A 72,089-nucleotide genomic window follows, 5' to 3' on the forward strand; every position below is an offset into this window, starting at 1 on the left:
ATACATACATGCTCGAACAAAATTTTTCAAAATCCTGTGTAAATTTCAGATTTGCTATACGTTAGAAACACTATTGCCATCTACTCGAGTGTTCACCGCGAGCTTTCAAAACGATCCACTATGTTCCAGAACGGTAACAAAATTTTTCTACCTATTATAAAAACATTCCAATTCTAACAATTTGAACACTTTTCACGCGATTTCCTTTAGAGTTTATTTCGATGTCATTTGAATAATTCGGTCGGAATAAAACAAAATAAACTAGTCATTTTGACCAAAACGAAAAGCAAAAATTTTGCTTGAAGGGAATGTAGCACCCAAAAAAAAATGTGTCGTGATGTGAATGCTCCATTCAAAATAGTGTCGATCGTGGTGCCATCTGCAAGTATTCGCCACGGAGCTTGAGTAAATTTTACACACAGTTCATATGCTAGCTTGTATATGTGGTAAAAATATCAAATAATTCAAATCGAAAACAAAGCGTCACGGATTTATTTCTTCTTCTTGTCATTCAAATCGTTTTTACTCACGCGTGTGGTCAGAAAGTTCGACAAAACAGCTTTGGCGCCTAATCCGGCAATGATCAGTACAACAACGATGAACAGTTTCACATCGTAAAGTTCGCTTTTCCAGGATGCCATCCACTTGGAAGGAGACTGTATTGATCTGGAATTAGGGTGACGGATGGCCCATTCAATCCACCAGATGGCACGAACCAAGGGATGTTCCGGTTGGTCACGGAACAGAGATGATCTTACGCGCATTCGCTCCCGATAGGAAGGTGTCTCCAGAACTTGCATCAATGCATTCCGGATCTTCTCGGCGGTGAGGGCGTCGTGGTCGAGTTTGATGGCAACTCCGGCCCGAACGGATTTGTGGAGATTCTGAAATATCGGGGTGGTATTTTAGGGTGTCATCAAAGTAAAATTGTACTTGACGCTCACTCGATATTGATCGCAGATAAACGGAATGCCCACCATCGGAACTCCATGCCAGGTGGCTTCGTGGGTACTGAGCATTCCACCGTGGGTTATGAAGGCCCTAACATGGGGATGTGCCAGAATGTCGGCCTGTGGTACAAATTGTTTTATCATAACATTTTTGGGTAGATCGAATTTCAGCTCGGTTTCGAACTTCCACAGAAAATTGTACTGAGGAAACTGTCGAAAAATGTCGAGAAACAACCGAATCGTGGTATCGCCAAGATCGCTGCTCATGATATTAGTGCCCAGCGAAAACAGCACGGATCCCTTCGGACCGGCTTCGATGAATGATTTGATGTCCGTGGGAAGTTCTTTCGGTGCGATGACCTGTAGGCCACCCACTGGAATGTGATTCGGTGGGACGGATTCCGGGAAGTCGACTGCGTAGTGATAGTTCGCCAGCAACAAAAAGACGCGCTTCTCCAGTTCTGCAGCACTCTCCGGATTATCCAGCTTATAGTACTGTTTCATGTAGTCTTCAATAGTGGGAAGATATACGTGATGGCGATAGCTTCAAATAATTTATTAAATTATGTTAAAAATATACTTTCAATGTATTTTCTTTAGTAGCTGCTGGAATGAACGGATCCATGTATACTTACTAGTGATCATAACAGTACACCAAATAATTGTACAACCGTTGGAAAAAGTTCATATCATCGTCGTAGTTGAGCATCGCGTAAGGAACATAAGCGTAATGTTTGTGTCCACCGATGAAATCGGGTGTGAAGCTCGGATTGTTATACGCCGTAACGCCTATCACCGGTGGATTGCTGAATTTCTGTAACAACCCTAGTAAGCACGGTCCCAAGGTGATATCGGCAACAACGAGATCTATTCGGAAATCGTCTGGGTATGCCATTATACGATCCATTCCTGCAGAACGAAGCACTCCTCTGCACATCCCAGTTCCCCAGGCATACAAACTTCGCACTCCACCGAAGGCATTTTCACGGGCCATTTCATTCAGATCTATTTCCTCGTGCAGGTACGAGTATGCCTTTTCCAGGTGAATGTAGGTCATGTTGGGTTGCGCTGGGATCCTTTCCACGTCGGCCGAAACGATCGTCAAATTGTGTCCCCTTGCTGCCAAGGCTTCCATCCATGCTCGGTTCCTGTGGGGCAGTTTCGTCACTCTTTAAAACACCATTGTTAATACACTTTCGTGGTCCCGTTAACCTACCAAATATGATGACTAGGGCTGGGAATAGGAGTTAAACAAAGAATATTGGCTCCCAAACCCGATGTTACTAGCATCAAAGCTATGCTAAGTTGTAGAACTACGACACTTTGCATGGTAGCTGCTGGGAATAAATGAATCGAGAAACGCAGAAGTGCAGGTTTTTTCTTCTTTTTGAACGATCATATTGTTACTAGAAGTTATTGCAAATAACTTGATAATATCCAGTTAGTTAACGAGTTGCACGTGAGTTGATTGATGACATGCACGTATGATGACAAGATAATGCACAGTAGGCCAAGCGCAGTTTTTTTTCACAACACCAGATAACCAGAGTGCTATCAGTCGGCTGAATCGTTTGATATTCACTATGTATATTGTTGATTTGCGAATAATTATCATTAAAAAAATTAGTATCAAATGTTTCGTAATATTAGATTGGGGTAGAAATATTCTTTGAATGCATGCAATACTTGGTAGTAATAAAGAAGGGCTTCAATTGAGAACACTATTGATATTTTGTTTATATCTTCAGTATTTGAATATTAATCTTTAAACGGTCAAACATTTGGTTTAGATGGGGATGTTAAAATCCGCTTGGTTCGGTTTGTCACCAATAAGGACACCACCAATCTATTCGGTATGTTAATGAATGACTTTAAGATGTAATGAAACAAATTCGATATGATTTTCTTGTCAGTTCAACATGTTTAAGCGGATTAGATTTGAATAAAATTTTTTTTTGATGCCGAAACTCTTAAAACTGCATGAAACATCAAAATTTAGTGTCATCTCAAAAAAATTTTTTTTTGAAAAAATCAACTTTCTGGGACTTTCATATTTTTTCTAAATCCCAAAAAGTCGACTTTTTCAAAAAATTTTTTTTTCGAGATGACACTAAATCTCGACGTTTCATGCAATTCTAAGCCTTTTGGCATCAAAAATTTTTTTTCGATTTCGAAAATTTCATGTACTCCCCCCTATGGTGATTTTTCAAGATATATGAAAATTCCACTAAGTGGACTAAGAAGGCTTTTTTTAGATTAGCATCACTGATTACAAATAGGCAACGCAAATGTCAAGCACTAATTTGGAAAAATGATGCTGACTGTGTGACATAAACACTGAGGCATGCTTTTGTGAACTACTCGAATCAATCTGAATCAATTAGTTTCGAAATTAGTATCCGAAATTATTTAATAAAATTATGAAATACATTTTCATGAGACTGTTATGAAAGAAGAGAAAGGCATTATCACACCACTAGGTGGATTAAGAAGGGTTTTTTAAACATTTGTTTGGCAAGTGGCAATCCAAAAAATATGTAATTCAAGCACAGTTCGAATTTCCGTGTTCAGCATTAAGACGTTACTAACTTTTACATATTTTTTGCGAATCAAAGTAGTGGTAAGTATATATAAAAGTGATATAAGTATTCATCAGTGTCCTAGTTCCATATGATAATTTTCAATTCAATTTTCCTCAACTCATCGAACAATTCGATAGTCCCACGACGAAAGGGCCTAACTGCAACTGAGAGCCTCTCTTTGTTTACTTTCTCTTTTGATTATTACGGAGCCATTATTGCAAAATCTCTAAAGTTTCCAATATAAATCGAAAGATTGTTGTTTTACCTTGAAAGTTTTGCGAAGAGTAAAGCGTCAAATATAAAATCAGTTCGGTAAATCGTGAAAGAAAAAGTAAACAAAGAGAAACTGTCATTTGCAGTTAGGCCCTTTTGTCGTGGGACGGTCGAATTGTCTTCCTGGTTTTTGCTTGCCAGACGGTAACCCTATCGAAAACTCCAGCGGAGCAATGCAGGTAACGACATTTTTTTCTGGTAGTCAGACCAAGAGTTTCCGTAGTTTTCCATATAAAATACCAATTCCTGAAGATATCCGCAGAAATATATCGATTTCCGTAGGTTTTATCTACGGATCCGTACATCCGTAATATATCCCTGAATCCGTAGATCCTTGAAGATTTGACATCGCTAGACCTTCAAGATCATTTTAGCATTATACACTGAAGTCTTTTTTTATGCGAATTTACGTACCGCATAAAAAAACCGCAGAAGGGAAACCGCATAACTCTGAAACTTCGCATAAAAAAAACCGCATAACTGAAAATTCGCATAAAAAAAGTCGCGTAAAAAAACCGCATAAAAAAGACCTCAGTGTATAATCAATCGCGTTCGTAAATTACTGGCGAACGCGATCTTTAAAAAATTTGAAAAAATCAAGAAAAATTGGTATTTTAATGTAACAACACTTCAAGGATCAGATTATTAAGAATGTGTAGATCTAACATCATTTTGCGCTAGCGATGTGAATATTTATGGAGAAAAAAACTGTGCCACCATACCAGCGATTTGTCTGTCTGTGCCACCATACCAGCAGATTTGTCTGTCAAATGCCAGATTTGTCTCGCTTCGCCAGACACTCAAACTAACCAGATGTTTTGCCAGATTTTCCAAATTTTCCTAGATTTTATCAGATCTCGCTAGATCTTTACGGTTTTGGCCTCTATACGATAGGTGTTAAGACCTTTTTTTTGCTCATTGAAAATGAAGGCCGGCAAAAATTTCCCTGTATGTAGTAGACACAGACAAATCCAGATACATTTTTGAGTTTTGGCAGATTTTTGAAAAAATAACCTGGCAATTCTGGCCACCAATGAACTGGACCAACTGGACTGGAAAGCAGTGTTGCATCATATACAGATTAATCTTTATCTTAAATTAAATTTTCAAAATCGAAAAAAAATTTTGATGCCAAAAGGCTTAGAATTGCATGAAACGTCGAGATTTAGTGTCATCTCAAAAAAAATTTTTTTGAAAAAGTCGACTTTTCGGGACTTCCCAGAAAGTTGATATTTTCAAAAAAAAATTTTTTTTGAGATGACACTAAATTTGGATATTTCATGCAGTTTTAAGAGTTTCGGCATCAAAAAAAATTTTCGATTTTGGAAATTTCATGTACTCCCTCCTATGGTTCTTTTTCAAGATCGAAAATTGTCAAACCTTTACCACCGGGCAGCACCCCTTAAGCATGTCCGATTTAGGTCAAATTTTACGTGAAGGCTTTTTTCGAGGTGTTTAAACTTTTGAGCACTAGAACTTAACGAAAATAGAGGTGATCCCAAAATTTTGGCACCCTTATATATATAAGAGCGGTAAAAATCATCGTGTTTTGTCGGTTACGTCACTTATGCCATCATATATCTGGAACCAAAAGTCACAACCATTTGATCTTCGAACTTGATCAATGGCCCGATAGTAGCTTTCAAACGAGCCCAAGTTTGTTAAAATCGAATCAGCCATCGCTGAGAAAATTGAGCGCGTTCAAATACAACGCTTTTTGTCGGTTACGTCACTTATACAATCATATCTCCGGAACCAAAAGTCACAGCCATTTGATCTTCGAACTTGATCAATGGCCCGATAGTAGCTTTCAAACGAGCCCAAGGTTGTTAAAATCGAATCAGCCATCGCTGAGAAAATTGAGCGCGTTCAAATACAACGCTTTTTGTCGGTTACGTCACTTATACAATCATATCTCCGGAACCAAAAGTCACAGCCATTTGATCTTCGAACTTGATCAATGGCCCGATAGTAGCTTTCAAACGAGCCCAAGTTTGTTAAAATCGGTTCAGCCATCTTTGAGAAAATTGAGCGCGTTCAAATTCAACGCTTTTTGTCGGTTACGTCACTTATACAATCATATCTCCGGAACCAAAAGTCGCAGCCATTTGATCTTCAAACTTGATCAATGGTCCGACAGTAGCTTTCAAACGAGCCCAAGTTTGTTAAAATCGAATCAGCCATCGCTGAGAAAATTGAGCGCGTTCAAATACAACGCTTTTTGTCGGTTACGTCACTTATACAATCATATCTCCGGAACCAAAAGTCACAGCCATTTGATCTTCGAACTTGATCAATGGCCCGATAGTAGCTTTCAAACGAGCCCAAGTTTGTTCAAATCGGTTCAGTCATCTTTGAGAAAATTGAGCGCGTTCAAATTCAACGCTTTTTGTCGGTTACGTCACTTATACAATCATATCTCCGGAACCAAAAGTCGCAGCCATTTGATCTTCAAACTTGATCAATGGTCCGACAGTAGCTTTCAAACGAGCTCAAGTTTGTTAAAATCGGATCAGCCATCTCTGAGAAAATTGAGCGCGTTCAAATACAACGCTTTTTGTCGGTTACGTCACTTATACAATCATATCTCCGGAACTAAAAGTCACAGCCATTTGATCTTCGAACTTGATCAATGGCCCGACAGTAGTTTTCAAACGAGCCCAAGTTTGTTAAAATCGGTTCAGCCATCTTTGAGAAAATTGAGCGCGTTCAAATATCTTCGAAAAGTGCACACACATACACACACATACATACACACACATACATACATACACACACACACACAGACATTTTCCGATCTCGACGAACTGAGTCGAATGGTATATAACACTATGGGTCTCCGAGGCTCCGTTCGAAAGTCGGTTTTTCCAGCAATTCTAATACCTTTCTATAGAGAAAGGCAAAAATAGGTATAGAAATCGCTCAAGTTTACCAATCGATTCAGCTCGACGAACTGAGCAAATGTCCGTGTGTGTGTGTGTGTGTTGTCAACTAAGAGGTCGAGATCTCAGAGATAACTGGACCGATTTTGATCAAACTAGTCGCAAATGAAAGGTCTCCCCGTCACCCAAAACGTTATTGAATGGTTTTGAGATCGGATGTTTACTATTGAGATATACGAAGTTTTATGTCAAAATTTTCAGTCTTTTGACAGTGCCTGTCACAATTGACCTTGAAAACAGAATATGTTTTCAGACTTAGATTCCGCACGGTAATAGCTATCCAACAAGCCATAGATTGTTCAAATCCGTCCATTTTTAACGGAGATTTCGAAATTTTTGTGTAAACTACTTTTCCCCCTATTCCAGCAGTAGGAGTTTCGAGCGCTGTATGACAAAGAAATGCTTGGGAGCAATGGAAAACACGATTTTTTATACTGTTACATACAATTGTTTCTAAGTACCAAAAAGACTGTGTACAGCATCCTTTTTCATGACATTTAGCCTCGGACCGATTTTAGCACGGCTCGTTTTTGGCAACATAATCGTTCGAATATGACATATATAAACCAGATGATGGCAGAATTTTTTTTTAATTATATTGTTTTATACTACTCACAGGAATAAATGCTGGAAGAACATAACATCCATATACCATTCGAATCAGTTCGTCGAGATCAGCAAATGCGTGTGTGACAAATAATTTCACTCAATTTTCTCGGAAAATTTCTTTTCTACAAATTCAGATTCATACGAAAAGTCGTATGCTCCCAAACAGAGTTCCTGAATTATGTTTGGTTCCGACCTCTGGTTCCGGAACTACAGGATGATATGTGAAACGAAATCAAAATTGTGTAACTCATTCTTCTCGTAGATGGCTGAACCGATCTAAGATTCAAATCAAAAGTTTCAAGATTCTATAAAACATCTTGCTCTTCAGTCAGATCAGGTGATTGGTATAAAAATGTCTATTCCACATAAATTAATCAGGTTTATCGGGTTAGCAGATTTGGATAGTCGATAAAAAGCTTTTTTCAGTTTTAGTGGTATTCCGTTTTCGATTCAGAAGGCACCTAAAAAATTAATTTGTGCTATGATTTCTCAAAGATGTCTTCACTGATTTTCAAATATTTTGAAACAAATGTAAACTATACAGCTACTCAGGTGAATTTATCTGACTTCGGCCATACCGATTTTAGAATTCCGGTTCCAGTATAAAATCGTTTCTCAAAGCTCAATCGTTTTCTCAAAAAAAGCCTAATCAAATTTCAAAAACAAAAATTCAAATTAAAATAAACTTATATACAAAATTAATTAATTTTATACATACATACAAAAATTAATTAACTTCCGGTTCTCGAATTACATGATGATGAATTTTTAAAATTCTAACCGATATAGAAGTTGACAATCCCGAAAAGCTTCAAAGTTGGACTTAAAACTGTTGTAATTTATTCGTCATATGGCCATACGAATCGGTTTGGGTTATGCTGGTTCCTGAATACCGGCTCTGGAAGTACCTTGAATTACCGTAAACTCTAAAGGGGAACTTACATATCATGGCATGTTTAATAGATTATCACACTTCTAGATTCAAATTCAATCCGATTTGCAGTTTTTACATTACAGAGTAATGAGTGATTAAAATCTCAAATTGTCGCTTAAAACGACGGTCATTAAAATAATGTCATGAAAACTTAAACACCGAAGAATATTCATGCAAAAAACACATGCGGATTGATAAAAACAAAGGTATCATCTCACTGCTAGGTGGATTAAACACGTTTTTAATTCATCAATTTGTTAGACACAACTAAAGGTTCCGAAGGCTAAATGGCTCAGTTTAGCATTCGGAACCTTTAGTTGTGTCTAACATATTACATTGTATGAAAATAAAATCCAATTAAAACATCCTTGTTTTCTGCTCAACATCATCCATCGAAGTTAAGCAGTGTGCCTAGGGATGTCGTAATATCGATCGATTAATCCAGTAATCGATTGATAACCCAGATAATGGAGTAACATTTAATCGATTAGTTTAAAACTAATATTCGATTATTGAGCTAATCGAGTAATTAAAAAACTCTCATAGTAATAATCGAATGACTAATCGAGTAATCGATTAATAATCCAGATAATCGAATAAATTTCAATCGATTAGTTTCGAAATAATACTCGATTATTAAATAATCGAGTAATTCGAAATTTCCGACATTCCTAAGTGTGCCTAAAAATATATTGTATTATTGAATTTGAAAAATCCACCGAAGTTAAAATTTTTGTTGTTTTCACATAATCAGGATAATGTTTTCACTTTGAAAAAAAAATGAATACCATTATTTAATAGATTTTAACTCTACTATCACTTTATCAAAAATCTGTGCAAATCTGTATTTTTTGAGAAAAATCTGTAATCTGCATATACAGAATCTTGGTCACAAATTTATTTGAAAAATCTGTAAAATGCAGAATAATTTGTATATGTGGCAACCCTGTTTACAACTCCGAGCATAGGACCAGGGACCTTAAGGTTAAAGCCTCTATGATCGAAACAAAAGAATGTATTTCACATCTAGGGATGTCGCAATATCGATCGATTAATCGATTAATAACCCAGATAATCGAGTAATATTTCATCGATTAACTTAAAACTAATATTCGATTATTGAGCTGATCGAATAATCAAAAAAATCCCATAGTGATAATCGAGTAATCGATTAATAACCCAAATAATCGAATAAATTTCAATCGATTAGTTTCAAAATCATATTTTTTTTTTCATAAATACGTTTATTTCATAGGCAATATACATAAGTTTTTCTTCGCCGTGGCATCCACAATACATAGTAGTTTAAACCTAATACATTTCGAATATCATATTAGTATGTTGGTACTCATTAGTTAATCTAAACACTGTTTTTATCAAGCGAGTTGCTATTTTAAATTACATTAAATAAAATACATTTATTTTGTACATGATCTTATAACTATTTCAGGTTTGTTTGTATCAGTTCACCACTTATATTCAATATCCTATAGTTGGCTATTGGTTGAACTCATGGAAGAGAAAACAGTCTAACATAAAATAAAATTTAAATTGGAACTCCAATGGATTTAATGAAATGGTAAGAAGTTTCATGTAAGGAAGGTCACGACAAGCAAGAATGTCGCGAACTGGGACATTGGATAGTCTACCTTGGGTACGCAAGGAATTTATTAGTTGAGATCTGACATCACGAAACTCCACGCATGTCCAAACGACATGGTCAATATCGCGGTAACCTTTGCCGCAAGCACAATGATTAGTCTCGGAAAGTCCAATTCGAAGGAGATGTGCATCTAACGTGTAGTGATTGGACATGAGTCTGGACATCACACGAATGAAATCTCTACTCACATCCAGTCCCCTGAACCATGCCTTTGTCAATATTTTAGGAATAATTGAGTGCATCCACCGACCCAGATCATCTTTATCCCAAGAAGCTTGCCAACTGGCAAGTGTTCTTTGGCGAGACGCGCTATAGAATTCGTTGAAAGCAATCGGTCTCTCATAAATCTCACCCTCAATAGCACCACGTTTGGCTAAACTATCGGCTCTTTCATTGCCTGGAATGGAGCAATGAGCCGGAACCCAAACTATTGTGATTTGATAATTATTATTCAATATGACGTTCAGGCACTGTTTTATTTTGCCCAAGAAAAAAGGTTCATTTTGGCAAGCAGCGTTTGAGCGAATAGCTTCAATTGCACTCAGACTATCTGTGAAAAGGAAATAATGATTTGGAGATAATGTGACGATTACACTCAAACTATAATGAACTGCTGCTAACTCTGCTATATAAACAGATGCAGGTTCTTGAAGCTTAAATGAGACCGAAACATTATTGTTGAATATACCAAACCCAGTAGCCTCTTCAATTCGTGATCCGTCCGTATAAAATATTTTCTCAGAGTCAATATGCCTGAACTTACTTGTAAATATTTTTGGGATTTCCATCGAGCGTAGGTGTTCCGGGATTCCACGCACTTCGCGCTGCATGGATGTGTCGAAAAATAAAGTTGAGTCAGGGACATTTAGGAGGCTGACACGGATAGGAATATATCTTGAAGGGTTGATTTCCTGTGACATATGGTTAAAATATACTGTCATGAATCTTGTTTGAGATTGAAGCTCAACTAGCCTTTCGAAGTTATTAATAACCAGGGGATTCAGTACCTCACATCTTATTAGCAGTCGCGATGAAAGCTCCCAAAAACGATCTTTCAATGGAAGAACTCCCGCCAGAACTTCAAGACTCATTGTATGTGTCGAATGCATGCACCCTAATGCAATTCGCAAACAACGATATTGAATTCGCTCTAATTTGATAATATGAGAGTTTGCAGCGGAACGAAAGCAAACGCATCCATATTCCATAACTGAAAGTATCGTTGTCTGATATTTTATTAGATCTTCCGGATGAGCACCCCACCAAGATCCTGTTATTGTTCGAAGAAAATTTACTCTTTGTTGGCATTTTGTTATCAGAAACCTAATGTGTTCTCCCCATGTGCATTTGGAATCAAACCACACCCCAAGGTATTTGAATGTCAAAACCTGTTGGATCATTCTTCCCATCATATGAAGCTGAAGCTGCGCGGGATCATGCTTTCGTGAAAAGACGACCAGCCAAGGGGAGAGTCGCTTAACACAAACTACATTGTGCCTCTAAAAAAACACGTGATATACTGTGAGTCTAAGTGTGCTACGCTGTTCCCCATGAAACAGCTACTTGTCAAAACTGAGCCCTTTGTGTGCCGTAACTGTGCAACTGTATGAAAACGAAAGTGCCAATATTGATAAATGCGCCAACGCATTGTGTTAATGTGAGATTGGCACATTGTTCTAAGCGTCCTCCCCTTGCGACCAGCTCTGTTTTCTCCGCAGAGAATTCGATACCCAGATGAACAGCCCAAACGGACAAGTTATCTAAGGTATCTTGCAATGGTTTTTGCAGATCAATAGCTTTGGGTCCAGTAACTGAAACCACGCCATCATCTGCCAGTTGTCTTAGTGTACATGGGGTTACTAGACAGCTGTCAATGTCATTCACGTAAAAATTATAAAGGAGCGGACTGAGGCATGATCCTTGCGGTAGACCCATGTAGCTAATTCTGAATGTTGCCAAATCGCCATGTGAAAAATGCATGCGTTTCTCTGACAAAAGGTTGTGCAAATAATTATTTATAACCGGTGGAAGTCCATGTTGGTGGAGCTTGTCTGAAAGAACATCAATGGAAATTGAATCAAATGCTCCTTTAATGTCTAAAAATACAGATGCCATTTGTTGCTTTTGAGCGAGGGCAATTTGGATGTCAGACGAAAGTAATGCAAGGCAGTCATTCGTCCCTTTATTTCTACGGAAGCCAAACTGAGTATCAGAATAGAGATGAGCAATTCGCTCCTGAGCTGTTCCAGTGAATCGAATCATTGAAGTGAGCTGACAGCTCACAGCTCTTTTCAAAAGAACCGCAGCTCACCAGCTCACTCATTTGCTACCCAGTTCACTGCATTATGACGAAGGGAACACGCTACGAGCTGATCGGATCTTCGGCTCTTTAAGAGATTCAATTTAGTCGACATCAATTAAAGATAAGTTAATTCGCATTGCATTCATTGCATCATTGCAAATCAATGATTCAATTTCGATCATGCATATGAAAGAAAACCGGTGCATAAGAAAAACGGCGCACAAAATGAACCTTAAGTTTAAACTAAAAGAGCTGATGAGCTGATACATCGAATCGATTCACTTTGGTGAGCTGATCGGTTCGGAGCTGTTCACCAAAATGAGCTGTTTTGCACACCTCTATATCAGAATAGTTTCAAAATTATACTCGATTATTAAATAATCGAGTAATTCTAAACATCCCTAATTTCACATCCTTATGAGCTGTTTCGCACACCTCTACATCCTATCGGGGAAATGTCGGCTCGAAAATGCCTTTTTTGATGTTCCTTCGCTCTGTTCCTATAGCGATACATAATGTAAACATAAACTTTTTTAAGTCGACGCGGTTGCAGGGTTGCCACATTGAAATCTGCATTTTTCAAAAGAAAAATCTGTAAATCTGTATGGGGAGCTCAAAAACCTGTATTGAAAATCTGTATAAAGAAGTGATAAGAAATCGAAGCACAACGGAATGAAAAAGTCTTTAGACCCCAACTTTAAAGAAACCAAAACTTTTCTTAGTCTGAATTTTATGATGTAGTTGAAAAAAAAAACGCTAAAAGTTGTTTTTGCGTTTGAGCTTCTTGAAATAATGATATGACGAAAAACTTTTAAAATCCAATCTGAAAGTGAGAACTTAATCTGATTATTTTCACTTTTGTTCATTAGGTATAATGCAATTTGCAATCTTTCTTCTTTACTACCTTAGGCCATTATCGTTCCATCTTATCAGAAGCAATTTTTGAAAGCAAAAGCAATTTTTGAAAGCAAAAGCAATTACGCTACACTAGTTGTAAATAAAAGTAAGCATAAACAAATCTTTATTAGCAGATAGAACATCTGTGTTTACTGTCCTTAACATACTCTTTTATATAAGTTTTATCCTCTTTTTAGAATTAACACACAACCATTATTTAATATATTTTAACTCGATCATTATTCAATTTTTAATCCACGCTATCAAAAATCTGTACAAATCTGTATTTTTTGCCAAAAATCTGTAATCTGTATATACAGAATCTTGGTCACAAATTTATCTGAAAAATCTGCAAAATGCAGATTAATCTGTATATGTGGCAACCCTGCGCGGTTGATGCAAATGGTGCAGTTCCAAAATGGACCAGTTTCTGATTGGCTGATTTTGATGTTGCTACCTGGACATTGTGAAAAGAAAAAACTTTTGCAGGGTACGCGAGCAATGATGCCAAGTATAAAGAAAATCAGAAAACAAATTTATTAAAATGTATAATTTTAGCTCACCAATGAAAATGAAAATTTTCGCAGAATGTTTCACTTTTTTTCAATCTCATTGGTAATAAATGTTTATAGTGGCAGGACTGTGTAATTAAAATATGCATCAAGCCGTTTTTCTTTTTAGTGAATTAAAGTGTAACCAAAAAAGATTTTTTAAATTAGTGTAAACTCGAAAGTGTGTTTAATTTTACGAGAAGAACGAACTGTTGTGTTCCACACTGTGGTCGCATTAAGCATTTCTATCCAAACCTGACTTTTTCCGGTTTCCAAAAGATCCGGTAATACGTCAACAATGGATTCGATTTTGCGTTCAACATGAGATATTTCGTGTTTTGTCATCAAAGCTCAATTAATTGTTTTTAAACATTAGTATATAATAAAGAAATGCATTCACCAAAACATTTTTCATGTTTATTTCAAATCAAAAACATAAAGTCTAAAAATTTAAATATAATATTTTTTTTCCTAGCATAGTTATTACAAAATCTGTAAATATGGCTACACTGTAGCCGATACGTTGGTATTTATTCCACAGGGCGAAAATGACGAGAAGGATGATTCGGAAGGAAGAATAAGAAGCCAGTTGTCAGGTCTTGTCTTAGGACAAATCCAGATACATTTTTGAGTTTTGACAGAATTTTGAAAAAATAACCTGGCAATTCTGGCCACCACTGAACTGGACCAACTGTACCGGAAAGCAGGGTTGCCACATATACAGATTAATCTGTATTTTACAGATTTTTCAGATAAATTTGTGACCAAGATTCTATATATACAGATTACAGATTTTTGGTAAGAAATAAAGATTTCTACAGATTTTTGAGAGAGTGGTTTAAAAATTGAATAATGATCGAGTTAAAATATATTGTATCATGGTACTGTTGTTTCTCGAAGTAAAACCATTATCCTGATTTCGTGTTAATTCTTAAAAGAGGGTAAAACTTACTTAAATAGGAACACCAAGAACAGTAATCACAGATGTCCTATCTGCTAATAAGGATTTTTCTATGCTCACTTTATCATTTCGAAAGGCTCAAACTCAAAAATATCTTCCAGCCATTTTCCAACTACATCGTAAAATTCAAACCAAGAAAGACTTTTTCATTCGATTCTGCTTCGATTTCTTACCACATTCTACATACAGATTTTTGATCTCCTGATACAGATGTACAGATTTTTCATCTGAAAAAATGGAAATTTTCCACACAATGCATGCTAGATCTCCGATGATTGTTTGGCGCATATCGAGTTATGCAATGCTGCTGCCCGCTGGAGAACAAAATATGAATACTAGATTATTATTAAAACCGTTTGGCGCCAAACGAGCTGATTTGTGCAAAAATTTCACTGAGCCTACTTGATTCACGTGTTTCTTTATTTCGAATCACATGTTCAATTAGGTAAGGGCGCCAAATGAACAGCATACAGGTTTCCATTTTCCGATATATAAATTAGGGTTCAATACCGTGAAGTCAAATTATAAAACGACTATAAGATGATTAACGTTTTTTATGATAAGTTGTTTTCTTAAAATTACAGAAATGGGAATTGTATCTTCTTGATAGATATAATTATTGCTTTCACAATGCACTGAGACAACAGGTTCAGCACACCTCAGTTTCCACTTCAAATTAAGACCGTTAGCTCAAACACCAAAACTGTTCGGCTCTCTACCTTTTGGAACGATTCCATTCGAATTAGAAGGATGATTTCTGTTTTTTTCGGCTTAAATCTTTCATAAGCATTTCCCGTGCTATACCTCTTAAGGATTTTTTGGACGGGATTTTGTGTAATTTTTTCTCGAAACGACCTCTATATTTCGTCAATTGCTTCAAATTGCAAGCTCGGTTATTTATTTGAGTCCAAATGTCTTCAATTGGCCCAAACGCGATTCGAATTAACTATGAAGAGTTTCGTCCAATGTACTCGAACCATCCCGTTTGCCTTCTGTTTTTAAATTACATCGAATGAACCGAGATTTGGGAACTCATCGACATGTTTTACCTATTCGAATGATTCACTCTCTTGCTCATAAACCGTCAAACTGATTTTGGTTGTATTTTGCTTGAATCATTTGGGACTTTTAAGAGTAGGAAAAAACTGCTTTAAAGTGCGAAGTGTACGTGTGTACCTGAATTGGGGAAAAATGTTGAGATCGAGAACAAATGCAGAAAGTACAAAACCAAGTACAGAAATGAGGGAAACAAGTGTAGGAAGTACTGGCACAATTGAGTGCGGAACAAGGTACAGAATGTGCATATGGTACAGATATAAGTACAGAAGTTACAGGATCAAATACAGAAAATACTGGAGCAGGAATAGAGCGTACAGGAACAAATTCTGAAACAAGCACAGAAAGTACAGAAACAAGCACACAAAGTACAAAATAAAGTGCAGAAAATCGAGGAACAAGTACAGACAAAGGTTTAAAGTTAAAAAGGTAATCGCAAATGTTGTCGATGCAGCAATTTTTAATGGCAAATTAGAAGAAGAGAAAGTTTTCATTCCTTGCATTCCAATGATGCCCACTGATATGTCATTTCACTCTGAACGTCATTTTCTCATCCATTTAACTTTTCCGTTACCGTCAATAATCGTTATGAGTGTGTAGTGTGAATTTAGAGTTTTTTTCGGATGGTAAATTGTTCGCTGCCTGTTTGCGTTTCGGCAAACCATCGGTTTTATATATTTTGTCCTGTTGTCCGCGATATAAAAAGGTTGGGGCCTCTATCATAGAGCATTATAATGATACTTTTCTTCAATAATCATTTAAATTGATAAGTAGTTTTGATAGTCTACATCTAATCTAATATTATTGCGCTACGAAGTGTGCAGGGGTCCGCTAGAAAAGTATAATACGCTAAACTGAGTTGGCGGGAGCAAAAGAGGTCGCGACAATTTCAAAAGTCTGTAAAGTTTAACGAAACTCGATTTTCAAAAGTCTGCACAACAAAACATGTCTGCAGCACTATGAAATCTGCAGATTTACAGATCTGGCATCTTTGATATCTGTATTCCTAAGATTAATAAGAAAGACTTTTTTATTTGTTTTCAACACATTTCCATAGTTTATGCAGGATTTCTGCAAAGGCTTAGTTATTTGCTTGTTCTATATATCCTAAAAAATTTGAAGATTTGAAGTTATGTATTGAAGAATTTACTCAGCATGGTCAGCACAAGATAGCGTGGTGGTAATTCTTTTGTCATATTCTATGTATTTAGCACATTTTCGTACGTTTTTCACTTCCCGTATATTTAATAATGTTATCTGACACAGTTCGATCAGGGTAAAGTGTTATAATATGTCCCCTTAAGAAAACACAGATATTTCTACATGTGCCGAAATATTTTCTTCGAGAATGTAGGTATTTCGTTGCAATACGCCTGAGGAACATAATTTTCAATGATTTCGGTAGAAGTGATGAGAATTGATTGATATGAACACATTTTCCAAAACGACCATGTTCTCAGTTTTTTCGCTTGCCGTAGGCATAATTCCCCAGCAACCTTATAATATGCCTCACAACAATGATGCCATATGTCCCTTGAAATGTCGATATAGAAGAAAAGCAGATAAAGAAGATATTCTTCGCATATACTGGTTATTTTTACATAAATCATTGTACAACACAACCAGTAATAATCGCTTCCCAGAAACATTCTATGGCATTCTGGTTGACGAGGAGACATTGCATTTGGGAATAGTTTGAGAAAATCGGCCCAACCATCTCTGACATCTCACCGACTTTGTTCCGTACATACACACAGACATTTGCTTAATAATCAAATTAAAATAACGCATATTTTTTGCAATATAATTTGCACGTCACAAAAATCTCTACCACGTATCAAACACAGATAAAGCTTCGATAGAGTTCTGGAATTGAACTACCAGCCTCAGTATGAGTTCTGAGTATCATCACTGTACATGATGACGTAGCGATCGTTTGATTACATTGTTCAGTAATACATGCGGCATAATGAGTCATATGAACGATCGGTAAACAATTGCTTGATAGTCCAGTCACGGTGAAGCATTTACAAGCGTATTTACTGCCAGACTATCTTTTTCGGCAACTCGTATAAAGTTACGGATGAGTGGGATCAATTGTATGTCAGACAACGCATGGCTTGCTACAAACCGCGTTTTTTTTGTTAGTAAACAATGCTCGATCCCTAGAATAAATGAACTTTTGTTTTTGTGTTATTCTGTGTGAAGTTGATCAATCAAGGAAGTCAGGTTGGTATCCCAAACTAATGTCGGTTTATCAAACACATACATGCAGGCCAGGAGTTTGCCGGTTTGCACTTCCAGTTGTTGCAATGAGATCTGATTGCATGTGAGTGCAACGCATGAGTCGTACGCAGCAGCAGTCATCACAGATATCCCTTGTAATCGGAGGCTGGCGTGCATGCCTAATGCGAAGGGCAACATTGTTACTTTTTAATCGTTCCGTTTCCCTATATAGGTTACATAACAGACACAATTACGCGGTTCAATATTTAGTACGCCTGGGGGTATGCGCTATTTCAGTGTCAAACGCACTCGGCGGTGTTAGTGTTAGGCACGTTAGCCTGCAATCTCGACGATACGGGTACAATATCGAGGCGATCTGCTCCTAAAAAGTCATTCCCGACCGGGCTGTTCGTTCAGTTGCTTCTAAGCTTTCGCGCATTGTTTACGTTTTCGCGACATTTTCCCCCCGCAACGGAAAGTGATTAGGTAGCTGGGCGCGCAAAGCGTGGTCTAACGAAAATGCTTCTGGCAGTAGTTGCGCTTGTGTGGATTGTTGGGCTCGGCATCTATTTGCATCGAAAGTTTGCCGATGCCCTGTATTATGCGGCCAAAATCGGAGGACCCAAAGGTTATCCGTTGATCGGAAATGCACTGCGGTTCGTTAACAAAACTCCCGCCGGTAAGTGTGCAGGCAGGTGGAGATGAGTAACTGAGTTTATGCAGATCATAAATTTTGCACACTAAAGTCTGCGAATATCCTGTGCATAACAAAAACTAGCAGCACTGAAGTCTTTTATATGCGGTTGTTAAGGTGGATTGATATATTTTTTTCCGGTATTCGTGTAGAGTTCCGAAGTTAGGAGTTTTATAGATCCTGAAGATTTTGAATCTATATAAACATTTGCCAAATTATTCCGTTTTTATGTGAATTTTTATACAATTCATTTCTGTTTTTCTTCAAGTGATGCGCGTTTCAGAAACTTGTGATTTAGTATTATAGTGATTTTAAAAATTATCTCATTATGCGGTTCGTAATACCCACATGAAAATAAACTTGACTGTAGAATAATTATTAGCGTGAACGTTGAACTTGATAACTCGGAAAAGATAAGGTTCTGTAGCTTCGGCGGATTAGCTGATTATTTTTAAGTCCGTAAAACAACTGCGAAGTTAGCTAGGCTCAGATTTTTTATAGCTATTAATTAAATTCTCTGTGGTGGCACGTTTGAATGTCAACGTTTTTTTATTCCGCTGCAACGTCTGTGTTGTTAATCTTCCGCTTCTTTGAATTCATAAACAGCAATGTTTATAATTCATTGCGAAACTTGGTTTAATCCACCTAGTGCAGTCGGGAACCTTTTGAGACGAAAGCGCCAAAAACACTTTTTAAAAAGTCACAGACACAACTATAAATAGTGCTTGAATAAATATTGCTTTTTATGAAAAAATAATTAAATCCAAATAACTCAAAGTGGATGTCGTTACTGTTTGTTTTTGTTAGAATGTTTTTTTTTTACTTTGAATTGCTGAAATCTCTCATCAAATTCATCTTTAATTTTTTATTTAACAGTACTAAAGTAATTCGTGTCAACAGATTCACTGGCTTCATCGCAATATTATCTTAGAAATATATATTAGCCTAGGTTGGTGGTTCAATGCATAGGGCGCTGGTCTTCACAATCCAAATGTCGTACGTTCGACCGCCGACCTGGAAGGATTCTTATTGTCAGTAGGATCGTAGCACCAGTCATGCAATGGTTCTGTATGCTAACAATCGGCTGCGAAGTCTGTTGAAACAGAAGGGCCAAATTTCACAAAAGGAATGTAAAGCTACACTGAAAATCATTCCTACCTATTTTTACCTTTTTTATAAATATAAAAAATAGGTATAGAATTCGCTCAAACTTTAGAAAAATTTTCCGAAGCCCGGAGGGCCGAATGTCATATACCAATCGATTCAGCTCGACAAACTGAACAAATGTCCGTGTGTGTATGTGTGTGTATCTGTATGTGTGTTGTCAACTAAGAGGTCGAGATCTCAGAGATGGTTGGACCGATTTTGATCAAACTTGTCGCAAAAGAAAGGTCTCCTCGTCACCCTGAACGCTATTGAATGGTTTTGAGATCGGATGTTTACTTTTTGAGTTATACGAAATTTTATGTCAAAATTTTCAGACTTAGATTCTGCACGGTAATACCTATTCAACAAGCCATAGATTGTTATAATCCGTCCATTTTTAACGGAGATATCGAAATTTTTGTGTAAGTGACTTTTTCCCCTATTCCAGCAGTAGAAGTTTTGAGCGCTGTCTGGCAAAGAAATGCTTGGGAGCAACGGAAAACACGAGACCAAAAGACTGTGTACAGCATGATATGTTGCCTCGGACCGATTTTAGCACGGTTCGTTTTTGGCAACATGATCGTTCGAATATGACATGTAAACCAGATGATGGCAGAATTTTTGAGTTGAAAGCAATTCCATGATTATATTTATTTGAACTACTAACAGCAATAAATCCTGGAAGAACATAACACCCATATACCATTCGAATCAGTTCGTCGAGATCAGCTAATGCGTGTGTGACAAATAATTTCACTCAATTTTTTTCGGAGATGACTCAGCCGTTTTCTACAAACTCAGATTCATATGAAAAGTCGTATACTCCCAAACAAGGTTCCTGAATTATGTTTGGTTCCGACCTCTGGTTCCGGAACTACAGGATGATATGTGAAACGAAATTAAAACAGTGTAACTCATTTTTCTCGTAGATGGCTGAACCGATCTAAGATTCAAATGAAATCTAAGAATCAATTAAGAATTAACCACACACACACATACACACACAAGCGCGCGCATTAGCTCAGTTCGTCGAGCTGAATCGATTGGTATTTGACACTCGACTCTCCGGACCTCGGATTTTTTTTCTAAATTTTAAGCAAATTCTATACCTACCTTATGATAAAATGAGAACCGGAATTTTCATTTCAAAATTCCCGTGCTTGTCCAATCGGTAAACTTTTATTCTCTCAACGTTGGCAACACTTTTATACACATTCTGTCAAATTTTGACGCATATCGTACGATTAGTTTTTGTTTGGCGTCTATACAAAGAAGTTGAAAAATTTTCGTGTGGCGATTTTGGATGAAAATTTAGAACAACGGCTCGCCTTCGAAGTGCCATCCGGTCGATTGTTGTGCGGTTTCGACGTCATATTCATAGATCCACACCTCACACCAGTTATGATGCATTCGATGAATGTGGGGTCAATATCTGCGTTGGAAATCATCTCTTTGGCCACATCAACACGACGCTGTTTTTGAATGAAATTCAGCTTTTTTGGCACCAGCCGAGAAGCGACGCGTTTCAAACCCAAAACATCAGTTAAAATGTGTTCGGCTGATCCATAAGAGATGCCCAACAACACAGCAATCTCTCTAATCGGTACAGAACGATTTTGCAACACGATTTGCTTTGCCGATTCAATGTTTTCTTCAGTAACAGATGTTGTTGGGCGGCCAGGGATCTCATCATGATCCAAGCTTGTACGACCACCTGTGAAGCGTTTATACCACTCGTATGCCTGAGTTTTTCCTAGACACGATTCACCAAAGGCCTTGTCTAACATTTTCAACGTTTCGAAACACTTAAATCCATTTGCAACACAAAATATGATGCACGCACGTTGTTCTAAATTTTCATCATAAAAATCGCCACACGAAAATTTTTCTTCGTCTATACAAACGCCAAACAAAAACTAATCGCACGATATGCGTCAAAATTTGACAGAATGTGTATAAAAGTGTTGCCAAAGTTGAGAGAATAAAAGTTTACCGATTGGACAAGCGCGGGAATTTTAAAATGAAAATTCCGGTTCTTTTTTTTATCATAAGGTATATATTATATTTATAAAATATGGGTATAGATAAATTCGCTTTCCAATTTAGGAAACATTTTCGACAGAAGTTTATCAGCAGAGATGTCCATCTCCTCTGTGTGACGAAGAGCAAGTAAAATTTCTCCCCTCGCACTGACAACTTCAACGAGAGCTCTTCTCTTTCACATATATACACCACTGTTGTATAAAGTGTGCACGCATGATGAGTGCGTTTGTTTATTTCCTTTTACCTCTTCCACTGAATCGCACCAAAGTGCTAGAGCATTAGCTAATAAATTCTCTGAGGTGGATGCAGATACTTTCACAGAGGTGTACACGCCGGTGAACACTCTGCTGTATGGTTTGCGTAGAAGAAGCGTGGACACGCAAAATCAACAAAATAAAACAATTTATCGTAAAATTTTCGGCTTTCCTTGCAAATTTTTCATAGCAAGGCCAGATCTACTCTCTATTAATTGAAGTTCACAGAAGTGTTCGCTCACCATCACGCGTGGTCACTTGGGTGTATTTAGACGAGAGCGCGTGTGAGCGATTCATGCGAAGAGAATGTGTTTCACTCGCGCCAGCTGCTTTAACCACGAGCACACACTCAAATGCTGTCTATCCGACACCGAGAAGAAGTGCGCTTTCCTCTTTGTGCGATGCTTCGTTTTTTGCATCCTCGGTGTGGACAAGAATCTGACGCCAGCGTGTATCACTCTGGTGAAATGCCATCTCTGTTTATCAGTTCGTCAGGTTTCTGAATATTTACTAATCGATTCGCCTTAAAGCCTGACCACTATTTTACAAAATTACATCACCATTAAACGTTGGATGACTTCACAATTACCGTGTTCACATTTCACTTGCTTAATTGACGACTGAAAACTCTTAAAATTACCCGCTAGACAATAAAAATCTGCTTAGCGGTTCAAATTGAGCTGCCGAGTTTTGAATTCAGCAGTTCGATTTGAACTTCAATGCACTGATGAGTCAAAGACGAAACGTAAATATATTGAAAACGGTTATGTGCCGTAGCATAAAATTTGGGTAATGAATGAATAAAAATCTTCAAAAAATATTAGATGCAAGTTCGCACTTAATTTACTTCATTGAGCTTTGTTTTCATCTCATTTCGTATCGCAAGGTTGCCAAGTTTTCTTAAAATCTTATGAAAAAAATCTTCACTTCTTTAGATTACCATCAACAAGTGTTTTTTGGTATCCGTAATATTTAATTATATTTTTGAAATTTATATTTCAATAAAACTGTTTCGGTTTCGAATATTACTAGAAAGTGTATGTTAAGCACTAATGAAATGACCATTATTGCAAATCTAGCACTAGTTTCATTCCAATGTATGTTAACATAACACATAATCCAGATAAACCTTGCAGTAAAAATATAAATGTAAAACGAAAACGACCAAATAATTTTTGAAAGTCGAATTGGTTATTAACCTATTCTAAAAATACCGTGTGTTGTCTTACATTTGGCAGTCGGCCTTTTTAAGATGAATTCTGATATTTTGGATTTGAAAGTGTAATAGTGCATTATTTTGTTTTATTTGATACAGCAATTGCTATTTAGTAGGATGAATGTAGGACCAAAGATAGGATGGATAAAAATCCATTGAGATGAAATTAGAAACAGAGTAGTGAACATTTCAGAAGCGTTTTCCGCTGTTTTTGCCTTTCTCTATAGAAAGGTATTAGAATTGCTGGAAAAACAGACTTTTGAACGGAGCCTCGGAGACCCATAGTGTTATATACGATTCGACTCAGTTCGACGAGATCGGAAAATGTATGTGTGTGTGCACCGATTTTAACAAACTTAACTCGTTTGAAAGCTACTGTGACAATATTTTGGGATCACCTCTAATTTTGTAAAGCGCTATTGTTCAAAAGTTTAAGCACCTCGAAAAAAATCCTCAAGCGAAATTTGAGCTAAATCGAGGATTAGATTTAGTGTTATCTCAAAACTATCTTTTTAAAAAAAATCGACTTCCTGGGACTTTTAGAAGTCCCAGAAATTTTTTTTTTTTCGAAATGACACTAAATCACTTTTGACATCAAAAATGTTTTTTCGATTTCGGAAATTTCATGTAATTTCCAAGAAATGTGAACCGATTGTGAATGTGGGGCGAGTCGAATTAAGCAGAAATATGAAATAATCATGGTGATTTTAGTACTTAAATTGGGTTTTTGAGGTAACGTCCTTTAAAATTTGATGAAATAGGAAGCCGTTATCCGACATATCTTTTTTTAGTAGTAATAATCTCGGACTATCGTATTTCGATGCTTTTCCGAATTCAAACAGTGGTTTCAGAAAAAAATTGAAGCTGTGCATGAAGAACCGACGAACCAAACCGCCTAAGAAGAATAATTTTTCTTCTGCAGAAAGCTCGCTCTCACCCAACGTTTGACGCGACTCTTTAGAAGTTCCAAATCGAAACATATTTTCCTTTCTCCTCACACAATTAATATTCTCCAGTGGTAACGTGCTGCATTGCGAAATTGACAAGATTCAAAATTGACGTCGAATTCCGTCAAAAGCTAACACACTGTTCGGAATCTCGGTAAACGCATTAACTGATTTCGGTATACTTGTTATTTACTATCAAGTTTCACAAGTTATTATTCGAAATATGGAATCTCGTAAAATAACATTTTGAATTTCTAAACCATAAGTAAATTTTCGTTTTGCTGATTTAGTTCGGTATTTTTTTTTATCGAGCTCGAGAATCGGTGTGAATGTGGAAAACCCCTTTCATTATTGCGTGTTTAGTGCAATCAAGTCTAATTGTTGTAAGCAGTGGGATCCAAATTCGTCACGAGCTCGAGTCAGTAGGTCAGAAAATAAGGTAAACCACATATCGTATGTTTGAGGCTCGATCAGAAATCGTTTAAGTATCAGTAGAATCATGGCATGCAATTGTTCTATGAACTTATAAGTCGCTGGGAAGTTTTTTTTTAAACAGAATGTAAAGTTCAGTTTTGGAATGTAGTACCTTAACTTCGATTTAAGGCAGTCGACGCTACTGGAATACTTGATAACATGAACAAAAATGCAAGAAATTCATCAACAATTCATCGTTGTCGTAGAAACAGCCGTAAATTATTGCGAAGGGTACTACACTCCGATGCGGAACGTGACTTTCTGTTTCAATAGACATGAATGTCCGTCCTTAGGATATTGGTCTATTGAATAGCTAATACTACGATCCTACTAACACCACAGAGAACAGACATCTTATCTAGTGCAAACTTAAAAAAAAACTATGTAAAGCATACAAGTTAAAATTCGTTAAAAATCATCGTTGTGTTCGATTTTGCACACATGAATTATCATTGCATACAAGAACCCTTGAAAACAATTGCTGGGTTGCTCAAAACGCCTCTATAGGCGAATGGCTATTTAGTGATCACTTTGCCAAATAAACGTTAAATTTCGAATACTCATCTATTTTTTCTATGCTAACACTAAGAACACAAAGAACGACATCCATGTAGAGAAATTTAACAGTTGTTCGGCAAACAATCGCTAATGGACTCTTGCGTTCGAGTTTGCATACAATGGTACTTACAAATCGTGCACAATGTAGATTTCAACGAGTTTTCATTTGTATTGTTTACACAGATTTTAAGAAATAAAAGTTTGTACAAGCTTGGACGTCTGTGCTCTGTGATTTCACGTCGATTAAAATTTTCTACTTGTGTAATGTGGTTGTTAGAAGACAATAATTGTCATACAATAAACCTTTCGTTTCGCGTTGCATAATATGACCCTTGGTATGGATGCGTACTGGGTTGAATTCTAAATCGGGGAAGGCAAATTTTATCTTGTACAGGCGAATCAGACTAAGAGTCCAAGTGTTACATAACGCGTCACTTGGCACGTTTTGAATCATGGGCTAGTTAAACATGAAACAATGTTTTAAAACTCTATTCGTAATCACGAAAATATCGTAATACTTTCTAATGCGTCCAATTCTATTTTCTCTTTATCTTCGCAGACTTCTTTCTAGCGATCAGTGACGTCATTAAGGAATCGGGGAAATGCTTCCGCCTCTGGCTGGGGCCAGATTTGCTGATCATCGTGACCGACGCCAAGGTCGCCGAGGTAATTATTTTTACAGTGCGCACTGGCTGTGGGTTGACAGTGTTAGACAGATGTAATGTTAATTACGAAAACCAGTTATCCCGCGACGGTTAGTGTTGCAGTACTGATCAATGTCAACGACCAAGGGTGTATCTTATCGAGACTGATCGTGTCGAAGCACTCACATGTTTTATTTTTCTATTTCTTACAAAGTTTGTTTCAATTGATTTCGTTTGTAATGTAATGTAATGATACTAAAGGAGTTATAAATCTTCCTCCTCTAGACTATTAGCAACGCTAATAGTCTACGCTAATTCTAGAAGAATTTCTGGATGATAGTGAGCTAGAGTTCTTTTAAATGATACTGTATTACTCAGTGCAAAACATTTACAGCTTATATTCACAATTTCTAAAATGTTATTCGACACTCACGCAAGAACAATTTTTTTTCCAATTACACGTTTCATGCATTTCTATGATATTTGGCATCAAACCAAAAAAAAAATTAGATTTCGGAAAAAAAATTTGAAGCCGCAGTCATTTTTTTCAAAATATTTTTTTTTGAAATTACACCAGATCTGGACGTTTCATCCATTTCTAAGACATTGGGCATAAAAATTTTTCTTTAAGTTGCGGTTATTTTCTACGCGGAAAGCCAGTTTTTTCCAATTTATTTTTGAGATTCGATTCCGCAAATCTCAAATTTTTCTAAGCCCCAAAATCGTTTTTTGCCTTTCTCTATGGAAAGGTATTATAATTGCTGGAAAAAAAACGGACTTTTGAATGGAGCCTCGGAGGCCCATAGTATTTTATACCATTCGACTCAGTTTCGGCGAGATCGGAAAATGTATGTGTGTGTGTGCGCTCAATTTTCTCATAGATGGCTGAACCAATTTTAACAAAATCATGCTCGTTTGAAAGCTATTGTTAGGCCATTGTTCAAGTTCGAAGACCAAATGGCTGTGACTTTTGATTCCGGAGATATAATGGTATAAGTGACGTAACCGACAAAACACACTTCAATAAAAGTCCCCATACAAAATTTGAGCAGAATCAGATATGAGTAAGAGGTGCTGCCCGACGGTTAGGGTTTGAAAATTTTCGATCTTGAGCAATTCCAGAAATGCTTAGCAGATCATCAGACTCGACCTTCTCCGATTTGGATGAAACTTTGCACATGGCTTCAGTATGGCAAACCATGAGTTTTGAAAAGATTGAGAGGTCCATCCGACTCACGACTGTTTTTGTTAAAAGGGCGTATGTATTTTTTGCATATCCCGAAAATTGCATTTTTCAAATCGTTGTAACGGAAACAGAGATGCCAAATATTTTCATAGAAAATCTTTATTGCTTTGCATAAAAAATCTGTATTAATCTGTATTCACAATTAAATGAAATTCTTACAACAAAATAATGCTAAAAGATGTTATTCCAATAGATTGTGGTAGTACGATGGTAGATTCAATCAGTCATTGCCGCACTCACAAGAATATCCAACGACGAAATGTCATAGTTTTTTTTTATCAACAACAATTGAATTGTAATTCCATATATTTATCTAGTTTGAAAATGTTGACTTCATAATTTGACTTGGAATTTGAACACCCAACATGCAACGTCAAGTCAGGTCATACAACTCTCAGTTTGACAGTAAAGTTTCATGATGCCATTACATCCTTGAATATCAAACCATGTGTACGCCGTAATGTCAACACATTCGAATAACCACAACTCTGGGCCAAAGGCGTATTCTGTTTGTCGGTCCTACAAAATTTAATGCACTTCCTCTTGACATACAACAAATCAACATCCGTACCGTATTCAAATCTAGATTGAAGCACTACTGACAAAGACTGAATGAAATTTTTATACAATAAGCGTAAAGTTTAAACAATCGTAATCTATTTGTATATCAATGTTAGTTAAACGTCAACAGTATTCTATTATTCAATTTTAGATATTAAACGTGGATCTCTTAAGAGGAAACTTATTTCCACTGGGATTCCACACCAATAAATTAGTTAATTGCACATCTTAGAATAGATTGTTTTAATCTCAGTTCTTCTTGTTTTTCTTTGTTAGTATTAAAATTTTGCCAGTGTTAATGAACTGAGATTAGTTGCGTCCATTACCAGGGGGCTCATTGTTGAGCTTTTTGGTGTGGGGGAGTGTGGTGGGCAATTAAAAAAAAATAGTTCAAATTATAATATAAATGGATTTCACAAGAGATTTCCATATTAAATTTTGGATTTTCCGTTGATTGATAGACTTTTATCTTGTCAAATACGAAAAGACTACTAGCTCATTCAGAAAAGTAAAGTTTTTCTTTCTTACTATTTGTGAGATCTGTATAAATCTGTATTAAATTAAGGAAATCTGTATAAAATCTGTACTCTGTATTAAATCTGTATGAGCCTGTAAAAATCTGTATAATACAGATAAATCTGTATAAATGGCATCTCTGCTCGGAAACCGTTAATTGTACAAAAATGGCGTTCAGGAAGAAGTTGAAGGGAATTAAATGGGCACTCTAAAAAATATACAATAAAAAAAATTTGTCTCCGAGGCTCCGTTCGAAAGTCGGTTTTTCCAGCAATTCTAATACCTTTCTATAGAGAAAGGCAAAAAGCCTTCTCAGTTCACTTAGTGGAATTTTCATATATCTTGAAAAATCACTATAGGTACATGAAATTTCCGAAATCGAAAAAAAATTTTGAAGCCAAGAATTGCATAAAACGTCGAGATTTAGTGTCATTTCGAAAATTTTTTTTTTTTAATCGACTTTTTGGGAAGTTGATTTTTTCCAATAAAAATTTTTTTGAGATGACACTAAATTTCGATGTTTCATGCAGTTTTAAGAGTTTCGGCATCAAAAAAATTTTCGATTTCGGAAATTTCATGTACTCCCCCCTATGGTGCTTTTTCAAGATCGAAAATTGTCAAACCTTTACCCCTTACGCATGTCCGATTTAGCTCAAATTTTGCATGAAGGCTATTTTCGAGGTGCCTAAACTTTTTAGCACTAGAGCTTAACGAAAATAGAGGTGATCCCAAAATTTTGGCACCCTTATATATATATATATATATATATATATATATATATATATATATATATATATATATATATATATATATATATATATATATATATATACATATATATATATATATATATATATATATATATATATATATATATATATATATATATATATATATATATATATATATATATATATATATATATATATATATATATATATATATATATATATATAAGAGCGGTAAAAATCAACGTGTTTTGTCGGTTACGTCACTTATACAATCATATCTCCAGAACCAAAAGTCTCAGCCATTTGATTTCCGAACTTGATCAATGGCCCAACAGTAGCTTTCAAACGAGCCCAAGTTTGTTAAAATCGGTTCAGCCATCTCTGAGAAAATTGAGCGCGTTCAAATATCTTCGAAAATTGCACACACACACACACACACAGACATTTTCCGATCTCGTCGAACTGAGTCGAATGGTATATAACACTATGGGTCTCCGAGGCTCCGTTCGAAAGTCGGTTTTTCCAGCAATTCTAATACCTTTCTATAGAGAAAGGTAAAAATCAGAGTTTCTTTTTTTATATATTTTATTTTAAAACTCTTATTAAAATATTCAGATTGATGGCGATCCCATTCGTGCCTTTTGAAAAATGAAGAAGTTACAGCTAAAACAATTTACAGATATATTCGAAATTTCAAGTTCAAGATAATCATTCAAACAGTAGAATATTATTCTACATGTTAAAGGCAATAGATTTGTTCATGATATTCTTTCTTCTAAAAGTAGCTGTTCTTGAGATACTTGGATATTTAATTATAACGCCATTTTTTATATTTTCATGAATTGTTTATTTGCTTGCTATATCTAGAATTATTACATGTACAACAATAATTCTTAATTATATTTAAGGTTCAACCGGAATCAATTTGTGTCAAAAATGAGCCCAAATTAGTGTCACAAATTATTTAGTAAAAAGTTAAAAAATGTTTTTATGAGACTGTTTTGAAGAAAGAGAAAGGCATCACACCACTAGGTGGATTAAGAAGGGGTTTTCTTTATTTTTTTAAAAGATATTTGCCATAAAAAAATTTCTTCACTTTGGGAGTTTTTTACGCGGATTTCCGAAGCAACGCGGTTTTTTACGCGGTACGTATTCCCTGCGTAAAAAGAGACCTCAGTGTATTTTCATGTTATGATAAAGTTCTCAGATCATGATTTCACTGAAATTTAAGCGTTTTAATGTATAATTACAATGTAATGTATTATGTGTACGCACATTTCTCGTGTTGTTTACTTCAATGTGAATATAAGAAGCACGATACTGGTCCAGAGTTTTACGAGTTTCGGAAGAAATTTCGAATTTTAGTAGGAAGAACATATTAATACATAATGCAATAAAATTGCAACGTATTCTAGGTAGCCGGCTACATAGAGCAATAAACACTCCAATATCGCTTAGTTCGGTATTGAAGTTTACAGAATTCGTTAAAACAATGGACAAAAAACAGACCACGAAAAAAGCCAGATGAATAAAACTGCGACAAAAATGAGAAGTTTCAGAAATATTCACCAGATAAATGAAGTAAGGGAATAAGAAGCCCAACAAAGTCTCATACACATGTTCCGTGGATTGCCTTCTGGAATATTCTTCAAATATTCCTAGAGTAGCTTAGTTTGTAGGGCATTTGCTCCGTGAGCAGAAGTTTTCAGGTTAAAGTTTTTCCTTTTTCGCAATTTTATTCATCCCAAGTAGCCCATGTACCTTGTGGAAATGTATGAACAATTGTTGCAGCATAGTTAATAATGTTTTCGGGGATGGGTAAGTCGATGCCTGGGTTCGAGAGTAATTAAAACTCACTTGAGTATAAAAATACAGAACAACAACAAAATTTTCTACTTGGGATAAATCATTTCACTCTGTCTGTTTCTCGTTGACAATACTGAAAAGTAATAAGACAGCTTCGAAAGTCATAACACAAAACGAAAAATAAATCCTATCACTTGTTTTCAGTAATTTCGCGTTTGATGTTACAAGAAACTAATTAAGATATGTAACATGTTTCCCTCTGGTTCAGATTCCTGACTCTTATATATTGTGAGTTTTTCAGTTAGCAAGAAATCGCTTTTGACACTACACGGTTATGCCGAGTAACCTTGGTTAGAGGGGTTGACATCAAAATTATCACATAATGATAGCGCATGGTTTCTAAAAGCCGTTTTAATCGCTCTCAAGTCTGCTCGAAGGCTGCACTTGGCATAATACATGGTTATGCATTTTTTGAATCATTGAGGTTACTTATTTGCGGCTAATGTGCATATACGTTTTTTTTCGATCGATTTATAACGGAATAGCTTTTGGATTGTTGAACCGAGTAAAATGAATTTGATGAGCCTATTAAACATTATTTCTAGCCAATAATAATTAATATTGTTCACCTGAGATTTGTCGTATCGTTTTTTTCTGTAACATACATTTGAGGTTAAGAGTTGTTTTAATTCTAGTGGCATTTCAAGACGAAAGAAAAAAAATTGTTAAAATCTGTTAAAGGGTTTTCTCAGTACCGCTTGGCGTGGAGATAACAAAAAAAAACTTTTAAAATAATATTTAATAACGTTTGTAGAAAAAGTTATGGAAGGGAAACCGATGCAAGATCCGAATAATAGCTCATTATTCAGTATATCTAGCACCACTGCTGCTGGTGGCCGTACTATGATTTGGCTTACTGTTATTGTGCTATAACGGTTCATTTGAGTTGCTTGATGCCATCACAATAGTTACTTAGAATAGTATGAAGATTATTTTTAATGCGTTGTTTATTGTAATATGATTTAAATTTGAACATGTTAGGTGTTCATCCACAAGTGGTGACTTTTCAGCTATATTTTATACATGACTTGTTATTATCATCAAAACATAATTTGCTTCCGCAACTCTGTGATTTTTGTAGGGAAAATTGTGAACCTACTTGTAATATATAATGGGGAAAAGAAACTTATATACTAACTTACTACTACTACAAAGAGCGAATCAATTCAAATGAAGATTGCCTCGATTCTGTGACATTACTTCTAATGGTTCTATATTTGAACGGATGAAGGCAAACATCTTTCAAGTGCAACTTAGTTTGGAAAACCCGTTTAAGTATTTTGGAATGCAAAAACCGGACAAAACATTTTGAACAAAAGCCGGACACAGATTTGGCAATGCAAGAATCGTTTAAAAAACATAGTTTTTGCAAGAACCAGACAAAATAACTTTGAATGTAAAAAAAAACGGACAATAAATTAACCGGTTCTTCCAAAACAAATGTATTTATCCGCCCTCTTAGAAAAAAAAGTTCAACGGTGGTCCTTGATTGGTCCAATACGTTGGATCATTGGTCCAATGAATGTCCAATCAATCGTTCAACGGGAGGCCACACGAGACCTTCGTTGGCCGATTTTGAAACAGACCGTTGAACCGAATGCCATTTTTTCGTTCAACAAACCCGGCAGACAGAGGTCCATTGTTGAACCATTTTTTAGAATGAGGAGTTGTAGCCCCGTGGGACTAGTTTTACTAGACAATTTTCGAAGTTTTCTCCACTTGTTTTTTTAAACTAACACTACATACCTGTACAATACTCCTACTTCACGTAGAATAACAACAAATCTTCTTGCTATATGAAGGTTTCATACTATTTTTCAAGAGAAAAAACAACAACAAACCGTTTCAGCAAACTGAAAGAATATTTCGTGCAGTATGTCGTTCAACAAGCGCTCAACTACCAACAAAATAGAACCGCCTGCTGAGAGGGCGGTTTTTGCGTTTAAAATTTTAACAAACTGCCACTGTGGGAACGAAGCATAGATCAGGTTGTCCGTAATAAACAAGTAAACCATGCCACGTCCACTGCACAGTCGGTAAGAACTTGGAACCGGATAAATATATTTGTTTTGAAAGAACCGGCAAAATTTTTGTCCAGTTTTTGCATTCACAGTTTTTCTGTTCGGTTGTTTCAAAAAAAAAACAATGTTTTTAAACGATTCTTGCGTTGGCAAAATTCAACTCCGGTTTTTGCTCTCAATGTTTTTATCCAGTTTTTGCGTTCAAAAATAAATAAACTGGCTTTCCAAACTAAATTGCACTTATCCAACTTTTGCATTCAGTCGTTCATTTGTGGGTCTGTGTAACTCATCTGTACTGAATCAGAGAGGACGCTTCAAAAGCATTTTCAATTTTTTCTGAATCCTTTGAAGCGTTTGTTTCCCAGGTGGAATAACAACTTGACCAAATTGGAACTGCATAAAGTATGGCTGGTCTGAAAATTTGTTTACAAATTAATAATTTGTTGTTAAGGCGGAGTTTAAAATTTCTGTTTATAAGAGAATATAAACATTTAATATTAATTAATTAATTTATTACTTTATTTATTTATTTATTTGTTTATTTATCCATTTTTTTACACTAAAGTCTTTTTTATGCGAGTTTAAGTGCCGCATAACTCTGAACATTCCATAAAAAACCGCATAACTCTGAAAATTCGCATAAAAAAAACCGCTTAACACTGAAAATTCGCATAAAAAAGTTGCATAAAAAACCGCATAAAAAAGATCGCATAAAAAAGTCCTTAGTGTATTTATGTAATATTTATTTAATCATCTATTGATTTATTAATTTATTTACTAATTTTTTTTAAATTTTTTTATTTGTTTATTCATTTAATTGTTTATTTATTTATTTGGAAGCAGAGAATAGCTTTCTGGAGATGAAATGTATAGTCCCCAAAAGGCACAAAACCTCCTTATTGTTTCTACTGACAGATTACAATATTCAAATGGTCCAATATAAAACTTCGATTAAAGTAAATTACATTACAAATTTGTTAGATAAGAAAGGACTCACGGAACAATCGTTTCATTGCATTTCTGGATAGATGAAAATCAAAATCATCAGAACAACTAAACATACTAAAAAAGGCTTATTATATCCGTAGTTAGTTCTAGCAGAGGAAATTCTAAGAAACGGATGTGAAACACCAAACAATAGCTGCATATTCGAGGGTTGATCGGACTAGAGAACAATCAAGAACTAAAGACTGTGTTACGTATAGTACCGACCGTTCTGTCTGTAAAGGGGAAGATGGCGCGAACCTTACCAACTAACACTTTTGCGCCATCCACGATAAGCAGATGTGTTAGCGGATTTTAACTTAATTTGCCCGGACTCTTATCCCAGGGGGGGACAATTTGGCTCGCACTAATTTTTGGAACTGCAATACCGTGGAAAGTTTCATTGAAATCGAAGGAAAATATCTAGAAACTACGAGAGCTAAGAAACAAAACAAATACAAAAAGACTTACCCACGGATCGCCAAACACATCTTCAAGCGATCTCGACGCGATTTCTTCGGCCACTAGCTATGGCCAGGATCCAGAGCTAGGTGGTAATCTGCTTCTGAAGTCGACCTTTTTTCACACACTTCACTCCCGGACCGAAACAAGCTCGAATTATACGGTTTCCACAATTTAACCCCGAAATTATCTTTAGCCAGAACGACGGCCACGCAATCCAATTAAATAAAACCGATACCCTTCGCACGGTAGGATATTGCGACAGTATCGACTGTCCAGTTCAATGGTTCGATTGTAAGAGAGCGATTCAAAGCTTTTCTCAGTCACAGAAAACTTTTCAGTCCTTTTCCTAATAGCTGTAACCTCAGGAACGCATGTCAAGCGGCGTGAAAATAGACATTTTCTTGCACTTTTAAGCTCGGTTCAGAATTCGACGTACAGGGAACGAGCCGTTTCATACCCACAATGAATCCCGCCCTCGCGTGCTCTAGTATCTCTCCGATTAATACAATGCAATGAACCCTCCACGATGTTAAAAGTTTGTTCTATGCAATTTCAGTTGCAACGCAACAACTGTCCCAGAAAGTATGGACGCTCTTTGATTTCGCTGTAAATAATTCACAAGTGTTAGATATTCAAATTTTATTCGATATACTGATAATATTAGACTACAACAGAATATTATTCTCAACATTTGCTACTTAGCCATTGTAGATTAGCTGGCGCACCTTTTTGCGAACGTTCCTCATTAAATTCCGTACAGACTTCTTAGTGACAAGTTTTGACACTTTTTTCCAATCTTTTTCGGCCTGTTGAATGGTTTCGGCTGCCGAGACATGTTTCCTAAGATGTGCCTTCGTTAATGCCCAAAATTCCTCAATTGCTCGAAGTTGTGGGCAATTTGGTGGATTTATGTCTTTTGGGACGAAAGTGACATTTTTGGTAGTATACTATTCCACCGTTGATTTCGAGTAGTGGCAAGAAGCAAGATCTGGCCAGAAGACAACAGGATCCGTGTGGCTTCGAATCTTGGGTTGAAGGCGTTTTTGTAAACATTCCTTGATGTATATTTCTCTGTTCATTGAAGCAGTAGTGATGAAGGGTTTCGAAATCTTACCGCTGCTACAAATTGCTTGCCAGACCATTGCTTTCATACCAAATTTTTCGACTTCAATCGATGTCTCGAACTGGTTTAACACTTGCCCTTCTCGCATCGTATAATATTGTGGTCCCGGCAAAGATTTTTAATCGAGTTTCACGTAGGTTTCGTCGTCCATGATTATGCAGTTCAAATTTCCAGCAAGAATCGTACTGTACAGCTTTCGAACCCTCGGCCTGATCGATGCTTTTTGTTTCGGACTACGTTTTGGTTGTTTCTGCTTCTTACAGATACGAAGATTCAAACGTTCTTTAGCACGAAGAACACTTCGAAGTGCCCACTTTTTTTGGCCACATCCCGAACTGAAACCTCCTTCTTTTGATCGAACGCCTTCAGTATACGTTTATCCAACTGAGGGTTAGCAGGACCTTTTTTTCGACCCGTTTTCGGTTTATCCTCAAAGGTGTTATCTTCACCAAACTTCCTGATTACATTTCGCACGGCTTTTTCACTTACTCCTTCCATTTTTGCTATCTTTCTAAGTGACAGTACGCGTTCTGTGCACCATTTGTACACAATTTTTCGACGTTGTTCAGCACAAGTGGTTAGAGAAGAGTGTACACAACAGGACGCAGCAAAAAAATTGACTGATTCTGAACCATTGCGAAATGGCAGCGGTTTTTCGTTGCGTCCATACTTTCTGGGACAGTCTTTATCAAGCACTGTATATTACGAAAACAATACGAAAGATGAAACCGAAGCATTCCAAATTACATAATCGACTTGATTCTTGAAATCAGTCATTTTACGGTGAAGTTGAGAACGTTGAGGTAGAGTAGAAATATAAACGGTCCTAAATGACTTCCTTGAGGCAGCCCAGAACTAACCGCAAATGGTGTTGTTATTCTGTTTCCTATTTTCATAGACATCTTATGACCAGTTAGACTTGACTGCATCCATTCCAGTAGAGCACCGTTAAAACCAAGCGCTGTCTATTACTATTTGATAGTGTATTTTATCAAACGACGCCGTGAAATCTGTGTAAATTCCGTCGACCTGTAGACGCGATTGTAGGGATCGGATGATAAACGAAGTGTAGGATACTGAATTTGTAGATGTAGATCGTTTAGGCTTAAATCTGTGTTGCGTTTCAGATAGGTATTGGTTGCAATTGTGGGTTAAAAAGTCTAGAACATTTTTTTTTTCAAATAACTTTGAGACAGCGCAAGGTGAAGCTATGCCGCGATAATTAGTTATGTCGTATTTGTTGCTTTATTTAAACACTGAGAAGATATATGACTTCTTTCAGGATTCGGGGAATACTACCTTGATCAAAAAGTTGCCGGAATTTACAAGATACAAGATTATTCATCAAAATCTTTATTGTCCCTTTCAAAGTTCTCCCAATCGACTGTGACACACTTAAGCCAACGCTTAAACTAATCTTTGAAACATTTTTTATATTCAGTTTACGGTATGACCATCAGAGCCATTTGCGATTTTTCCATAATCTCAGTTTGGGTGCTGAAACGCGTCCCACGAAGCGGTTTCTTGAGTCGACCGAATAGGAAAAAGTCACAGGGAGCCAAATCAGGCGATTTCGGTGGTTCCTGAATGGTATTTGATTCGTTTTTAGCCAAATGTTCACGGATAACGATGGCATTGTGTGAAGGTTCTCTCCCATCATCTTTCACAGACTCACGACCACTTCTGAAGCGTTGGTGCCACTGATAAACCCACTGTTTTCTTCAGTTACATCGGCAGTGCCTATCGTTGCTGAAACACTCTTCTAACATTTGCAATGTCGTCGCACCATTGAAACCGCTTTTAGCGCAAAATCTAATGCAAACTCGTTGTTGCAAATTCAATTCCATTTTTGAAAATTGTACAAACAATCGCACAATCGCAGATGTACTGAATACAGCGTAAGTTATACAAATGTCCAGGTATAAAACTATAAATTGACGAGAATGTCAATGACAGATGTGGTAACCTAAAAAACATAATAAAATCTAATCGGGTGACTGAGAGCGCCACACGGTGGTGATTCCGGGAACTTTTTGATCAAGGTAGTTTGTTAAACCTAAATATTTTGCTTGACGATGGCTTTGAGAAAGGAAGCTCTAGGCTTATGACGGCATATTAGTAAGAAGATTTTTTTTTAATGAAAAACCATATTCTAAAACACAGAAGAAAAACAATTTGGGTGTCTTCGAAAAAATTTCGAATAAACTCAAATCCAAACACTTTGTCGAAAACATAAACCTTCTATATTATATAAAGGGTGATTTTTTAAGAGCTTGAGAACTTTTTTAAACAATAAAACGCATAAAATTTGCAAAATCTCATCGGTTCTTTATTTTAAACGTTAGATTGGTACATGACATTTACTTTTTGAAGATAATTTCATTTAAATGTTGACCGCGGCTGCGTCTTAGGTGGTCCATTCGGAAAGTCCAATTTTGGGCAACTTTTTCGAGCATTTCGGCCGGAATAGCCCGAATTTCTTCGGAAATGTTGTCTTCCAAAGCTGGAATAGTTACTGGCTTATTTCTGTAGACTTTAGACTTGACGTAGCCCCACAAAAAATAGTCTAAAGGCGTCAAATCGCATGATCTTGGTGGCCAACTTACCGGTCCATTTCTTGAGATGAATTGTTCTCCGAAGTTTTCCCTCAAAATGGCCATAGAATCGCGAGCTGTGTGGCATGTAGCGCCATCTTGTTGAAACCACATGTCAACCAAGTTCAGTTCTTCCATTTTTGGCAACAAAAAGTTTGTTAGCATCGAACGATAGCGATCGCCATTCACTGTAACGTTGCGTCCAACAGCATCTTTGAAAAAATACGGTCCAATGATTCCACCAGCGTACAAACCACACCAAACAGTGCATTTTTCGGGATGCATGGGCAGTTCTTGAACGGCTTCTGGTTGCTCTTCACTCCAAATGCGGCAATTTTGCTTATTTACGTAGCCATTCAACCAGAAATGAGCCTCATCGCTGAACAAAATTTGTCGATAAAAAAGCGGATTTTCCGAATGGACCACCTAAGACGCAGCCGCGGTCAACATTTAAATGAAATTATCTTCAAAAAGTAAATGTCATGTACCAATCTAACGTTTAAAATAAAGAACCGATGAGATTTTGCAAATTTTATGCGTTTTATTGTTTAAAAAAGTTCTCAAGCTCTTAAAAAATCACCCTTTAGTTTGTTGTACTTCTGAACCAACATAAAATTTTCCATAGACTCCATCAACTTATCTCTTGTGACAAAATTGAATATTCCCTCAACTTCAACAATACAATCAGTTGAAAGCCATAAAGACGGATGGATTAGTGACATTGCTTCGATTCCAAACATCAATTTATCTTTATTTTCTTCCAGGGTCTTCTGAACAGTCCGAAGTTTATCGAAAAGTCTGCCGAGTACGACTACATTCGTCCTTGGCTGGGCGAAGGACTTCTTACTAGTGGTGACAAAAAGTGGTTCACATTTCGGAAAATTATTACTCCAACCTTCCACTTCAAGATCCTGGATGAGTTTGTGGAAATATTCGATCAACAAAGCAATATCTTCATTGACCAACTGAAACCCAAGGCAGAAAGTGGGGAATCATTTGATGTGTTTCCAATGGTGACGTTGTGTGCGTTGGATGTGATCTGTGGTAAGAAGAATTCGTCGAACAACAATGCTGTGCTAACCCTTTGAGTTTTCGTTTCATTTGCAGAATCGGCTATGGGAACAAAGGTGAACGCACAGAAGAACTCCGATTCCGATTATGTAAAGGCCGTGAAAGAGTACACTTAGCCATATTGACAGTATTTAACAATGGAGTACAAAGCGTTTCTTTCTATCTCATTTCAGAATTTCATTTATCATCCACGTCCGTATGTACGACGTGTTCTCTCGATATAACTTTTTGTTTAACATGTCCTCATACCGACGAAGACAGGACAAAGCCTTGAAGATTCTCCATGGCTTCACTAATAGCGTGATCCAGTCGAGACGAGCTACGATAGCACAGCAAGGCAATAAGAAGGCTGATGATCCGGACAACGAAGTTGGAGTTCGTAAGAAGATTGCTTTCCTGGACATGCTACTGCAAGCGACGATCGATGGTCGACCGTTGACGGATTTGGAGATCCGTCAGGAAGTCGATACGTTTGTGTTCGAGGGTCACGATACGACAACTTCGGCTATCAGTTTTCTACTGTATCGTTTGTCCAAACATCCTGACGTTCAGCAGAAAGCATACGACGAAATAGTGTCTGTCATTGGAGATGATCGGAGAAGTCCTATGAATTTAACCCAGCTCAACGAGTTGCGGTATCTTGAACTCGTGATCAAGGAAACTCTTCGTCTCTACCCATCAGTGCCATTCTTCGGTAGGAAAATACTGGAAACTAGTAAAATTGGTTTGTTTTTGTTTTCTTTGATCTATCTCTTCGACGCACCAAGTGTGAAAGTTTTTATTTCTAGAGGGAAGAACTATTCCGGCTGGAACTAGTGTCGTTGTAGTGCCATTCTTCATGGGTCGTGATCCGGAGTACTTTGACGATCCATTGGAGTTCCGACCGGAGCGATTTGATGTTGAGTCATCTGCGGAGAAAACCAATCCTTACCGATACATCCCGTTCAGTGCGGGTCCTAGAAATTGCATCGGACAAAAGTTTGCCATGGCGGAAATCAAGAGCCTTATAAGCAAGGTGTTGAGAAATTACGTCGTACTGCCACCGGAGGGTGGACATAGCCAGGAAGAATCATTCATTGCTGAGATGATCCTGCGGCCGACTTATGGCATTCCGATACGGTTGAGGGAGCGGAAGTGATAATGTTATTTGTTCCTTTGCGATGGTTGTGATCTTCGTATGCCCGTGTAAATCAACTACGGTTAAGGGATTGTTGTATTAGTGTGATTGCGGCAAACAGATAACATTGTTAGGTTTTTATTGCCTTTTTTGGCAAAAGATTATTTAGAAAAATATTGACTGAGAGAAGCGGTTGGAGTGAAATTGTTTTAAATAGATTGTGATTATGGCAACCATATTTTTATTGATTGTGTTTTTATTTTCAAATGTGCAGCTCTGCACTAGTAATTCGAAGACGAAAGGTCAAATCAAAATAATTATGTACGTTTAGCACAAAACAGTCATTCGCAACAGAGGTGGAAAGGAGACTATCTAACAAAAAAAAAAAAACTTGAGGCCAGTTTCGGAACTTTTTTAAGTGTTTACTTCGTCCTTTAAAACGTTTCACAATAAAGTTAGAACAAAAAAAGTGATTAATCAGGAGCCACCCTACTTTTACTCGGGGAAATTTATGTAACTCAATCAAATGAAAAGCTAGAGAGGTACTTTATTCAGCAAAGTTGCTCAGCATAAAATTTACAGCAACTTGATTGTACAATGAAATCGTTTTTGAGTTCAATTAAAACAGTTAGATTTTAGATTTCAATCTAAATCAGGACCACCCTAGTAACTTTTTTCTTTGGCTGCTCGGCCATCCATGGAAGTTGACCATCAATGTCAACCTCCCCTTTCTGAGCAGCCTAGATAGCCATGTAGTGCCACAAAAATAGGAACTCCTAAGTCAAGGTGTATTTCCGTGCCGATGACTGAATGGCTGCAGGAGGTTAAATAATGCAGTCGTGAACGGAATGTCTTGGGGTTTTTCTTCACTGTGTTAAGCGAAGCTCTGGCACAGTGGACGACTTCTTTCTTCTCAACTCGTGGGATTCAAATGATTAAAACATTTAAAAAAATCCTTGCATGGTTCGCTATAGGCGATTATAAGCCAATATATTTGGTTCCTTCTAGTTGTTGTACGATAAGTGCTGGAGATGGAGTGTTCATTACTCTAATTGATAATGGTTAGAGTGGCACAAATCAATCTCCAGCATAAACGTACAGCAACTATAAATCTATTCAGACTTCTGCAAGAAGGTAAAGCTTCTATAGCTTTGGTTCAAGAACCATATTGCCAAAAGGGAAACTTTTACGTTGGAAAATTGTTAAACCCAGTATTTGCTGCCTTCAACAAGACCAGTATGACAAATCCACGTGAAATGCCTCGAGCATGCATACTTGCAAATAGTGCTCTCGATGTTTTTCTCATATCGGAGCTCACAACTCGGGATATTTGTGTTGTCACAGTTGGTATGACTATTGATGGGATAGTGAGAAAATATGTCTTTGGTTCGGCATATTTTCTGCATAACCAACTTTCGCCAAGCAATGACTTCAAAAAGGTTGTATCATACTACTGCAAAAGTGATTTACCGCTTGTAATCGGCAGTGACATAAATGCTCACCATATCATTTGGGGCAGCACAGATATAAATTCGAGAGGCTCTGATATGATGGAATTTGTGAGCAGTACAAACCTGCACATAGTCAATGCAGGAAACCGTCCAACTTTTGCGAGATCTGGAAGAGAGGAGGTTTTGGACGTAACTCTCTGCTCTGATAGAATTGCGCATGAGTTTGTGAACTGGCTCGTCTCCGATGAGCTCGAACCTTCATTGTCTGATTATAAGTACATCTTCTTTGATCATTCAAACGTTAAATTTGATATTATCACATATCGTAATCCCAAATCTACAAACTGGGACCTCTATGAAAAGGGCTTGGCGACTAGATTTTACGGATACCAACCAACAATTGAAACCCCAATCGATTTGGGAAATGTTGCCGACGAGATAAATTCACTCATAGTTGCAGCATATGAAGAGGCTTGTCCACTTCGGATTGTGCGAGCTACTAGAGGAACTCCTTGGTGGAATGCTGAACTTGCTAGACTAAGGAAATTATGCAGAAGAGCTTGGAACCACTGACGCAGAGATGGGTCGGAGGCATTCGTGTCGGCTCGAAGGGCTTACAAAAATGCGTCTGAGCGAAGTGGTAGGAAAAGCCTCTGCACAAATGTCTCTAGTCTCAACAAGGCTAGCAGAATAAATAAGTTACTTTCGAAGTCTAAGGGCTTTAATGTCAGTTTCTTAAGAACTTCAGATGGTGAACACTTGTCTGATGAAGGTGATGTACTTCACTATCTTTTTAACACTCACTTTCCAGGATGTATGGATCCATCACCGACAGCTCTTCCCGAGACTTTTTCAGGTAGTTACGATTCTTGGGCCCTTGCTCGAAGCGTTGTGACGATTGAATCGGTCAAATGGACAGTTGAGAGTTTTGCTCCGTACAAGTCTCCTGGAAAGGATGGAGTTTTCCCAGTGTTACTGCAGAAAGGGTATGAACATTTCAATACTTACTTTTAGTCTTGCGACAGGATATATTCCAAGAGCCTGGCAGGAAATAATTATCAAATTTATTCCCAAAGGCGGTCGTGACACTTATGAGGAAGCGAAGAGTTTCAGGCCTATCAGTCTTAGCTCATTTCTTCTTAAAACAGTGGAACGCATAGTCGATCACTATATCAGGAATGTTAGTTTGGGCGTGCATCCGCTACATGGAATGCAACATGCTTACCAGCGTGGAAAGTCCACTACAACCCTGTTACATGATGTTGTGTACAACATTGAAAAAGCTTTCTCACAAAAGCAATCTTGCTTGGGAGTTTTCCTAGATATTGAAGGTGCCTTTGATAACGTGTCTTTCAATTCAATTCTGGAAGCAGCCCGTGGTCATGGCATACCTTCAAGTATCTCAAATTGGATACACGTGGGATCAAACATCTATTGTAGCACAACGGGATATAAATGTAATGACCTGACCTTTATAATGCTAATGTTGAAAACACGTTTGAATGTTATCTTTGTAAATGGGCTTCACGAAACGACGGCATCCATCGTTCCACGACAAAAGGGCCTCACTGCAAGATGACAGTTTCTCTTTGTTTAAATTTTCTTTCATGAATTAATTTTATATTTGACGTTTAACTCTTCGCATCCCTTTCAAGTCAAAACAACAAGCTTTCGATGTTTATGGAAATCTTTGATGAACTTTCTAAAATTACTTCGTAATAATCGTGTGATATGATTACTGAATAAAAAAAAAAAGAATTGTCAATAGAAAAAAAAAATTGTCAATTTTTATTGCTCTAAAAAAGTTTGTGCAAAACGAAGTATAGAAAATAGAACACATAAAGACTGTCGCAGAAAATATGGACGCACTTTGATTTCGTTGTAAATAATTCACAAGTGTTAGATATTCAAAATTTATTCGATATACTGATAATATTAGACTACAACAACAGAATATTATTCTCAACATTTGATACTTAGCCATTGTAGACTAGCTGGCACACCTTCTTGCGAACGTTTCTCATTAAATTCCGTACAGACTTCTTAGCGACAAGTTTTGACACTTTTTTCCAATCTTTTTCGAACTGTTGGATGATTTCGGCTGCCGAGACTTGTTTCCTAAGATGTGCCTTCGTTAATGCCCAAAATTCCTCAATTGGTAGAAGTTGTGGGTAATTTGGTGGATTCATGTCCTTTGGGACGAGAGTGACATTTTTTGTAGTATACCATTCTACCGTTGATTTCGAGTTGTGGCAAGAAGCAAGATCTGGCCAGAAGACAACAGGATCCTTGTGGCTTCGAATCATGGGTAGAAGTCGTTTTTGTAAACATTTCTTGATGTATATTTCACTGAAGGGTTTCGAAATCTTACCACAGCTACAAATTGCTTGCCAGACCATAGCTTTCTTACCAAAATTTTTGACTTCGAAGTGCCCACTTTTTTGGCCACATCCCGAACTGAAACCTCCTTCTTTTGATCGAACGCCTTCAGTATACGTTTATCCAACTGAGGGTTAGCAGGACCTTTTTTTCGACCCGTTTTCGTTTCATCCTCAAAGGTGTTATCCTCACCGAACTTCTTGATTGCATTTCGCACGGCTTTTTCACTTACTCTTTCCATTTTTGCAATCTTTCTCTGTGACAGCCCGCGTTCTGTGCACCATTTGTACACAATTTTTCGACGTTGTTCTGCTGAAAGTCCACGCATTTCGCAACAAACTAATGAAAACGGATAAACAACTGCACAAGTGGTTAGAGAAGAGTGTGAACAACAGGACGCAGCCATGAAAATTGACAGATTCTGAACCATTGCGAAATGGCAGCGATTTTTTGTTGCATTCATACTTTCTGGGACAGTCTTTAATAATTGTGTTATGTGCAACGTTCATTTTTGCTAAACAAGTACACGAAATCGTTTCGTAGAATGCCATAACTAACTATTTATTTTACTATTCTGATAATTAAAGCAAAAAATTAAATTACGATATAATAAACCCAACTTTTCGTTTATTTATTTCTGAGGACCATAGGGAAAAATATTTCCCATGAAATTATTGGAAACTTATGCACCCTACTATGTTTTTCTGGTGATATTCTCTTACTTTACATCCACAATAGCTAAAATATTGGGTGAAGCTATATTTCGTCCTGGACACCTTATGGTCATGAAAGAGTTAATAGAAAAGATAGTAAACAAAGAGAAACTGTCACTTGCTCTTACGACCTTTTGAAAAATCAACCGAGCCCAAATGAAAGTTCCTTTAGTCTCATAGGTTATTGTTTAGTTTCATCCTGGTCCGACTTCCGGCTCCAGATCTATAAGCAAAGTGTGTTTAAACGTTTGATGCGACGATGCAAAATAAAGATAAATTCTTAGAGCAAATTCAGCAGCTGCCAGATTCATATGGGTGGTCTACAATATAACTGAAACTGAAACAAACGTATCCCCAGCAAGCCGTTTTAGTTTTATTTATTCGAACAGTTCTACTGTCAAATTTAAAACTGGTATACGCTGCTGTTCTATTTTTTCTGTATTTGAAACTCAGATAAATCGCTACTGGAGCTGCCAGTGTATTTTGTTATAAATTCTAGATTTAAATTTTAAAACTGACATAAATTATGCATCTAGAACTAGAACACTCCTGAACATGCTCTTATTAACTTGACATAACTGTTTACAATGTGAAAAGGTGATGGTAGTTCATACCCAAAGAAAGTTTCTAGTTTTATTCAACATTGAAAAAAAATTTCTTCACAATTTCAAATTCAAGTAATATGAGAAAGGCGTCAGTACACCACTAGGTGGATTAAAAAAGGTTTTATCCTCTTTTCAGTGTTACAACAAATCACAATTCTACAACGCAAAGACACAGAACAATTATTTTATTTATTTAAAGTATTTAAACATTTTTAAATATCTAATTTTTTACAGAAAATCTATAATCTGTATATATTCTTAATCACAAATTTATTCAAAATATCTGTAAAATACAGATAAATTTGTATACGTAGAAACCTTAATTTTATCAAGCGCCGATGTCACGCGTATTTTTTTAGAACGGCCAATAAACCACCTGTCAACTTCCAGTTTTGAAAGAAATTGCAAGCGAGCTATGAAAGATAGTGTATTAAATTTTACACCAGACGAAAGAGAAGACTTTTCTCTGCCGTTTATTATTATGACTTACTCTCAGCTAGTGCCGAGTCATTCGAAATTACACTTTAAAGTGAATGTTGATGGATGGCTTATTGGCCGTTCTCAAAAAAAAACGCGTGATATATAAAAGTTGATTTCTCAATATTTCCTTACTAAATTGTCTGTGCGTATGTCTCACTTTAGAGAATAAACATCGCTAGTACAATGTAGCATTCTTTCTACAGGATATTAGCACCATTGTACGTTTAAACAAATGAATAAAAAATATTTAAAAAAGGTAATTTTTGAAAAGTTGCTGATAGTGTTGCTATTGCAATGGTATCGCAACTAGGGATGTCGGAAATTTCGAATTACACGATTATTTAATAATCGAGTATAATTTTGAAACTAATCGATTGTAATTTATTCGATTATCTAGGTTATTAATCGATTGCTCGATTATTCATTCGATTATTACTATGGGAATTTTTTAACTATTCGATTAGCTCAACAATCGAATATTAGTTTTATGCTAATCGATTAAATATTACTCGATTATTTGGGTTAATAATCGATCGATATAACGACATCCCTAATCGCAACTTAGAGCTAATTCAGCAGCTGCGAGATTCATGAGTGGTTAGGGATGTCGGAAATTTCGAATTACTCGATTATTTAATAATCGAGTATAATTTTGAAACAAATCGATTAAAATTTATTCGATTATCTGGGTTATTAATCGATTACTCGTTTAGTCATTCGATTATTATTATGATTTTTAATTATTCTATTAGCTCAATAATCGAATATTACTTTTAAGCTATTCGATTAAATATTTCCCGATTATCTGGGTTATTAATCAATTACTCGATTAATCGATCGATATTACGACATCCCTATGAGTGGTCTACATCGCTAGTGCAATATATATTATTTTCACAACAGGATACCAGCAACACTTGAATTTTAAATAAGGAAAAAATAAATTGAAAAGTAAAAAGAATTTTTTCTAAAAGTTGCTAATAGCGTTGCTGCTGTAATGCAATTGCGACTTATGTTATCTAATGGTTAGGGCTGTAGGATTTCCAAAATTACTCGATTATTTAACAATCGAATATATATATATATATATATATATATATATATATATATATATATATATATATATATATATATATATATATATATATATATATATATATATATATATATATATATATATATATATAAATCAAATGATTATTTTTGTTTTAAAAACAGAACTTGATAGTTCTACCAAATGAACTAGTTCTGTTGAACCGTTCTTTCTTTTTTCAGAAATTTTGTATGTTCACCCGAAAAAATATGAGAGATATAAATTATAATTTGTAGTAAACAACTTCGAGAATATTGAGTACTTTTTAGCATGTATGTGTACCAACAATCATTCTCTGCTGTGCACCATTTTTAAGAACGTGAATGTATCCATCTTTTACCATATTCCTAAAACCGGCGACCGTTCCAAAATACACATAATGTGTATACTCCCTCAAAGATTTCTAGTTTAGTAGTACAGAGTTCAGTAGTTTACTCATTCTTCTAGAAGAGCTAGTTTTTTTTAACCGTTCGCGAATGGATTGCCCATCTATAGTCTAATTTCTCAAAGATGGCCGATTCAACAAGCTTAGGCTCGTTCGAAAGCAACCATTGAGTTATTGAACGAGTTCAAGTCATGTCAAGTTCAAATATCAAATGGCCATCAGTTCTGGTTCCTGTTATATAGTGGTGTAAGTGGCGTAACCGACAAACGCCCATTTTTTACCGCTCAATTTACTCGGAAATGGCTTAATCACACTTTTCCTCAGTCCGAATTGCAATCACTTCTGGTTCCGGAGATATAAATGTATAAGTGACATGACATCAAGTTGAAGTTCATATGAATCAATCTGAATGAATTTGTATAAAAAATGAGATTGGGAAAGAGGCGCTCTCATTGCCTTCCTAAAAATGGAGGTGTGGTTCACTATTCACGCCCTCGTTTATTGATTCGGTGTCATAGTTGTTGTCGTAAACATCGTTATGGTTCTTGCCTTTCTCTATAGAAAGGTAATTGAAATGACCTCGAGCGACAATCCCTGTTTGCAATTCTGATCGGGATCAGCTGAAATTCCACAGAGAATTTGTGGATGAACTGACCTGGGACTGATGAGTCGTCCTTTAATGTATATAACCCCAAAATTAATTATCGTATCGTATATTATACAGCGCGCTCCTCAAGTGTCTCAGCGGAAGGATATTTGTTAGTATAAATTTTTGGAATGGTAACATTCGCCCGTAACTTAGTATGATCCGTTCTCAAGATGCTTTGATGTCGCATGAAACGTTTCGGCAACATCCGATATTGAAGTCCCAGAAAGTCCTTATTCGTGTTATATTTTTGTTGTCTTTAGCAAATTAAATTGATTTACACTTCATATAAAATTTAGATAACACAATTCGTTTTATTCAATTGAAATAAATACACCTGTTTGAGATCGGGAGGCGACTGATTCCTCAGCAACGCTTCAATTTCCGTTCCAATACTGCAGTCTAACAAAGAGTCCGTTAGAATTCGACAACAGCGGACTTTCTCGTGTTACCGGCAGCTCATTTCGTAATCGTCTCATTGTTCACATACACATACACGTTATATTGTTACTTGTTTTTGACGTAGAAACGTCTTACTTTTCTATTGCAATATTTAAAGCGCCAAACGCTTGATTTTTTTTTCGAAGAATTTGGACTCAAGTTATCAAGCCAATTGGATTGATGGTATTGACAATAATATTGTCACGTGTAAGGGCCGCTTATGGGGCGTCTTTTCAAAACTTGTCTAGAGCAGTGGACGTATGGGTAGAACTTAATCGTGAACACATCGAGTTGTACTGAACGCAACAACATAATTTTCTCTCTATGTCATCAGAAATATGTTCAGCAATTTATGATTAAATTGTCAATAGTGTGAGATAACCGTCAATAACTAAAACATTTTATTTTCTCAAACTTTTGGAAATAATGTGAAACACTCATCACACTTGCTTGCCTTTTTCGCACTCGGACGACGGTTCAGAACCTGGATTCCGGACTACCTTAACTTTATTCTTAACTTAATTAAAGGTTTAGAATTCAGTTCAGAATTTAGGGGTAGAATACAGGTTCAAAAATTAAAACTAAGACTCTGGAACTGAATCCTAAATCTAGATTCTGTAACTTGTTTCTTGATTAGATTTTGGAGGCGAATTTAATTCCTTAAGAGGAGGGGAGAGGTAGGGTCTAAACGATGAAAAAAATCATCGTACTGGCGAATTTTGTCCAGAGTTATCGTTCAACAAAATAAATTCAAATATTTGGCATGATAAAAAGCAGGATTCGAACAACAATTAGTAACTTTTTCATAGAAAAATATTGAGAAATAAGTCGGTGACGAGGTATTTTTGAGGAAGCTTGTTAAAAATCATGATTTGCGGTGTCCACTGTATCTCAGCGCAAACTAATCAGAAGTGAACAAATCAAAGAAGCATAGTTAGAGTAGAAGTTTTTCTAGACCCCAACGTTTCTGTTTGATTTTTTCATTATTTTTTAAATTTTTGGTAATTGTTCAAAGTGAAAACTACGATTTATCACGAAAAAATCCGCCATTTTGTAGCTGCAAAACCAAACTAACAAACAACAAAAAGTAAAAACGTTGGAGTCTGGTTTTTTATATGTAAAAAGTGTGTGCAAAATTTGAACAAAATTGGTGCAGTAGTTTTTGAATGACGATGGACACGGACTTTCAAAACCTGCTTACGAGAGAAACGCGTTTAAAGTTTTTTGTCAACAAAATCGAAGGAAACAATTCATTACTCTAGGGAGCCCGTATGGTCTAACATTTTCAAAAAATCATGTATTTTCTTCTGTATTCTGTTATAATAAAACATTTCAAGTATGTTTTGTCAAGTTTTGAGATCAATCGAAGTAGTAATCTGTGCGCCGAGTTCTTGCTTCTTCGCAGTATGAGATAGCCATTGATAAAGTTCCATAACTTCCAGAGTTTCGATTCAATAGGCTTGAAAATTTCACAGAATATTCCTGAAATGTTTTACTATAGGAAAATATAAAGAAAATAATAAATGATTTTTAAAAATTGTTAGACCCTACCCTTAACTTAAGTTCGGAATTCGTATTCAGAATTCTGATTCAGAAATTCAACCTCTGAGTTCTGAAACAAAATTCAAGATACGAATTCTAGATCTGGATTCTGAAGCAAAATTTTAGATTTAAACTCCGTGCTCGAATTTTGGAACTGCTGTCAGAACCAAGAATTGAATTCCAGAGTTCAGTTTCAAAACTTAAACAGTAAATTCAGTTCCAAAATTCAATTTCAGAATTCAGAAACTGCATGCTGGAATTGAATGCGGAACTTGGGTTCTGGAACTGAATTCTTTTCCTTAATTTAGGTCCAGAATTCATGTGCAGAACTCAGTTCTGAAATTGAATTCGGAACCAAGATCTCCATCAGAATTACTCAAGTTCATAAATTAGAACGATATGTCAAAATTAGAGTACGTGCGGTACGTTTTCATTCTCGCAATATTTTCTGTTCATTGAATAGAAACAGGAAAGTTTGTTCGAACGTAATCTAGAAAAATCGACGAATTAAAACACCTATAGTTCCGGAACTGGAACTATTATCCACAACGAATTCAGGGATAGTTATGAAACCTTTTCCTTGGGATATATAAGTTTATGTTTGCCTTTTCCTTTGAATATATAAGTTTGTGAAAATCAATTTAGCCATTTAGAAGAAAAGTAAGGGAGATTCTTTTAGCAGTTCTTGACCACTATTTCCAATACTTCCGAAACCTAATTCCGAGGACCGGAATGATCGAAGTTAGTTCGCATCACCAGCAACAGATATGACCTACAAATTGGAACAGTTTTGAATCCTATTGAAAATAAATTTTCCCTGTTTTGCCTCATCGCTTTAGGTAGCGGCATAAAATGTTTAACGCCTAATCCAGCTGCTCCGGAACCGGAGATCGGATCCAAATGAAAATTAGGAAGTTTATTTCGGATTATAACACCTTCTACTTAAACCCAAGTTCATGAAAATCGGCCAATCTCTGAGAAAATAGTCTGAGTTTCATTTTGGAGTATTTAAACACTATTTTCGGGCACGCGAACCAAGATAGCCGGAATTAGTTTGATAGGCCATCTACTAATAATCACTAACGGGTGGAATAATTTCGAGCCCAGTTTAGAATTTTTCCACGTTTTTGGTTTTTGGCTCTACTTTTGGAGTTTCTCTTCACTACCTTCGGTGCTTCCGGAACAGGAAATGAGGAACTATTAGTTCCGAATCAAATTTTTATGCCCTCAAACTAATAAGCTCTGTAAACTAGAAGAATTTATAAGTCAGTTTTAAGGGATTTGCACTTGTGTTTGCCATCGTTTATGAAAAAAACACCATAAAATTGAAAACTTTTCATTTACTGTACTCTATTTCCGAAACCGAAAGTCGGATCCGGATAAAACGTTCTAGAAATTGTTTGATAATTTCAAGCCCTTTCATTTGAATCTAAATTTCTGAAAATCGGTTCAGCCATCTCCGAGAAAAAGAAGTGCATATTTTCGTTACATACATACATACATACATACATACATACACAGACATTTGCTTAGTTTGTCGAACTAAATCGAACGGTATATGACATTCGGCCTTCCGGGCCTCGGCTGAAAAGTTGGCTTTCACAGTGATTGCATAGCCTTTCTGTAGGAGAAAGGCAAAACACGCCCCTGAAAATGAAATTTTTATACCTATGAGTTTGTAATTCCAGAAGCGGAAGTCGTATTCGGTTGAAGTTTGGTAGGGTTATATGGGGTTGTAAATTGGATGAGCGGTCTCTGAAAAAATCGATTGCACAGTTTTAGTTCATTTTGCACATTTCACCACATTTTTTCACAGTGATTGCATAACCTTTCTAGGTGAGATAGGTAAAAATCTAAACTAGGGTCAAAACTTTATCAATCGGAAGTTATTGTCAGTATAAAGCAAAATAAACCGATTTCGCTATCCAGGTTCCCGGTTTCCGATTCTAGAAGCACCGGAAATAGTTGTTATATACTCCAAATTGTATTTTTTTTCGGAGATGGTTTGACCGATTTTCACAAACGTAGATTCAAATGAAAATTCTTATGATTCCATAAAAACTTCTGATTTTCATCAGGATCTGGTTTCCGGTTCCAGAGTTACAGGGTGAAGAGTATTAAAAATTGTGTACCGTTGTTCAAAGTGGTAAAGTTTACAAGTCTCAAATTATTCCTACCGCAGAGGCCAAGCAATGCGAGTCTGACCATCCTGGTTTCCGATTCCAGAAGCATCGGAAACAGTGGAACTGTTTCATTTGATAGGTCTTACTAGTTGATGCACAAACTTTTGTGTTGTTTTCTTTCAAAAAGCAAAGAACAATATATCGAAAAATACCACATCGTTATATGTAAGAATATGATAGGTGGATTAAAACAGCTTCCCACAAATTTTATTGTTAAACAATATATCGTAGACTTTCATGGAAATCAGTTAAATGCCGTTCGGATATATACGCAGCGTTGCCAGGTTGCCAGATTTGTCTTGCACTCAAACACTCAAACTAACCAGATCTTTTGCCAGATTTTCCAATTTTTCCCATATTTTCCAAATTTGTCTAGATTTTGTCAGATCTTACTAGATCTTTACGGTTTTAGCCTCTATACGATTGGTGGGGAGACTTTTTTTTTGCTCACTGAAAATGAAGCCCGGCAAAAATTACATTGTATATAGTTAGTAGATTCAGAAAATGCAGATAAATTTTTGAGTTTTGACAGATTTTTTAAAAAGTAACCTGGCTACTCTGCATATACCCCCTCACACCTCCCCCCCTGAATGATCCCTGCGCACGGGCCTGGTTTCAATTCAATCAAAAGGATGTATGTATATTGCAAAAATATCTATTATTTATCCTTCGTTTTTTCGTTCGACAAACAACAAAATAACTCGATCGGACGATAATCAGTTTTCGATTGTCAGAAAAGGCTCCCACAGTGTGAGTAAATAACTGTAGTGTGGAATAAGAGTGTTTTGATCATAACAAAAATCGCTTAAAAAGAATGTATCTGTCCAGGGATAACTCTTGCAAAAACTGAATAGCGGTGACAACGCTCAATCAACGAGCAGTGCTTAAAACAAGCAGAATTTTTGAAAGATCGAGCTGTGAGCTTTGCTCAGATCGATCGTCTAGCGTGGCAAATGTGATAATAACAATTGTTCAGATTGATACTAGGATTTTGTTTTTTCTTCTTTACGTTAGTCTTCCTAGTCAATCAGTTGGAGTTGAGTTGTTTCAAGCCATCTAGGAGTGTAATGATGCCTTTCTCATTGAAAGTAGGGTAAGGGCTCCCTATTTCATCTCATTTGTAAGGACGTCGCCTTCAAACCTCGATTTAGCCACTAAAATCACTATAACCATTTCATATTACTGCTTCATTCGCCTTGCTCCACATTTAGATTTGATTCACATTCCTTGGAAATTAAAATAATGTTCATAAAACAGCAAAAAATACTTATGAAATGTTCACTACTCTGCTCCTAATTTCATCTCAATGGATTTTTATCCATCCTATCGTTGATCCTTTATTCATCCTATAAATTAGCAATGGCGACAGCAATCAAAACGAAATATTCCACTATTACACTCTCAGGTTCAAAATGTCAGAATTCTTCTTAAAAACGGCCTAATGCCAACTATGAGACAATATACGATATTTTTAGAACCAGTTTGAAATCATTTCAACGTTTAAAAATTTTTCAGTCGTTTCCGTTACTTTTAGCTTTAAATTTAAAATTTTACTGAAAAGTTAATTTGGTGAACTTTAAATAAAAACAAAACTGTGATTGTTACTATTTATTCATTAGCCCTTCTTAAAACAAAGTGTAGAGCCAGAGATGCCATTTATACAGATTTATATGTATTGTATAGATTTTTGCGTTCGCATACTGGTTTAAATCAAAGTAAAGATTTTGTAAATATTTCCTAAATTTAATACAGATTTGTGCAGGTTCATAGAAAGAAAGAAGTAAAATATTAGACTTTTCTCTCTGATTATCTATTAGTATTTGATTGCAGTGATTCTTTAAAAGTTTATTAATCATCGGACAAACCACATGTTAAAGTGGAAATCTTTTATGAAGATAATTGATTATGAACACCGACAAACATTTATATTAAAATTTGGAACCAATTTGAACTAATTGAAGCCAGATAGTTTCATAGAATATGTATTACGTTGCATAGAAAGTCTATATCTGGTCTATCTGTTTTCACTAATAAAATAATGTTAACAGATTTTATTAGTGAAAACAGATTTAACATAATTTTATTCGTGAAAACAGATAGACTAGATATAGAGTTTCTATGCAACGTAATACATATTTTCTATGAAAATATCTGGCATCTTTGTGCACAGCCGATGAAACACACACACTTCACAGCGTTATGTTGACGTATAGCGGAATGAAACCAGTGCTACTAGATTTGCCACAATGGTTATTTCATTAGTATTTAACATGCTCTTTCTGGTAATATTCGAAGCCAAAACAGTTTTATTGAAATATTAATATCAATAATATTCACTAATAGTACTGTTGTTTTACCGTTGAATTCCACTATGTTATATCACGTCATTACACTCTCACAAAGTCACTATTTTCACAGTCACTATTTTTCCGAAAGTGTATCAAACGTTATATAACGTATTATAACGGTTTTATAAGTACACTGAAGAAGGATGCAAATAGCATTCCGAAATACGTATCTGTATTATAACGTTTGATACACTTTCGGAAAAATAGTGACTGTGAAAATAGTGACTTTGTGAGAGTGTAATGACGTGATATAACATAGTGGAATTCAACGGTAAAACAACAGTACTATTAGTGACAACATTCTACTAACAGCTCAAACAGAAATTTAGTGATCAATAATATTATTAAACTAATGTCACGGATACCAAAAAACATACTTTTTGATGAGATTTTGAAGAAGAAAAACAATTTTTGTTTTGTAACATTATGAGATAACTTGGCAACTTTGCGAAACCAAATGAGATGAAAACAAAGCGCAATCAAGTGAACTTAGTGAAAAACTTTCATCTTATATTTTTAAAGACTTTTATTCTTTGTCGGGTAGTTTTTGAAGTATTAAATCGTTTATTAAATAAGTAGCAAGTGAACATTACTAATTATGAAGTCATCCAGCATTCAATGGTAGTGTAATTGTGCGAAAAAGTGATCATGTTTTGAGACGAATCGATTAGTAAATAATCAGAAATATGACAAACTGAAAATCTTGAGACGAAAATGTGTCCTAAATTGAAAAGTGAATTTATTTTAAATGAAAAAAACGATAACCGAAAAACTTAAAACCATTTCTTTCAAAAGGAAAGTGTGACAATAGCTTTTATAATCATTTTAAAACATTTCACAGTTTGGTTCAGGTAGGTTTTAAAATATTATTCATGATCAAAGTAATGAGGTGAAGGGATGAGATGGAAATAGGAGCTCAGATGAAATAGGGAGCCGTTACCCTATGTTGAGAAAATGGTGCAAGTTTCATTTCACATATTTTGACTACTATTTCCGGTACCGAAATAGGAAAAGTAAATTTGTATGGTCATACATCAACCAGACCTGCATATTAGATCAGTTTCAAAGATTATGTTTACGTATTTTGCATAGTCGGTTTGACTGAAGGCCTGAAGTTTTCAAAACTTCCCACCCTATAATTCCGGAAGTCGGATTCGGCTGGAACCTCGAAACCAGACCAATATATTTGAAGAGTTTCTCACACTGTTTCGCAAAGCGTATTTTTGGAAATTTTGTTTTGTGATTATATAACAAGATTAACATATTGCAATAATTTCCATCACAGTTTCACAGAGTTTATGCGTTCTCTGTATCGTCACGCAATTGGCGGCTGGAAAGTATTAACACTTTTTTATTCTTACAATTCCGAAATCGAAAGTTGGATCATAGAATTCCCGGAACCGGAAGTTTGCTTTTCTCGTATAGAAATTCACTGTGAAAACCGAATTTTGAACCGAAGCCCGGAGTGCCGAGTGTCTAATACCATTCGGCTAAGTTCGTCAAGTACGCAAAAATTGGTATACGTGTGAGAAAAATATTCACTTACTTTTCTCCGAGATGGCTGAACTTATTTTCACAAACTTAGACTCAAATGAAGGGTACTATTGTCCCATACGAAACGTTTTAAATTTTGTATGCATCTGACTTTCGATTTCGGAATTATAGGGTGTTGAGTAAAAAAACTACAAATTCAAAAGTTTGACGTCATAGAAAAATATGTAAGGATGATCAATTTTTCGAAAATGGTAAATTGATTCCTCTAGTTTATAGATCTTGTTAGTTGTAGGTTCCCGGAACTCGATGTCGAAAGTACCGGAGATAATGGATAATTTCTTAAAAATGGAAATAACTCACTTTTCTTCGCAACGGTACATCCAATTTTCGCAAACTTTGAATCAAATAAAAGGGCTCATAGTCCGTTATAGAATTGCTGAATTCGATCCGTATCTGACTTCCGGTTCCAGAATTACAGGGTGATGAGTATTTGAAATTTTAAGCCGTCGTGTAATGCGATAGATGCAAAACAGGCAAAAATTCTTTTATATTTGACTCAAAACTGTGATAATTTGTGCGTTATGTAAGTTACTCATCATACTAATCGACTTCGGCTGTTCTGGTCCCCGAAATCTACACTCCAATAAAATTTGAATTTTACAGGTGACTTAATCCCTCATACGATGTAATTCATAAAGACTTAATTTGTCAAATGACGGAAGATTTTATTTCTAATGACTTAATGTTAGATGAGCTTGAATTTTACTGGCTTCGACTGTAACTTGCGTTCTGCTAGCAGGTGCGACTGTATGAATTTAAATGCACCTTTTACCAGCCAAGCAGATGCATGCTTCTGTGGCTCAGTCGATTAACAGACGTACTTGCGATACAATGATTCTCGGTTCAAGTCGCGGCGGTTGCTATTAGTATTTTTTTTTATTTCAATGAATTTCATGTCATGGAGTCTTAGACACAATATTAAATGTTCTTCGAAGTAAATTTGCGTGAACTGCGACGCTCCATTTATGTGCATCAAATAAGATGTAAAATCACAGGGTTTTTTCAAGTGTGTAGTTCTACCGAAAATAGTGTCCAAAACTCCAAAATGGAACTAGCTCACTTTTCTCCGCAACGACTCCACCGATTTTCTCAAACCTAGATTCAAATGAAAGGCCTTACGGTCATTAACAGAATTTCTGAATTTGATCCGGATCTTACTATTACTATCACTATTACTATTACTATTACTATTATTATTACTATTACCATTACAATTACCATTACTATTACTATTACTATTACTATTACTATTACTATTACTATTACTACTACTATTACTATTACTATTACTATTACTATTACTATTACTATTACTATTACTATTACTATTAATATTACTATTACTATTACTATTACTATTACTATTACTATTACTATTACTATTACTATTACTATTACTATTACTATTACTATTACTATTACTATTACTATTACTATTACTATTACTATTACTATTACTATTACTATTACTATTACTATTACTATTACTATTACTATTACTATTACTATTACTATTACTATTACTATTACTATTACTATTACTATTACTATTACTATTACTATTACTATTACCATTACAATTACCATTACCATTACTATTATTATTACTATTATTATTACTATTACTATTACTACTACTATTACTATTACTATTACTATTACTATTACTATTACTATTACTATTACTATTACTATTACTATTACTATTACTATTACTATTACTATTACTATTACTATTACTATTACTATTACTATTACTATTACTATTACTATTACTATTACTATTACTATTACTATTACTATTACTATTACTATTACTATTACTATTACTATTACTATTACTATTACTATTACTATTACTATTACTATTACTATTACTATTACTATTACTATTACTATTTCTACCCAAGTAACAATTTTTGTTACGCTAGCTTGTTTGCGACTAGTTTGCAACCAGATATTTGAGTGATTGTTACTATCATCTCACCACTTGCATGACTCAAAAAGCGCAGTTTCTACTAGTTGTTAAGTCGGCTAAAAATAAGTTGTCGCTACGTTGTAATGTCATACTGAAAGAACTTATCTTTTCATAACTTGAAAATAACTTGTTTTCAAGTAAACTAGTTGAAACTTAGTCACCATCGACATTATAAACATTGAATGCATACAGAACACTTTTCTATCATCAATAAAAAAGCAGAAGAGTACTTTAAATCACAAACTTGATACAAGGTGCAAATTTCACAACGATTTTGAAACTGTCGAGCGGAATTAAATTTTACTCAACTGTTTTTTATGCGCCTTCAATCAAAATCTGTTCATAAAGATATAAAAAATAAACAGCAAAATAACACTATGTTCAGAATGCTCAAAATTATTCCAAGTAGAGTGATTTCTCATCATTTTAAATTCATATATCATGAGAATTATAATATTATCACAATCGATGTTCAATCCCTATATTATTTTCTTCGTATTTATGACAGTGCATAGAACAAAAATGACTATTCTGCCTTTCACTATTTTCGGCAAAAAGTAGTTTTGAAACAAGTAATATCCTGGTTTTAATTATGTTTCATACACTTCTTGAGACTCCATATTGTGTTCGCCATATTCAGGCCAACAAAGGTTGTTTTGTTTGCATTTTCGTTACCATAACGTTGGGAAAACCTACCGATAACTATCAGAATCAATGAAGAAATTATATGTTATAATCTTATAGTATCTAAGTTATTACTACATCAATTCACAGTAACGATTTACATATACGCTTACGTATTTATAATGGTTTCGCAACGGAAAATAAACCTTTTTTCAACTAGTAGCTAAAAACATAGCTGTAAGTAAAGATATGTTAGAATCAAGTAACGATAACTTACAAATGATAGTTAGTTTAATGTTTACGTTATAAAGAAACACTGCTGTCACCTTGTTTTAACCAGTATAACATAAAACACATATTCGTGCTCTTGTTGCAACATAGTTTGGACTTTGTCGTATCAGAACTAGTTGTGGATTGCTACTTGGGTATTACTATTACTATTACTATTACTATTACTATTACTATTACTATTACTATTACTATTACTATTACTATTACTATTACTATTACTATTACTATTACTATTACTATTACTATTACTATTACTATTACTATTACTATTACTATTACTATTACTATTACTATTACTATTACTATTACCATTGCAATTACCATTACCATTACTATTATTATTACTATTACTATTACTATTACTACTACTATTACTATTACTATTACTATTACTATTACTATTACTATTACTATTACTATTACTATTACTATTACTATTACTATTACTATTACTATTACTATTACTATTACTATTACTATTACTATTACTATTACTATTACTATTACTATTACTATTACTATTACTATTACTATTACTATTACTATTACTATTACTATTACTATTACTATTACTATTACTATTACTATTACTATTACTATTACTATTACTATTACTATTACTATTACTATTACTATTACTATTACTATTACTATTACTACCCAAGTAACAATTTTTGTTACGCTAGCTTGTTTGCGACTAGTTTGCAACCAGATATTTGAGTGATTGTTACTATCATCTCACCACTTGCATGACTCAAAAAGCGCAGTTTCTACTAGTTGTTAAGTCGGCTAAAAATAAGTTGTCGCTACGTTGTAATGTCATACTGAAAGAACTTATCTTTTCATAACTTGAAAATAACTTGTTTTCAAGTAAACTAGTTGAAACTTAGTCACCATCGACATTATAAACATTGAATGCATACAGAACACTTTTCTATCATCAATAAAAAAGCAGAAGAGTACTTTAAATCACAAACTTGATACAAGGTGCAAATTTCACAACGATTTTGAAACTGTCGAGCGGAATTAAATTTTACTCAACTGTTTTTTATGCGCCTTCAATCAAAATCTGTTCATAAAGATATAAAAAATAAACAGCAAAATAACACTATGTTCAGAATGCTCAAAATTATTCCAAGTAGAGTGATTTCTCATCATTTTAAATTCATATATCATGAGAATTATAATATTATCACAATCGATGTTCAATCCCTATATTATTTTCTTCGTATTTATGACAGTGCATAGAACAAAAATGACTATTCTGCCTTTCACTATTTTCGGCAAAAAGTAGTTTTGAAACAAGTAATATCCTGGTTTTAATTATGTTTCATACACTTCTTGAGACTCCATATTGTGTTCGCCATATTCAGGCCAACAAAGGTTGTTTTGTTTGCATTTTCGTTACCATAACGTTGGGAAAACCTACCGATAACTATCAGAATCAATGAAGAAATTATATGTTATAATCTTATAGTATCTAAGTTATTACTACATCAATTCACAGTAACGATTTACATATACGCTTACGTATTTATAATGGTATCGCAACGGAAAATAAACCTTTTTTCAACTAGTAGCTAAAAACATAGCTGTAAGTAAAGATATGTTAGAATCAAGTAACGATAACTTACAAATGATAGTTAGTTTAATGTTTACGTTATAAAGAAACACTGCTGTCACCTTGTTTTAACCAGTATAACATAAAACACATATTCGTGCTCTTGTTGCAACATAGTTTGGACTTTGTCGTATCAGAACTAGTTGTGGATTGCTACTTGGGTATTACTATTACTATTACTATTACTATTACTATTACTATTACTATTACTATTACTATTACTATCACTATTACTATTACTATTACTATTACTATTACTATTACTATTACTATTACTATTACTATTACTATTACTATTACTATTACTATTACTATTACTATTACTATTACTATTACTATTACTATTACTATTACTATTACTATTACTATTACTATTACTATTACTATTACTATTACTATTACTATTACTATTACTATTACTATTACTATTACTATTACTATTACTATTACTATTACTATTACTATTACTATTACTATTACTATTACTATTACTATTACTATTACTATTACTATTACTATTACTATTACTATTACTATTACTATTACTATTACTATTACTATTACTATTACTATTACTATTACTATTACTATTACTATTACTATTACTATTACTATTACTATTACTATTACTATTACTATTACTATTACTATTACTATTACTATTACTATTACTATTACTATTACTATTACTATTACTATTACTATTACTATTACTATTACTATTACTATTACTATTACTATTACTATTACTATTACTATTACTATTACTATTACTATTACTATTACTATTACTATTACTATTGCTATTGCTATTGCTATTACTATTACTATTACTATTACTATTACTATTACTATTACTATTACTATTACTATTACTATTACTATTACTATTACTATTACTATTACTATTACTATTACTGTTACTATTACTATTACTATTACTATTACTATTACTATTACTATTACTATTACTATTACTATTATGATTATTATTATTATTATTATTATTATTATTATTATTATTCGAATAATAGAGCAATTTCAGAAGTATTGAAATCAATAAGACGAAAGATAAAAGATTTCCTTCTCGATTACTGTTATAATTGACTACCAACGAGCGCCAAGTCATCCAGAATCTGTCTTCAGAGTGAATTTTGACAGATGGATCATTGGCCATTTTCAGAAGAAAAAAACGAGATTAAATCATTTTCCGGAGAAATAATGCAAAATTCATAGATTTCAAGAGGTTCATCCATAGATCCGTGGAAAAAAGAGGCGTGCAAAACAGCTCATGTTGGTGAACAGCTCCGAACCGATCAGCTCATTAAAGTGATCCGATTGGATGTATCAGCTCATCAGCTCTTTTAGTTTGAAATTTAGGTTCATTTTGTGCGCCGTTTTTCTTATGCACCGGTTTTCTTTCATATGCATGATCGAAATTGAATCATTGATTTGCAATGATGCAATGAATGCAATTTGAATTAATTTATCTTTAATTCTGTATAAAATGTTCAAAACGACGTATGTAACAATGAGAGATTCTCTTTGTTTATTTTCTCTTTTGATTATTACGGCACTCTTAGCAATCCTTTACTCCAATTATTTACCGATAATAATAACTAAAGATATCATCTTTTAATCTGCTCTGGAGAAATTACCGAAAAAAGCAGGAATATTTCGCAATAATCGAAAGAGAAAGTAAACAAAGAGAATCTCTCAATGTTACATGCGTCGTTTTGAACATTTTATACAGAATGGATGTCGACTAAATTGAATCTATTAAAGAGCCGAAGATCCGATCAGCTCGTAGCGTGTTCCCTTCATCATAATGCAGTGAACTGGGTAGCAAATGAGTGAGCTGGAGAGCTGCGCGTGCTTTGAAAAGAGCTGTGAGCTGTCAGCTCACTTCAATGATTCGATTCACTGGAACAGCTCAGGAGCGAATTGCCCATCTCTAGTGGAAAAGGTAGTAATCCGTAAATCTACGGATAAATCCGTAGAGTTGGCATCACTGCTGCTGCAAGGTGGCATAACAGTACAGTATAAACTTTTATGCACTGATGAGTCAAAGACGAAATGTAAAGTTTAAACGAATCTGAGCGAAGCGCGTCGATTCTCAAAAAACTTGTTCAGTGCCAAGGCGAAGCACTGAAGACATCGTTGAATAAGTACTAGCTCCTAGTACTCCTAGTAGCTTCACTTTGTGAAATGATTTGCTGCTCTAGCGATTCCCATTAGCGTTGCCGATGTGCACATTGAAACTCATTTACAGATCGATCTTAGGGGATAAAACCGCACAAATTTCGATCTTTAGAAAAAAATATTCCAATAACGTAAGACGTCTGCTAATTGACTGTACCAAAAATATATGAGCATAACTACTTTCAGTAACGGTTTACTGCGTTCCGAGTAGGCAAGAAGACATTCTACTATAGTGACACGATAGTATCTAGATGAACAGGTAGAAAAGGTCCTTCCTTAGCACAAGTGGCAGTTTCTCTTTGTTGATTTTCACTTCCATGTAGAACGGCATATTCCAGTATTTTATTATAATTTCTTCATTGGGGCTCGAAAATTGATGGTTTTAGTTATCATTATTTGTAAAAAGTTATCGATAGTACCATAATAATTGTTTGTTTTTACCTTTTTTATATATATAAAAAATAGGTATAGAATTCGTTAAAACTTTCGAAAAATTTTCCGAGGCCCGGAGGGCCGAATGTCATATACCAATCGATTCAGCTCGACGAACTGAGCAAATGTCTGTGTGTGTGTGTGTGTGTGTGTGTATGTGTGTGTGTCTGTATGTGTGTTGTCAACTAAGAGGTCGAGATCTCAGAGATGGCTGGACCGATTTTGATCAAACTAGTCGCAAATGAAAGGTCTCCCCGTCACCCAGAACGCTATTGAATGGTTTTGAGATCGGATGTTTACTTTTTGAGTTATACGAAGTTTTATGTCAAAATTTTCACTTTTTTGACAGTATCTGTCACAATTGACCTTGAAAACAGAATATGTTTTCAGACTTAGATTCCGCACGGTAATAGCTATCCAACAAGCCATAGATTGTTAAAATCCGTCCATTTTTAACGGAGATATCGATTTTTTTGTGTAAGCGACTTTTCCCCTATATTCCAGCAGTAGAAGTTGTGAGCGCTGTATGGCAAAGAAAGGCTTGGGAGCAACGTAAAACACGATTTTTTATACTGTTACATACAATAGTTTCTAAGTTCCAAAAAGACTGTGAACAGCATTATTTTTCATGACATTTTGCCTCAGACCAATTTTAGCACGGTTCGTTTTTGGCAACATAATCGTTCGAATATGACATATTGGAAAGATGGCAGTACTTCCGAATTCTGAACAATTTCATAATTATATTGATTTAAACTGCTTACAGCAATAAATGCTGGAAGAACAAAACACCCATATACCATTTGAATCAGTTCGTCGAGATCAGCAAATGCGTATGTGACAAATAATTTCACTCCATTTTTTACCTTATTTTCGAAGATGACTCAACCGTTTTCTACAAACTCAGATTCATATGAAAATTCGTATGCTCCTAAACAAGGTTCCTGAATTATGTTTGGATCCGACTTCTGGTTCCGGAACTACAGGATGATATGTGAAACGAAATTAAAATTGTGTAACTTATTTTCCTCGTAGATGGCTGAACCGATCTAAGATTCAAATGATATCTAAGAATCATCTAAGATTTGCTGATTTGAATAGTCGACAACCAAATAAACTTATTTCAGTTTTAGTGGTATTCAGTTTTCGAAGGAAGGCACCCAACAATTTAACTCGTACTACGATTTCTCAAAGATGTCTATACTGATTTTTAAACATATTGAAACAAATGTAAACTAATCAGGTGAATTTGTCTGACTTCGGCTACACCGATTTTCAAATTTCGGCTCCAGCATCGAATCGTTTCTCAAAGCTCAATCGTTTTCTCAAATAAAGCCAAATCGAATTTCAGAAAAAAAATTCAAATTAAAATAAACTTATAGTCCCACACAAAATTAATTAATTTTATTCAATGCTGACTTTCAATTCTGGAATTACAGGAGGATGAATTTTTAAAATTCAAACTGATATAGAAGATGATAATCCCGAAAAGCTTGAAAGTTGGACTCAAAACTATTGCAATTTATTCGTCATATGGCCATACGAATCGGTTTTTTTATGCTGGTTCCTGAATACCGGCTCTGGAAGTACCTTAAATTACCGTAAATTCTAAAGTGGAACTCACTTCGACATATCATGAAAAGTTTAATCGATTGTAACCTTTTTAGATAGAGTAATGAGTGATTAAAATGTCAAATTGCAGCTTAAAACGACGGTCATTAAAATAATGTCATGAAAACCGAAGAATATTCATGAAAAAAACACATGCGGATTGATAAAAAAAAAGGTATCATCTCACTGCTAGGTGGATTAAGCACGTTTTTGGATTTACTAACGCCTATGAGAAAACGTGAGATGAGATTTCACGTGTTTTTTCGACGTAGGACTACGTCTTTGTTTTCTATACAAGGGTGGATACTCAAAATTCTTAAAATAATACCGTATGAAACAGTGGTCAGGGTTCAAACATCTTCAGCTTGACAAATTTCATCAGTTTTTCTATATCAATTCACCTAACTCTTGAAGATTATTCTACGCATCGATTCGCGAACTTAAAACTATAGAATTAGAGTCCGAAACTTCAATTAATAACGAACAAGGTCAAAAAATTTCTGTTCTCCAAGCCGCTTCCCTTCACAGAGACGACAATCCCGTATACATAAGTCTAATGTGCATTTCGCATAGCATAAATGCTACAATTTGAACAGATTTGTGCGGTTCGTGAAAGTCGTAGAGAAGGTTACTGTTAGAAATGTCGGATTCTTCGAACTACTCGATTATTCAATCTTCGAGTATACTTTTCAATTTAATCGATTAAATATCAATCGAATATCAGGGTTATTATTCGAATGTTTGTTCAGGAGAAACCGGAGCTAAAACGGCACTGAGGTCTTTTTAAACGCGGTATTTATGCACTTTTTACGCGGATTTACGAAGTTACCCGTTTTTCACGTGGATTTCAGAAGTTACGTGATTTTTAAACGTGAATACATTTTACTTTACTATGGGGTGTTTTCAAAGTATATTCTCTGGGAGAGTGATAAGTTTTTGATCGTGAATATCTCCTGTTGTAACTATCGTATCAACATAATTTTTGCTACCTGTCATCGAAATATGATCAGCAATTTATGATAAAATTTTCAGTTGTATGGCATAACCACAAATTATTCAAAATTATTGTTTTCTGTTAGTAAAGCAAGTACATCTTAAGCATCTCATTTCGGTTGATTCTAACTGAGCTCTGTTACATCAAGCATTCTTTCCATTCAGTTCCAGAATTTAATTTCGAATGGACTTCTGTTCCTGCGTTGTACATTCGAGGGGAATAAGTTCCAATATTATTATATTCGGCACGGTACCAAAAGTATCAACAAATAATATATTTGAATTCCATCATTAAACCCCCTATGAGGAAAAAACATATGTGAATGAAAAAGAACGACTTGTCGGTTACGTCACTTATACGAATATGTCTTCGGAGCAAAACGTGTTCGCCATGAGCATTATGAACAAATCAAAAAATCAAATAGTAACTCACAAACGCGTCTAAGATTTTCGAAATCGGTTCAGGTATCTCCAATAACATTTAGAAGAGCTATTGTACCAATGGTCATCTCATTAATATAGTCGACATGTTATTTTGCCGATTACTCGACTTTCAATCAACGAATTATGATAAAATCGGATACGACACCTTTGATTCGGTTCTAAGAAGCGATATCACAGAGTAAATAACTCGAAAATTGTTCAATACTTCTGTTATAGCGACGCAAAAACTTGAAGCGAATGCACTTATTTTCTTCTCACCCTTAAGGTCAATCTATCGAACAGCGGCAGCAGATTTCATTCTAACTAATGGTTGTCGTATATGAGATGACTACTGGAGCTGAGATGACTTTTGGAGCCGTTACGCTATATTGAAGAAAGCAACGCATCTTCCGGAACGGAAATGTTGACCACAACTCTTCCGAATTTGATTATTGACCTTATAATAAAATTAGCCTAACTTTACCGACATTTGTTGATTCATCCCCGAGAAAATTGATCCGATAAACAAAATGCTTTTGGTCGGTTGCGTCACTTATACCTTCGTACTACCGAAAGTGACAGGCAACTTGATCGTTTTCCAGCAAGCAGTTGCAATCGGTTTAGTTATTTTCGAGATAATTGAGCGGATAGTAAAATTACGATCTCATCGAGCTAAGTAGAATGGTTTATAACACTAAGGGCTTCCGGGATTCGATGTAAATTCAATTCTATATTCTTTCTCTAGAAAAAGGCATAAATGCAAATTTACGGAAAAAACAACAATCAATTTCCTGTACCAAATTAACGCCATTCAAATTCAACATAATGACCAATATTTGTTTTGCGACCGCGGGTTTCGCCCTGCATCATTTCAAAACTATTCATTTTGGCTTAAATAAACAAATACCCAAAAACATAAGAATCAGCTATGTCAGATAATGTTAAGTCTTTTCTTTTACCTTCCAGACATTTTATTTATTTCCGTAATTTTCCGTAGAAAAATTTCAACTTCCGTAGATTTTTTCTAAGGATCCGTAGAAAATCTACCGAATTCGAAGATCTTCGGAGATTTCCACAAATCTAATATTACTGATCAGAACAATTTGCCGGATGAGAAACATTTGAGTGTAGTTCTTTTTTTGAAGCATACATATCGACTTGTAGCGATGAATCGCTCGAAAATCGATTCCGAAAAATAAGCAAAGGGCGGTTAGAAACACATTTCTAACGTCCCAGAAATTTTATGAAAAGAGAGTAATGAGCCTTACCAAATTGGTTTTCTAATATGAAAAGGAATATTCTCTTCTAGTGATACATATATGATACGTAGAATGTATTGTATTGTATTGCATATATGTGTAAGGACATTTAACGGTTGTTTGGCAAAGTAATCACTAAGTAGCAACACAGAGAACAGACATCCAAGCTAGTACAAACTTTTAAAAAAACGCTGTATAAAGCATACAAGTGAAAATCAGTGAAAACCACCGTTGCGAACGACTTTGCACGCAAGAATTACCATTGTATGAAAGCTCGAAAGCAAGAGCCCATAAGGGATTACTGAGTGGCTCGATGCGCCTCTACAGGAGAACTGCTGCTTGGTGGTTGCTTTTTAAAACAACCGTTCAATTTTTACTCACATTGAAATCGCTACTTGGATGTCTGTTATCTGTGGTAGAAATTCGCCTACTAGGTTTTACACAACATGATAAAACCTCACAAAATGAACAGAATGAATTTTTTTTGACAGTCGCCGGTGGTTTGTTTGCGGTTTGAAAGTTCATCAGAGGTTCATCATCGTTTCAATTTAAAAATGGTAAGTCGCCTCACACTAAACAGATTTATACAAATATCGCTCCTTGATGGTGGGAACGCATACAGGGTAATTTTTTTATTAACGAGATGGCTTTTTGGTCAATTGGTTTCTCGTCAAAACATTTATTTTTCGTTAAAAGCCAATGTTTCGAAGGTTATACCTTCATCTTCAGGGCAAAACGGTATAACCTTCGAAACGTTGGTCTGTAACGAAAAATAAATGTTTTGACGAGAAACCAATTGTCCAATAAGCCATCTCTTTATTTGATACAACATTAATTGGTCCCATCCGCATCAAACACATTTTTTTTAGTTCTTTTCACAGTGGAATAAGTTTTTAACAGGCACTTTTTCGTCATTTTTCAATTTTGAATTTCATGAATTTGGAATCATTTTGAAAATTTGGAAATTCATGAATTTGAAATCATTTTGAAAAAGATTTAACGCAGGATGATGCTGATTCCTCACTTTACTTTATGAACCCTTATGAAGAACGGTTCACTTGGTAGGAATATGCTCTTATATGGGTTTCCAGTAGGCTTTCGTGAAGTTCAAAGTTTTAATGCAAGATTTATCATATAGCATTGAATTCAGCTACAAGTAATAATTAATATTGAAAATGTTACTTTGGTAAAGATTTTCGGGATTTGATGAAAAGTCGATTTTACTAGAAATTCTAATCTAAAATCTTTGGAGAAAGGCAATCAACATCAACAATCAATTATTAATACCAAATTTTAAAACATTCCAATTCAAACTATGGCTACTATTTTATCAGTTTTGCGACCGTGGGTTTATCCGTGCGTCGTTTCAAAATTATTTATGTTATAAATTATTAAATGCTCAGAAATATCAGAATCTGCGATGTCAGATAGTGATAGACTTTTTTTCACTCTCCAGACAGAATAGTTTTAGTAGTTCTTTTTACGAATCCGTAAATTACATTCCTTTTGTGGAATTTGGCATTTCTGTTTCACTACCGATTCTTAGCGTACAGAAGCATCGCATGGCTATCACTACGATCCAACTAACGCTAAGAATCCTTCCAGGCCGGGGCTCGACGAAGATACGACAAGCAGTGATGCCAGGTCATTTTTTCAAAAATTTGTGATCAAGCCAATAAACTGTCTGCAAAACCTGTTCATGTTTCCTGTTACATAGTAGCTGAAATCATTTTGTTGAGCGAAAAAAAATGTCTCGTTACTTCCAACCGCTCCCTAGCAAATTGAAGACTTTTCGGGGCTCGTTTAAAATCTGTTGTCGATTTCAGATATCTGTGTCATTCTTAAAATCTGTGCAGAGAATTGAAAATCTGTAAAACACAGATTAATCTGTGAACCTGGTCTCTCGGACGACAACTGGCTTGTAAGACCGGTGCACTATGTATTCACAATCTGATATCACTGTTCAGAATAATTTTCTGGATGAGAAACATTTTAGTCTAGTTCGACGTTTAAAGGTATACCGATTTCCCAGTGTTTATACCGATTTTTTACCTATATACCGCAATTGAGGTTTCTATACCCGGTGAAAAATGAAAGGCGGCCCTACTGAAAAATGGGAGGCCAACACGTTTCCTGATGAAAACAAAAGAATATGTAAAAGCGATTCACACGCAGCATCAAGCGACTATCACCTGCATGGAACGATTGCGGAACAACAACATTAATTGTATGCAATTCATTTGAAAGGACACTACGTCAAGTTCACGGAACATTTTAACTACGGATACGTGAGCAATATTTGGCTAAAATAAATTATAAATTAATCTGGACGTCGACCGAAGTTGATTGATCGTCTGAATCGTGTTTAATGCATGCGTTTCCTGATGAAAACAAACCAATCCCATTTGCATTTGTGGTTCTAAGTGAGCTGTCAGATTGCCTAATACAGGTATGTTCTCCTAAAATACCACCTTACAGATAAATACCGATTTCGGGTTTTTTTCTGGGATAAGCATGAGAAAAAGTAGTCGTAGGAAATTTTTTTCGCTCACTTAACTGAGCCATTTTCTTGGTACTTATGTGGCAGAGATTCTGATACACATTTTTGCACCGGTTAAAGATTTTTGGAAATATGACCTGACAACGCTGGTTTAGTTCTTATCTTGAAGCATACATATCGACTTGTAGCGATAAATCGCTCGAAAATCGATTTATAAAAATTAAAAATAGGTAAGAGCCTGTTATATACATCGAAACATTTCTAACGTCCAAGAAATTGGTGAAAAGAGGGTGTTGAGCCTTACCAAATTGGTTTTCGAATATGAAAAAGAATATTCTCTTCTAGTGATACATATACGATGCGTAGAATGTCTATTGTAATGCATTTGTGTGTGTGAGAAAATTAACGGCTTGCTTGCAAAGTAATCACTAATACTGTTTTTCATTGAAGAACACTAGTGCAGAGTTACCATATTCACAGATTTTTCTATAAAACCACAGATTTTTGGCCTATTTTGCCTCACAGATTCTGTGTCACAGAACACAGATTTTATCAAAATTCACAGATTTCTACAGATTATTATGAACATTTCATAAAAATGACAGATTTTCAAAATGTTTTTTACAGGTTATGTTCGAAAATGTACAACACAGATAGTACACGGATTTATCAAGTTTTGAAACACAGATTGTAAAATCTGTATGAAATGTTCAAAACGACGAATGTAACAATGAGAGGTTCTCTTTGTTTACTTTCTCGTTCGATTATCACGGTACTCTCAGCAATCCTTCACTCCAATTATTTACCGATAATAATAACTAAAGCTATCATCTTTTAATCTGCTCTGAAGAAATTACCGAAAAAAGCAGAAATATTCCGCAATAATCGAAAGAGAAAGTAAACAAAGAGAATCTCTCATTGTCACATTCGTCGTTTTGAACATTTTATACAGAAATAGTAACTTTGCATTGAACGACATACTGCACTGAAAATCATTTCTACCTATTTTTTAGGAGAAATTGTTTATTGTTCATTGTTTATTGGAGCAGGGAAAAACCCTCTTGAGTTGACCAAATTCACTCATTGTTGAGCTATTCTATAAGCTACCCAAAATTAGGTCGTTATCTACTCAAACTTTGAGTAATTAGTGAAAAAGTTCTTATTTATAATTACTTCCTCACTTTTCTCAGAGGTGGCGTGTCCGATTTCAACAAACTTAGATTTAAATGAAAGGTCGGATGGTCTAATACAAAACTTCCAAATTTCATCCGGATCCGACTTTCGGTTCCGAATAATAGGGTGAAGTGTGTTAAAAATTGGATACCGTTACTTGAAACGGCGAAACAAAACACGTAAAAAAATTTCTTAACTTGCCTCGAAACTATTCCAATCGGTAGTCATTGTCAATAGACAACCAAATAACTCGATTCCGGCTATGCTGGTTCTCGGATTCTGATTTCGGAAGCACCGGAAATAAAAAAAATTGGAGGATTGTATGCAAGACACGACCGAGCACAATAACATAAAAAATGAAACATCGGTATACCTGGCAACTTATCTTGAAACATACATATCGATTTGTAGCGATAAGTCGCTCGAAAATCGATTAAAAAAATAGGTATAGAGCAGTTAGAAACATAGAACCATTTCTAACGTCCCAAGAAAATTGACGAAAAATAGGATGTTGAGCCATACCAAATTTGTTTTCTAATATGAAAAGGAATACGCTCTTCTAGTGATACACAACTTATATGAACAAAAAAATGAAAGAAGGGATGCGGATTGTAAAATAATCGTGTAACCTGTACCGAAAAAATCACGCCCAAGTCAACAAAAAAGCAAGAAATGAAGGAAAATACACTGTTTAAAAACTAACGGCTCAAGAGGCATCTCATATACAAAAACCATTAGTTAGAGTGAGTGCTGCTGTCTCTGTTCGATAGATTGATTTTAAGGGTAAGATAAAAATAGGTGCGTTCGTTTCGAGTTTTCGCGTCGCTATAACAGCATTGCACAATTTTCGATTTATTTTTCTCTGTGGTATTGCTTCTTAGAGTCGAAACAAAGATATCGTAATCAATTGTATTAAATTTCGTTGATTGAAAGTCGAGTAATCGG

At 35.3% G+C, this 72,089-nt stretch overlaps 2 protein-coding genes across 3 annotated transcripts; one reads left to right on the forward strand and one right to left on the reverse strand.

Moving 5' to 3' along the window:
* Positions 1–463: 463 nt before the first annotated feature.
* On the reverse strand, positions 464–2,293 carry LOC131431982 (UDP-glucosyltransferase 2-like). The gene is made up of 4 exons (XM_058597986.1): positions 2,167–2,293; positions 1,586–2,098; positions 945–1,494; positions 464–884 (listed from the first exon to the last, which is right to left on the reverse strand). Exons 1-4 carry the CDS (start codon positions 2,277–2,279, stop codon positions 492–494), a joined length of 1,569 nt encoding a protein of 522 aa, XP_058453969.1. The 5' UTR covers positions 2,280–2,293; the 3' UTR covers positions 464–491.
* A 15,586-nt stretch (positions 2,294–17,879) lies between these two features.
* On the forward strand, positions 17,880–40,455 carry LOC131429724 (cytochrome P450 4d1-like). 2 transcript variants are annotated; one of them, XM_058594046.1, is made up of 6 exons: positions 17,880–17,949; positions 25,838–25,944; positions 38,794–39,073; positions 39,137–39,206; positions 39,274–39,824; positions 39,889–40,455. In XM_058594046.1, exons 1-6 carry the CDS (start codon positions 17,895–17,897, stop codon positions 40,236–40,238), a joined length of 1,413 nt encoding a protein of 470 aa, XP_058450029.1. In that variant the 5' UTR covers positions 17,880–17,894; the 3' UTR covers positions 40,239–40,455. The 2 variants fall into 2 exon arrangements, with proteins under 2 accessions (XP_058450029.1, XP_058450028.1); XM_058594045.1 differs by lacking the exon at positions 17,880–17,949 and adding an exon at positions 18,275–18,625.
* Positions 40,456–72,089: the final 31,634 nt, after the last annotated feature.

Source organism: Malaya genurostris, chromosome 2 (genome assembly GCF_030247185.1).
Source record: "Malaya genurostris strain Urasoe2022 chromosome 2, Malgen_1.1, whole genome shotgun sequence".
In the NCBI taxonomy this organism is placed as follows: Eukaryota; Metazoa; Arthropoda; class Insecta; order Diptera; family Culicidae; genus Malaya; species Malaya genurostris.

What these genes read in the sequence shown, in the direction of transcription:
- LOC131431982 (XM_058597986.1), bottom strand. Translation starts at nt 2,279, where the DNA reads ATGCAAAGTGTCGTAGTTCTACAACTTAGCATAGCTTTGATGCTAGTA. An exon ending in GTGTACTGTTATGATCACTA is followed by an intron (nt 1,495 to 1,585) that starts GTAAGTATACAT and finishes AATTATTTGAAG; the next exon opens with CTATCGCCATCACGTATATC. An exon ending in TTATCTGCGATCAATATCGA is followed by an intron (nt 885 to 944) that starts GTGAGCGTCAAG and finishes CCGATATTTCAG; the next exon opens with AATCTCCACAAATCCGTTCG.
- LOC131429724 (XM_058594045.1), top strand. Translation starts at nt 18,466, where the DNA reads ATGCTTCTGGCAGTAGTTGCGCTTGTGTGGATTGTTGGGCTCGGCATC. An exon ending in CCGACGCCAAGGTCGCCGAG is followed by an intron (nt 25,945 to 38,793) that starts GTAATTATTTTT and finishes ATTTTCTTCCAG; the next exon opens with GGTCTTCTGAACAGTCCGAA. An exon ending in TATGTAAAGGCCGTGAAAGA is followed by an intron (nt 39,207 to 39,273) that starts GTACACTTAGCC and finishes ATCTCATTTCAG; the next exon opens with AATTTCATTTATCATCCACG.